The sequence below is a fragment of the Mesocricetus auratus genome, unplaced genomic scaffold (assembly GCF_017639785.1).
Source record: "Mesocricetus auratus isolate SY011 unplaced genomic scaffold, BCM_Maur_2.0 Super-Scaffold_100014, whole genome shotgun sequence".
NCBI lineage: Eukaryota > Metazoa > Chordata > Mammalia > Rodentia > Cricetidae > Mesocricetus > Mesocricetus auratus.
In genome coordinates this window covers 27,300,973-27,373,061 of record NW_024429197.1, presented here as the reverse complement: position 1 = coordinate 27,373,061, position 72,089 = coordinate 27,300,973, and the positions used below count along the sequence as shown (strand labels likewise).

The window sequence follows — 72,089 nt, the reverse complement described above, 5'->3', positions numbered from 1 at the left end:
TTTACCATTGGAGAGTGACTGATTTTTAATTGATCTTGTATGCTGCCACATTACTAAAGATGCTTATCAGCTGTAGGGGTTCCTAGGTAGAGTTTTTGGGTCATTTATGTATACTCTCATATCATCTGGAGTAGTAAAAGTTTGACTTCTTCCTTTCCAATTTGTATCCCCTTGATCTCCTTTTGTTGTCTTACTGCTCTAGCTAGAACTTTGAGTACTAGATAAGGAGAGATTGGATAGCCTTGTCATGCTCCTGATTAGTGGAATCGCTTTGAGTTTCTCTCCATTCGTTTTGAAGTAATTGGCTTGCTGCATATTACCTTTATTATGTCTAAGTATGTTCCTGTTATCTCTGATCTCTCCAACACCTTTATCATGCGGGGGTGTTGGATTTTGTCAAAGGCTTTTTCATCGTCTAATGAATTGATCATTTTTTTCTTTCTGTTTGTTTATATGGTGGATTACATTGACAGATTTCCATGTGTTGAAACAACCCTGCCTATTTGATCATGGTGAATGATTTTTATACTGTGTCCTTAGATTTAGTTTGACAGTATTTGTTGAGGGTTTTGTTTTGTTTCGGTTTTTTTTTGTTTTTGTTTTTTCAAGGTAGGATTTCTCTGTGGCTGTCCTGGAACTAGCTCTTGTAGACCAGGCTGGTCTTAAACTCATAGAGATCCACATCTGCCTTCCAAATGCAGGGATTAAAGGTGTGCATCACCACCACCCAGCTTTATTGAGTATTTTTCATCAACTTTCATAAGGGAGATTGGTCTATAGTTCTCTTTTTTGTTATATCTTTGTGTGGTTTGTGTATTAGGGTTACTGTAGCCACTTAAAATGACTTTGGCAATGTTTCTTCTGTTTCTATTGTGTGGAACAATTTGAGAAGTATTTGAGTTAGCTAGCTCTTCTTTGAAATTCTGATAGAATTCTGTGCTGAAGCCATCTGGTACTGGGCTACTTTTTTTGGTTGGGAGACTTTTAATAACTGTTTCTATTTCCTTTGGGGACTATAGGTCTATTTAAATTGTTTATTTGGTCTTGATTAAATTTTGGTATGTAGAACCTATACAGAAAACTGTCTGTTTCTTAAAATTTCCAATTTTGTGTGGTGTGGGTTAATGAAGTATGATCTGATGATTCTCAGGATTTCCTCAGTGCCTGTTATTATATCCCCCTTTTCATTTCTGATTTGGCTAATTTGGATAGTCTCTCTCTGCCTTTTGGTTAGTTTGGATAAGGGTTTGTCTATCTTGTTGATTTTCTCAAAGAACCAATTATTTGTTTTATCAATTCTATTGTTCTTTGTTTATATTTTATTGATTTCATCTCTCAGTTAAATTATTTCCTGTCATCTACTCCTCCTGGGTGAGTTTGCTTCTTTTCATTCTAGAGTTTTCAGGTGTTTTGTTAATTTGCTAATAAGGGATTTTCTACATTCTTTATGTAGGTGTTTAGTGCTATGAACTTTCTTCTTATCACTGCTTTCATAGTGTTCCATATGTTTGGATATGTTGAACTTTCATTTTCATTGAATTTAGCAAGTCTTTATTTCTTCCTTGACCCGGGCATTATTCAATTTATATGAGTTTGTAGGCTTTCTAGAATTTGGGTTGTTGTTGAATTCTAACTTTAAGCCGTTGTGATCTGATAAGATGCAGGGGGTTATTCCAACTTTTTGTATCTGTTGAGATTTGCTTTGTAACTGAGTATGTGGTCAATTTTAGAGACGGCTCTATGGGCTGCTGAGAAGAAGGTATATTATTTTATGTTTGGGTGAAACATTCTATAGATATCTGGTAAGCCCATTTGAATTATAACATGTTAGAACCTTTATTTCTCTGTTATTTTCTCTCTGACTGACATGTTTATTGGTGAGAGTGGGGTATTGAACTCTCCCATTATTAGTGTGTGGAGTTTGATGTGTGATTGAAGGTTTGGTAACGTTTCTTTTACAAATGTGGGTGCACTTGAATTTGGGGCATATATGTTCAGGATTGAGAGTTCTTCTTGATGGATTTTTCCTGAGATGAATATGAAATCTTTTCCATTATATCTTTTGGTTACCTTCAGTTTGAAGTCTATTTTGTTAGATATTAGGATAGCTACACCAGCTTGCTTCTTAGGTCCATTTGATTGGAAAGTCTTTTCCTAACCCTTTGCTCTGAAGAAATGTCTATCTTTGACGTTAAGTTGCGTTTCTTTCATGCAGCAGAAGGGTGGATCCTGCTTTTGAATACATTCTGCTTACCTGTTTCTTTTTATAGACAATTTGAGTCCATTGATATTAAGGGCTATCAATGACCAGTGATTTTTGATTCCCCTTATTTTTTGGTGATGGTATGTGTGTGTTTCCTTTTTCTAGGATTTGCTGGTGTGGGATTATCTATTGCCTATACTTTCATGGGTACTTCTAACTTTCTTAACTTCCTTGGGTTGGAGTTTTCCTTCTAGTGCCCACTGTAGGACTGGGTTTGTAGATAGGTATTGTTTAAATCTGGTTCTGTCATGTAATATCTTGTTTTCTACATCTATGGATATTGAAAGTTTTGCTGGATATAGCAGTCTGGGTTGGTATTCATGGTCTCTTAGAGTCTGCATAATGTCTATCGAGGACCTTCTGGTTTTGAGAGTCTCCGTTGAGAAGTCAGGTGTTATTCTGATGGATCTGCCTTTCTATGTTACTTGACCTTTTTCCTTCACAGCTCTTCGTATTCTTTCTTTATTCTGGATATTTTGTGTTTCAATTAATATGTGGTGAGGGGACTTTTTTTGGTCCAATGTATTTGGTGTTCTGTAAGCTTCTTGTATCTTCATAGGCATTTCCTTCTTAAGGTTGGGAAAGTTTTCTTCTATGATTTTGTTGAAGATATTTTCTGTGCCATTGAGCTGGTATTTTTCTCCTTCTTCTATCCCTATTATTCTTAGGTTTGGTCTTTTTATGGTGTCCCAGATTTCCTGGACATTTTGTGTTATGACTTTGTTTGCTTTAATGTTTTCTTTGGTCAACAGTTCTATTTCCTCATGTATTTAATTCCTGAGAGTCTTTCTTCCCTCTCTCAAATTGTGTTGGTTATGCTTGCATTTGTAATTCTGTTTGTTTGTTGAGATTTTCCATTTCCAGAATTCCTACCATTTGTGTTTTCTTTATTAACTCCATTTCAATTTTCAAGTCTTGGACTTGTTTGATTGGTTTATTTCTTTATTTTCTTGGCTTTCTTTAATGGTTTTATTGATTTCTTCCTGTTTATTTTTTCTTGGTTTTCTTTAAGGAATTTATTTATTTCTTCCAATTTTTGTTTGTCTTTTTCTCCATTTCTTTAATGGAATTCTTCATTTCTCCTTTAAGGGCCTCCATAATCTTGATCAAGTTATTTTTAAGGTTGTTTTCTTCTGCTACTTCTGCATTGGGATATCAAGTCTCCCTGACACAGTACCACCAGGTTCTGGTGTTGTCATATTGGTCTTTAGGTTGTTGAATGTATTCCTGTATTGGTGCCTGCCCATATTTTCTTCCCATTAGTGCAGGCAGTGTCTTTTGCCTCTTGATTCGACCCTCTCAGCCTTCTCTATGAGTCCTAACTCTCAGTCCTCTCTCAGTCCTGTCTGTGCAGTAGATGTCTGTGTCCCAGGGAGCCACTGGGATCACAGAGGATGGATGGGTTTGGGAGCAGAGTGAGATTTGTAGCTTACAGTATGGGGGGATGGCTGTTAGTGTAACCTGTTTGCAGAAATTTTCATGCTGACCTGCTAGTATGACTGAGATGGATGGAGGAAGGATCCAGATTTTGCCCCAGGACCTAGGGCTCAGAAGCTATTTGGTCCAGATGAGAAAATGATTACTCACCTCTCAGTCCTCTCTGTGCAGCTGATGTCTATGTCCCAGGGGGAGCACTGAAGTCATGGGAAATGGGTGGGTTTAGAAGGGAGGCTGTTGGTGTAGTCTGCCTTCACGAGTCTTTCCTGTTCACCTGCTAGTGTGGCTGGGGTGGGTATGGGAAGGGCCTAGGGTTTTGCTCCAGGACCTAAGGCTCAGAGGCTGTTTGGTCCAGATAGGAACCTGGTCACATACCTCTCAGTCCTCTCTGTGCAGTAGATTCTCAAAGAGATGTTATTAATGCTCATAAGTTTTTCTTTAATCTACCTTGTCAAATGTAAGCATCTCCACTATTCTAGTTTGCTCTCTGACTGTGATAAACACCATGACTGAAATAATTTGGGGTAATTGTCTGATTTGGCTTATACTTGTAAGTCACAGTCCACCATTGAGGGAAGTCAGGGCAAAAACTCAAGTAGGAATAGAGGCCCAAATCATAAAGGAAAGCTGATTACTAGATTGATCTTCATGGCTTGATCAGTTTGCTTTCTTTTTTCTCTTTAGGACTAGATAAATTTTGTGTAGCTCAGTGTGACTTAGAACTAACAGAGATCCATTTCCCTCTGTCTCCTGAGTCCTGGTATTAAAGGTATGCCTAGCTTCTATTGCTAACTAGTATGGATGCTGGGATTAAAGGTGTGTATCACCACTGGCTGAACTCTATGGCTTGTGGCTGGTTTTGCATCCTCAACCCTCAGGAAGGGTTTATTTTTAAAATCTTCCAACAGTTTATTAGAAAGAATGTAGACATCTAAAAAAAATCCTCACTGTCATGAATATACATTGAGGTTTTCCAGCTAGGGCTTATGCTGCAATCAAAACAGGAAATAAAAAATCCAGTAGTGTATTAACATTTTCCACTCATTTGTCATACTGACAGTTCAATACAAATCTGGTCTAAAATGTACAGACTCTCAAGCAACAATGTACAGCTTTTTTTCATCTCAGAGAAACGGTCAAAATTGGACATATCTTCAACCGAATCATCCTCACAGTCTTTCCAGTTGTTGAAGTCCACACTCAGTCAATTGAGCTTTGCCCTCTCCTTTGTTAACGTAGGCCACGAATGGCCCGATTCTCCTTTCCTCAAACAACATAAAACTGATCTGTCCGTTCTTTTATGCTTGGAATCATTTGGATCAATACAATGAAAAAGATAAATTTCATTTAAATGCTTAAAATTATCACTTCCTCCAAGACAACTGAAAGTGGGTTTGGATTTCTCAAATTTACATGAACATCTTTACTGTCTTCAACACAAAATTCAATGAATACATAGTCCCTTCGATCGTACCACTTTGCAGAAGCAGGCTGCATGGTGACCCGGGCAGGGGGCCAGGCGAACAAGTGGGCGGGCCTCACTGGGGCAGCAGCAGGCCAGTCGACTCTTCTCTGGCAGCGACAACTCTGGCATTTTCTGCCCGGTCGCGGCCTCTTCTTGCTCCCCTGGCTGTGAAGGCAGCAGGCTCAACCTCAGTGTCCACAATGCACCGCGCGGAGAGCGGCTCCCTCAGCCGGGGAGAGGAGGAAAGTGGAGGAAAAGGTACATGAGGACAGAGGGAGATAGAGCGACAGAGAGCAAGCGAGCATGCCAGCCTGCGTGCCTGCATGAATGCATGCAAGAGGTGGCGTGGCCAGGCGGCGGCTGGTGACACCAGGAAAGATTTATTAAATCATAAATATTATCACAAAAACTAACTGCCTACCAATGGGAGGAGTACTCCTACATCAATCATTTCCTCATTCCTGCATCCATAATTAATCAAGAAAATGCCCAAGAGATAAGTCCATGGGTCAATCTGATGAAGGCAGTTACTCAAGCTGTATTCTTCCCTCCAAGATCCCTACAGTTTGTGTCAAGTTGACAAAAGAACTCACCAGTACACTTGCCCTTTTATTGTTTCTACTCTCTGGGCCCGTTCAGTGAGGATATGGGCATTTCATGTGTCCGAAGAGTTTAGACAAAATTGAAGCACTAATTTGGAATTGACTTTATATATTCCCTGGAAGCCTGTGTCTGAGCCTTGACAGGAGAGAGGAGAAATTTACCTTTCCTCTTCTCTTAAAGTCAGCAAGGTCATGAAACAGAAACTTACACCTATGCTACTTTTCATACAATTTGCATCTGCCTCTCCAAACTGGCCTAACATTTCCATTCCAAGGTGACAGAATTGGAGAATTGGATGTGCCACTTCTAACTGGGTTGGTTCAAACACTATCGGTTTCCTAGGCTAATTTTGTGGCTTTCTATTTCAGATGAAATGTTTTCTTGGAATTTTATTTGGAAGATGTTTGTGGGTGCACTTCTGATTGTGATGATACTCTTCATCATAATTCCAAGTATTAAACTACATATTCTAGAAGGTAAGTAGGTTTTCAGGATGGGAGAACCAAAGTGGGATAGGGAAAGATAATTAACACTGCTTGGTACTTCATTCTGAAGCCTGTCTGCAAGGGTATTATCATGGGTCATATATTATACATATATCATTATCCTTAAAAGACTTTCTCTTGTTGATGTAGCTGCTGACATTGTTGTTTGTGACATTTTTGCTTCATCTGCGTTAGTCAAAATGAAATTTTCCTTTCCTGTTGTGACAGATATAAAAAATGGAAAGCTTCTTAACATCAACATTTGTGCATCCTTTTCTCTTGACTTCTTCAAGGTTCTAATGGACTCATTTAGGGCAGAAAGTGAAGTCCTAAACTGCACATTGCAGAAAAGGCTACATAGTTTTCTTCAGTGCAACACCAAGGAAACTGACCTATTCAGAGATGTTTAAGTATCAGATGGTTTGTTTTCCAAGGAGGAAAAAATGCATTCTTTGTCAACAGTACTATACTGGGAGGAAGTGAACTTGAAGGTCACAAAAAAAACCCCAAATGTATAGCTGTTCAGGTTTTAAAGGTGTGCTAATTTTAATAACCGTGAACTAACAGCTTCATTTATATGAAACTATCTTTTCAGTACATATTCAAAGCCTTTGAAAATTTTCCCATGTATAGCTTAGTTGTTAGGTAAGGATTTGGGTGTCAGCACTTCTGGTTACTCTCCTATTTCATTATTTACTCTTTCATTCCCAGTTGATCTCCTGAATTGAAACAACTTTCACTCTCCAAAACTGCATCTAACTCATATAGCACAAAGCCTCACTACATTTATTCTTGCTTGTTGCTGTGGCAAAAGAAGCTTTATTTATGTCTTGATCAATCTAGTTTTTGTTGTTGTTGTTGATGATGATTCTCTTTATGACTGCATCATTGAATACATGCATTGCCTTCTTCAGAATCTCAAATCCCTATTGTGAGACTTGTAGTTATAAACTTTTCTAAATAAACCTTTCCATCCAAATTCCCTCCCACTATTAAGTCTTTATCTCTGGTGCACCTTGAGCTGGCAACATTTTATTCATCATGTCTCAAAGTGCTTCTGCATCACTCTAAAATCAGCAGAGTAGATCAAATGATAAGAACTATCATATCATCATAAGATAAAAGTAATTACTGAGGCTTTACTACTGGCAAACATTATTCCAAAAGGCTTATAAGTAGTAAGTCTTATAACCTGTGTTGCATATATTTAATTAATATTGCCTGAAAAGCAATTCCCAACACTAGGAAAGCTACCCAATATTTGAGAAGCTTCCAGCTAAATTTCAGCTTGCTAACTCTGTGGTGGAATGAAAACGTGTGACATCTTCACACTTATTCTTGAAGAACCAAGAGCAATGGCTATAGTATGAATAATTTTGATGGACTTTGGGGCCTGCCTAATCAGCAACAAATAGGGAGACAGCCCATATGGGCACAAGGATTTTAATTTAATAACCTATGGACTTTGGGGTCAGCATGCAGAATACTATCGTTTAAACTATTTTTTGAATTATATGTAGGCTTTGCAAGACAAGGTTTCTCTATGTAGCTTTCTCGTTCTGTAGAATAGGCTGGCCTCAAACTCATAAAGATCCACCTGCCTCTACCTCCATGGGTTCTGGGATTAAAGGCATGTACCACTCCCTCCAGTCTAAATTTTATTTTTATTTTACTTATAAAAAATGTCCCCATACATCTCTAATAGACATCATTACTATTGATTAACCCACCTTCTGCCTTCATGTCATCCATCCTCTAATTATCATACTAGCTTAAATTTTTCCACTGGCAATATTTCTCATTATTATTTATATATTATGTTATTGTTATACTATTACTACTCCTGAAAGCTGTCAACACACACACACACACAAAATTTTAAAAACTTTTCTAATCTAGAATATTCATATGAGATAGAACATGTGTCATTTGTCTTTCAGTTATAACACTCAGCATAATTTTTCCAATGACATATCTTACAAATTTCAAAATTTTTGAAGATGAGCAAAAGTCAATTGCATATATATACCACATTTTCATTACTCATTAATCAGTTGATTAGCATCTAGGCTGATTTCATGTCTTAGCTATTATGACTACAACAGCAATGGACTGTATCTACACATATCTTTGTAGTAGGATAGTTATTTGGGTATATACCCATGAATAGTATAACTGAGTCACATGGTAATTCTTTCAGTTTTCTGAGAAAACATTGAAAGACCTTAAGTAATCAGGCTGAATACCCCATGACATCCCGAGCTCAATAACCAGACAGTTGGATGCAAACCACAAGAGGTTTATTGTTTACATAGGCATCTCTGGGCAATTCAGCAGCCTTAGCTAGCTGAGCCCGCTGGTCTTTAGGACAGTTTTCTTTTTATGTACATAATTTTGGCAAGCAAAACAATAGTGGTATTGTAAAAAGCGGAGCCACTGCAGGTGCAGATCTGGGCAAGCAATAGGGGTATTGTAAGAAGCGCGGGGATAACTCATCCTTCCTGGAGAAACCACAAGGTCAAAATTAAGCTTATCTTTATAGCCTGCCATTTTCCTGCATCAGCACTCTGGACCAGTTGTTCTTTTTAATCTGACCTTGTTCCCTGCCTAGGGGACCTTGGGGAATTTTCCACTGAGGCGACCTTCTGAGTCTCAAAAAGAGGGGGGTGTATTGAGGTTTTTCAACATCACATTAATTTTCATAGTGGATATACCAATTTATATTCCTGCCATTAAGGGTCATTTTTTTCTTCACATTCATGCCAACATTTGTTGTCACTTCTCTTCTTAATGACAGATATTCTTATTTAGGTGAGATGGGACCTCAATGTTGTTTTAATTATTTACTTATTTAGAGAAATGAATCATCCCTGCATCTCTGAAGTCAAGTTGATCATAATGATCTTTTTAGTGTTTTCTTAAATTCAGTTTCCAAGATATTATTGAGAATTTTGGCATCTGTACTCATCAAGGAAATACTGCAATATTCCCCTAGTGACTAATAGTGTTTAACACTTTAAAAATATTTAACAGCCATTTTTATACTTCTTTTGATAGCTGTCTATTCAATCCTATACTCTACTTTTTAACTTTTAGATATTTTATTTATATTATATACATGACTGCTTTGCCTGTATTTATGTGTGTGCACCATATACATGCCTAGTGGCCATGGAGGTCAGAAAGGATATCAGATCCCCTTAGAACTAGAGTGACACATGGTTGTGTGTGAACATGTAGGTGCTAAGAACCAACCCTTGGTCCTCTACAGGAGTAACAAACATCCTTAACAACTGAATCATCTCTCCATAACCCATTTTTATTAGATTGTTACGTTTTCTTGGTGTTTGGGTTTTTTTCACTATTTACATATTCCAAATATTAATCTTCTGTCAGGTTTGTAGCTGGTAAGGGTTTTATCCTATTCTCTAGGCTGCCTCCTCATTTGGTTAAATATTTCCTTTGGATTTCTTTGATTTCCTTGATCCATTTGTTCATTGATTATATTCTGAGTGGACAATGTACTGACGAGACAAAGTTAAAATATGCTGGTGACCGTGTAAAACAACCTTATCTTTAAAGAAGATGAGGCACAAGGGCCATGCAAAACATGACATACTGTGTTTTTAAGAGAACGAAAAGCAAACAAAAATTGTAAAAACAGAGGACTAAAAGGAGGAAAAGAAAAACGAATATATATCAGAGCAGAACAGGGCTGAGATGTTCTGCTCATAGGACCTGGTGTAGTAAGCAAAACCAAACTAAATGGTATCTGAAAAGTGACTGACCTGATGCTGTCTTTCATACAGATTTGTTCCTGTTCTTTCCCCACTGCTGGGAATTCCCCTGTTAGGGGTAGTCCTATTCTCATTGATGGATCTTTCTTTGGTTAATTTGATTACTGATGCTTTCCTAGGACTATGTTCAGTGCTACAGAGGTGAATTTCCAAACTGGTCACACATGTACAAATTCCTTCTGATTTCAATCATGAACATTAGCCTCATCTTTGGGCAGTTCATGCCAAGGGTCTGATTATTGCTTGGAATCTGTTAAAGATTCATCTCTCCAGGTTTTCAGGTGAATGAAGGTTATTCAGGCTTGATTCATGGCTTCTTTTTTAATAATCTCATAGTACTCTTTTTATGGGTTTCAGTATACAGTTCTGTATCACTTAGCCTGGTTCACCTAGGATCTTGAGCTACTAATCAACCACAACAAGCAAAAGTTCTTTGTTTTATTTTTTATGTCTTTTCTTTTGTTTTTTAAATTTAAATTAGAAACAAGGTTTCTTCATATGTCAATCCCAGCTCCCTCTCTCTCCCCCTCCTTCCATGACCTCCCACCAACCCTTCCATTCCCCCTCCCCCAATCCCCACTGCTTTCCCCAGGGAGGATGAGGCTCCCCATGGAGGCTGTCCATAGTCTGTCATTTCATCCAGGGCAGGGCCTAGGCCCTCCCCCCAAGAGTCCAGGCTGAGAGAGCATCCCTCATTGTGGGATGGGCACCCAAAGTCCATTTGTATGCCAGGGATAAATACTGATCTACTACCCAAGGCCCCATAGATTGCCTAGGCCTCCTCACTGACACCCACATTCAGGGGGTCTGGATCTGTCCCATGCTGGCCTCCCAACCATCAGTCTGGGGTCCAAGAGCTCCCACTTGTTCTGGTCAGCTGTTTCTGTGGGTTAAACAAGCCCAGTCTTGACCCCTTTGCTCATCACTCCTCCCTTTCTGTCACTGGGTTCCTTGAGTTCAGCTCAGTGTTAGCTGTGGGAGTCTGCCACTGCTTCCATCAGTCATCAGTTGAAGGTTCTGTTTCCCAGACTCTCTGGCAATGGGATTGTAGGCTGGCACTCCCCTCATCCATGTTTAAAATCCATGTTGAAATGGCTTCCTACTTCTGCTTTATTGTCGGTGTCAAGCATCCTGCACCAAGCAGAGAATGTTTTCTCACTTCTCTATTACTGTTGCCTCCCTGTTGTCCACATACACCCAGACCTTTTCATATTGCAGTTTTTCTCTTTTGCCCATATTATCTCCTGGAGAGCCAGGCTGCTGTTTCTGCATGATATCAGCCATCTTAAGTCTTCCTAATGAGATCCTTATATCCAAAATATAGAGTTTCAGGCACTTCAGAGGTCTTTAGAGTTATCCTAATTCCAGCATCTTTCAGGCTTAGAAAAACTGACAATGACAGCCATGAGCATTATACTCTACTATCTAATTATCCCACTGATGTATGGATGAGAGAAAGACAAACATGATTTTTAAATATGTTTGTTTTCAACACGAGACAATTTCCATCCTAAAATCAACTGTGATTTTTGTTCCTGTGGCCAACAGTTCTCTAATCATTCACTTCTTAACCTTAGCACTGTTTGATATACAAAAAGACAGGATTAAAATGTAGACATTTCCCTTGTTTCTTAATTCAAAGTTTCTACCAACCAAAAATCAGTGATTTTAACATTTTTTTCTTTAGGTTGCTCCTGCACACACAGCTCCCCTTGGTGTGTTGCCATGCTGATAGCCACTCTTTCTACTGCTACGCTCCTATTACTCATCTTCAGTTTGTATAGAAAAAATAGAGGTATGCAATATAAAGAAAATGGTATCTTTCTAAAAATCTCTCTTTTTCCAAATGCTTAGTTACAGTTTAGCCAATGTAGAGTGGTATCAGTTTGAATTTCAGGAACAAGAGGCTCTGGAACACATCATGATATTTGGATTACAGCCTCTGCAGTTTTATGGGTTTTAAAGATACAAAGTGGTGGTACTTCTGCTCCTAAACAGTTTTCTTCAATTTAATAATGTTACCTTTAACATCATCACTTTACTTAATAAATTATTTTGGTCATTCCTTGTCTTTAGGCTAGAAGAGATAATAATCTAGTAGACCTTAAATGTCTGAGGTGACAGATTTCTTCTTACAATTGATGTCCAAAAGATGAACTGCTTCTCAAAAGTATCTACATTTTCATGGAAATTTTTCTGAGTTTCATGGTGAACATAAACACTCATAATGAATTCTTCTTCTCTTTGGTTCTCTTTGAGAAGGAAATTTACATGGTAATAGTGAAAGTTTTGGGATAGCTAAATGTAACATATTTAAATTGTGTCCTCTACCCTTAATCAGCAAAATAAAGTAATTAACTAAAATATGTACAATTATTCATTAAAAGCCCAAATGCAGAAGACTCAAATTAGAGGACATGTTTATATTGATTAGATGGGTTGAAGACACAAATGGCCTTAAATAATAAAATTAACTTGAAAGAGAGAATTTTTAAATTATCTTACACTGTGGACTACTATGTCCACATAGGCAAACATTGAAAACATCATGATAAACTAGTTAGTCACAAAAAGACAAATACTTTACCATTCCCTTTATATCAGGTACTTGCAGCAGTCAACACCATGCATACATAAAATAGAGTTGTGGTTGCTGGAGTTACAAGTAGGGGAAATTGTTTGTTGGATTAAAGTTTCAGCTTGTGAGATAAAAAAACATTCTGGAAATAGATAGTACTAGTGGTTACACAAAAATATAGACATGTTCACTATTCAAATGATGAGTTTAAAACGGCTGGCATTGTAAAATTTATGTATGTCCGGCTTACAATAATAACAAATAAATTTAGTGTTGATAGCACTTAAAAATTAAAATAAATTATTGACTGATAGAAAAAGAATTTTAGAAAAATATTATCAAATAATATTAATGTAAAATGGTTCTTTCATTTTTTATAAGAAAGATAAGATTAAGAATCTGTTATATTTTTCTACTATCTTATGAAATAGTTGTATAGTTCCATTAATGAAACACATCCCTGAGGGGCTGAAGTACATGTTGCACACTAACATTATGCATAATGTTACTATGAATATGAGTATACAAGTATTTCTTCTAGACTCTGACTTTAATTCTTCGAAGGTGTACACTAAGAGGAGGAACTTCAGGATCCTATGATACCTCTGTTTACATATGATTAATGAACTGTTATACCATTTTCCACAGTGTTCATTTCACATTCCCACCCTACAATAGTGCAGATTGTTATGCCTCTTCCAATACTGGCTCTTAAACTTTTTATATATCAGACATCCAAATGGGCAGTAAGTAGCTCATTACAGTATTTTTCCAACTGATATGCATTTTGTGTGCATATTGTCCATTCATATATCTTTTTTGAAGAAATGTTTATTCAAGTCATTTGCTTATATTTAGGTGATGTTGTCTGGTTTGATTGTTGAGTTTCAGAAACTCTATGCTTTATCAATATTTATTAATCCTTGTTACCCATTCCATTGTATGTGTTTTTATTTTGTCAATTATACTTTTAGATACACAATTTAAAAAGTACAGTCCAGTTTTTCTCCTATTTATTTTGTTGTCTGTACCATTGATATTACATCCAATAAATAAATGCCAAAATAAATGTAAGAATGTCTGTTTGCACCTCTGTGATAAAAAGTGATTAGAGCAAACATTCTTGATATTTATAATGCAGAATCAAATCATTTGTCAACATATATTTTACAAACATTTTTTCATCCTATGGAAGCTGTTGAATTTTCATAACAATGAGTCATGATAAAATATTTTATTAAAATTAAATATACATAACATAAAATTTACAATCTTAATATTTTAGTTTTATATTTCCATGACATTTAGTATATTTTCATTTCTGTGCAAAAATCATTTTCATCTATTTTAAATGAACTTTTGTCTTCCTAAAACTTTAGTGACTCCCTGACAGGGACTATACCTACCTCCAGCCCTTGGAAACTACCATCCTATTTTCTGCCTGTATACTCTTTTTTTAAGCTGTGTGACACTTCTTTGTTTTATTTATTTTTTCTCAATATATGTTTTTATTTAAATTAGAAACATGCATATTTCACATGTCAGTCCCAGCTCCCTCTCCCACCCCTCCTCCCTTGTCCCTCCACCACCACCTCCAGCCCCCAGCCCAATTCCCACATCATTCCCCAGGGAGGGTAAGGCCCTCCTTGGGGGATCTCCATAGTCTGTCATTTCATCCAGGGCAGGACCTAGGCCCGTCCCCATGTGTCCACTGCCTGTATATTCTTAATTAGGCTAAGTGCTTTACATAGGTGGACTCTTGTAATATTTGTCTTGGGGAACTGATTTATTTAATTCAATGTAATAGTTTCAAAGTTTATTCATGATATAACATATTGCAGATTTCCTTTCCTTCATAATTTTGAAAAACAGTGTATTGATATTAGACATTTTGCTTATCCATTCATCCACTGATGGGCACTTTTGATACCAACATGTTCTACGTGCTACATATAATGCTACTATGAACATAGACATACAAATATGTTTTCTAAATCCCACTTTTAACTCTTCAGTGAATATAGCAAAATGTAAATTTTGGATTTTCTAACATATGTATTTTTATTTTCTGAGTTACTATCATGTCATTAGATAGTTTAATAACCAGAGTTAATTTATGAAAGCAGCTTCTAACCAACATAATTATGTGGCATTGAAATGAGTACCCCAATTGTTAACATTTGTACTACAATTACAGAGAATAATAATCTATTTGGAAATATGAGAATGTTTTCTACTTCACTTAGAAAATATACTTTTATTTAAATTAGAAGCAATCTTGTTTTATATGTCAATCCCAGTTCCCTCTCCCTCCCCTATTCCCCTGCCTGCCACTGACCCCCTACCCTATCCCCTTTCTGCTCCCCAGGGAGGGTGAGGCCTTCCATTGGGGATATTCAAAGTCTGTCACATTATTTGGAGCAAAGCCTAGGCCCTAACCCATGTGTCTAAGCTGAGAGAGAATCCATCTATGTGAAATTGGCTGCCAAAGTTCATTAGTACACTAGGGATACTGATCCACTACCAGAGGCCCCATAGATTGCCCAGGCCTCCTAACTGACACCTACATTCAGGGGGGGGGGGGGTACAAACTCATACAGCCACATTGGAAATCAGTATTTAAGTTCCTCAGGAAAATGGGAATCAGTCTACCTCAAGATCCAGAAATTTTACTCTTAGGCACATACCCAAAAGATGCACGTTCGTACAACAAGGACATCTGTTCAACTATGTTCATAGCAGCACTATTTGTAATAGCCAGAGCCTGAAAGCAACCCAAATGCAACTGAAGAATAGATAAAGCAAATGTGGTACATTTACACAAAGGAGTACTACTTAGCGGAAAAAACATTGGAATCTTGAAATTTTCAAACAAATGGATGGAACTAGAAGAAACCATCCTAAGTGAGGTAACCCAGTCACAAAAAGACAATCATGGTATGTACTCTCTCATGTATAGATATTAGACATAGAACAAAGGTTTACCAGGCTATGATCCACACCGCCAGAGAAGCTAGGAAGCAAGGAGGATCCTAAGAGAGAAAATATACTTTTAATAGCTGTTTCTGCTATACATTAGCAAACTATTTTGAAACATGTAAGATATCATCAATTTAAGGGAGTTTATTCATCTTTACCATACCCTTTAGAGACCCTGAATCTTATGGCATCTCATCACTTCATAAAGGAGATAAAGGTAGTAATACACATATGTGAGTCCTTCAGACTCTTGTCAGCCAGAGCATATGCCATGAGCCTTTGAATAGGGCAGTGTACTTCTGTTTCCTCACAGTTTATTTCAGGCTTAACCCAAACACATCCATTTTAGATTCATCCCTATGACCTCAGCTATTTCTTCACCAACCTCATACATCCAGAAATATGGAGCAATAAGAACCAAAAGGGCAAATCTATCAGAAATATGTAATGCAGTATTCCTTTTTATGTTTTGAACTGCCTAACTCTTGCATGTCTACCCAGTCTTTGTTTCAGATGCACAATTTGAATTGGATAGTATGTGGCTGGATGACGTGACTATGATCCTGAGCATACTGATGATGTTTTTCGCCATGTTCATTTCCTTTATTTACTTCTTACTGAGAGGTAAATGGTGTGGGGAAGGTGGGGTGCTCAAATGATGGATGTATAGATATCGAGAAAGTTGACTTTCTGTTCTTCGTGTTTTGATAGCTGGGTTAATAAAGAAAACATGAGTTATCTAAAGACTTCTAACACACAGCCTTCTTGGGACTCCTGGAGCCTCTATTAGCACCAGTGTTTATACTTTCAATGACAATGACAATCTCAGCCCTGACTTCACAGTGTGACAACTGTCTCTGGTAAACACGGAAATCCCACTATGTCTCATTTAGACATTTTCTAGTGCATCTGAATACTGAGCTTTTTGCCATATTTGCATAATTTCTTCACATTTTATTTCAAAGCTTGAACTACTCTATGGGAAACTTATTCACAGGAGTTGGAGTAGAAATGTTTCTGAATCTTTATGCAATGGAAGTATACATTGTTAAAGCATCTGCTAGCATGTGACTAAGTTTAAAAGTTCTTGTTTTGTTGTACAAATGTAAATTCCATGTGAAAAAATTAAGGTACTATATAGTAGTATCCCAGAAAGAAAAATGTAATGTTTGATTATTGTACTGTACCAATATCATATAATCTGACAAACCTTAAACCTATCTAAAACTGTGTTTATTATAAACGTAATATATACCTTTTATTATCAGTACATGTCTCTTTAACATACAAATCCCTGGCGTGTTAAATTGGAAAATAATTCTATTTTATTTTACTTTATGTATATAGGTTTATGTATACATTGCATACATGTATATCTATGTGTCATGTGTATATAGTGTTGACAGGGGCTAAAAGTAGGTACTATATCCTCTAGGACTGCAGTTACAGGTGGCTGTGAGCTGTCATGTAGGTGCTATGAGTCAAACTCAGGTCCTCTAGAAAAGCAACCAGTGCTCCTAAACACTGACCAATCTCTCTACCTGGAGATTCTTTTCTTAAGAAAAACAGTATATAACCTAGACACAAACTTAGAAAAGAACAGTGTACATTGCTTTCATCATTTCTCTTGGTTTTTCTCTAAGCTTATTGAAAATTGCTAAGTATCAAGTCATTCTATAAAACAAACCCGTATGTGAGCACCTATCAAGCTTTTATTCATTTATTGTAGTAGTTAGCAAGAGTCAAGACAAAAACTGTTTCTAGCTGCACACTGTTTCAATTTCATTATGGAACAATACTTGAGAAAACATCAGATGAAATGTGACTCAAGTTGGGGAAATCATCTCACTACCAAGGGTTCTGTAAGCTTATGGAGTAAAGAGGAAAAAAGCCACAGAGAAGGCTTAGGATTAGAAATGTACTGATTCAGCTTGTAGAAGAACATTATAGTTGGAGGTTCCCTGCTTCCAGCAATAAAAACTATATACAACTATAAAAAATACAACAAAAGTAATTGGAAATTGTCTTAGCTGAGGCACTAAAGAAAAAAATCCCAAGCATAGGCTCCTGAGCCTGATATGCAAAGGAGCATGGCTGCCTAAGGGGCTGACTGTTTTTACTTCAGGTACATTAAGGTCTGTGCATCAAGATTGGCATGGGGAGGATAGTTTTCTCCCATATGGGCAAAGTCTTTGGAATTTCCTGGTGTGGCATAAAAGATCATACTTAGAACACTGGTCAGGAACCAGATTTCTCTCATCACAGGCTTTATGTATTGCTTGATATTTGAGCTGCCTGTGCTTAGTTTCTGACACCAAGAAAAATAACCTAGTCATTTTTTACAGCCATGAGATAGGGTTAATAATAGATAAAAATAGTACAGAGCCTATAATAAACCTTTTTTTTTAGTTTGAGTGGCATTTACCTGTTAACCTGGTGGTGTTAACAACAGGGTTGAAGGCAGGAAGCATTACTGTCTCTCAATGAAGCAAGCGTGAGCCCTCTTTCCAGCTACATGGAACTGAAGACTGCTTATTGCTGTTTCTTCTCTGTGTCCCATGAAGAAAAAACAGCAGAGCTACTTTGTCTTCTATACTTCACTCAATGACATGCTTTATCTCCCACGAGTTCATTCTTATTTTTAATGGCCAGACTTTGAAATTGTTCATTTAACATTTCAACTACTTTTGACATTTCAACTACCTCTGTCCATTCTCATTTTATGATTAGTCAGTTGACACTGAAATGTTAACTTTCTTTTTCCTGTTTCTTGTATTACTTTGTTGTGACTTTTGTATCTGTTGTTTAGTTCTTGTCATTTACTTCAAGTTTTACTTGTCGGAGGCTTCTCTTGAAGGCTCAGTCCCTAAGTATCAGTCAGTAGGGAGAAAACAAATCAAGTAGCAACAATGGCCAAGCCGAAAGAAATAAGGAAATGCAATTAAATATGTTAAAGTCAACTGCTGAATTACCAGTGACCACCGAAAATAAAACACAAAAGACACATAGAGGAAGCAATAAACCTCTCTTTTGAGATGCTGCCTGCCTGTAACTCTCCAAGACATGGAGAAGAATACAATGGATTTCTTTTCCAATTCTAAAGTGTCACACAGATTCACTGTCAAATTAAATGCCCCCACTGGATCTAAGACATAAGAAAGGTTGGCTTTGTTTGTGAGTTTGATTGGCAGTTTCTATTCACCAGGAATGTATGACTTCACCCATGGGTGTGGCTTTGGCTTCCACTGCTACTAGAGACTTGAGTCTAGGGCTTTGGTTTCCCTCCTTTTTTCTGGATGCCCTTTTGTGTCTCTGTGCTTTTCCTCTGTCCCACCCACACTTTAATTATTCCTCCTGTTTTTCTTCAGAGTAACTTATAAGTTATCTTATTAGTTATAACTTACCATTCACCATTTTCTCAAGAAGTCAAAAATATATTTTGTTACAATTACAATCTATATTTCAGTTATGAAGATGCTCTGTGCAGAATAATTTAGATTATCTTCTAGGGTGATTTATTACTTGTAAGATTCCTCCCATCAGACACTTTATTCTCATTAATTTAAACTGGAGAATTCAACTTAACCAATTTGTAAATTAATGTTTTCTTCTTAATGCTTTAAAATATATCACAGCATCTAAAAGGAAATAAATATATTCTCAACAGTGTTCCCATCTCAACTATTGCCTTGAGTAAGAGATGAATTCACAATAACCAGAAAATTCTATTTCTTTAACAGGCCATCGACAAGAGCACAGGATTAACCACCAGAGTTCCCAAAGATAGAGCACCAAGAATAGAGAATCTACAGTGCAACTATGTACCATTTTATCACAGTACAAAATAATTATGATCAAGCAATTGATGTTATGGGTGTGAAAATAATATGGCTATTCAAGTTTGCATATTTGTAACTCCTCTGAACAGTAACCTAACCTACTAAAAGGTGGAAATAAAATCAGAACAGGAGATAGAGTGATAACAAGAATAAAAATCAATAATCCAAATGATGTAAATGGAAGTAATTTTCAGAAAATAAAAAGAATTTTTATTAACAGTTAAATGTTGCATTTGTGTATAATTACTTTTGGTAATCATAAATATCTGTAAGGATTAAATGTCTTAGTTATCTGATCATAATTTTTAAGCTGACAAAAAGATACATACCATATGTTCTCACTTATTTCTGAAAATTAGCTACCAATCTGATAGAAGAATAGAATGAATCAATAGTAGACACTGGGAAATGCCCATGAGTGGATTTATGTACAAAAGTGCAACAGAGTGTCTAAAGACATGGACCAAAATTGCTTCTGGTTCTTCTAGAGCATAGTAAAATAGCTACGTTACAAAAATATGGTAGCTCAAAAAATGACTAGATAAAATAAGAATATCCCAACACATCATAATGATGAAAAGGTGGAAGGTAAAAATGAGTCTATTATTAGACTTTGAATTATACATAAATGGTTTGGTATATAATATCTCCTAAAGGCCCCTATAGTAAAGAATTGCTCCTTGGATTGTGGTTTTAGAGTGTGGCAGACATACTAGTCTGTGGAGCCTAGGTGGGGGAAATAGATCACTGGAGTCATATTCACATGTGCTGTGAATTTACCCCTGACCTCTATGTCGTCCTTTCCCTTCACTTTTCCTATTTCTTCTTTGTCTTCCACCTCCCCCTCCTCATCTTCTGAATTTTCCTCCTCTCCTCCGTCTTGCTCTCTCTTCCACCACTCCCCTCTTTTCTCCTAGACAAAAGGTGAAAACCTTTACCCTACCCAAGCAACGCATCCAGATGACCATGATGTAAATGCACTGAAATCATTCACTGTCAGGGGAGCCAGCCATCAGCAGGTCAGGTACTGAAGAGGAAGCATGGAGTCAACAAACTATTGGACAGATGCACATGGAAACTTTATCTGAGGAGCAAAGCTTAAATCTTAATTTTATTTCTCTCTTTCTGCTGCCCTTACTATTCATTCTCCTGTTCTATTCTGTTCTGTTCTGTTCTGTTCTGTTCTGTTCTGTTCTGTTCTGTTCCCTTCCTTTGGGAGCCCTGCAGCCTAGTCTCAGATCAGCATATCACTATCTGTCCAATGGGTTTCCTCAAGGCAATACACCTGTGAAAATGAACGCTCACTTGAAAAGGACAAGTATTCCACAAGACAGTGTAGGAATTTGCAAAAATACGTGCAGCTTGCTGGCTCTTTTCTCTCTAACACTGATTATTCTTTGGGCATTTTTTTAGTTTTACTTTATCAGTCACACATGCAGCAGCTATAACTTTAACTTTCCCTGCAAATTCTCTTCCTTTTCAAATATTTTCCCTAAGATTCAACAAGGGGCTAATGTTTCTCAAAACTCTTATCTGAAATTACTCTACAACTGCTAATCTTAGGAGCTTGAGAAAACAACACTTGGAACATTAAACATATCCCTCAGTTCAAGAAAGGAGAATAGAACATATACACACAGAATAGGGGGGAGAGCCTCAGGAATACACATCATACCAACTGTTGAGAGTAAGTCCCATGGGCAGCAATTGTATATAATCAATGATAAGATCTAGTATATTCTGATGGGGAAAATGCAATGTACAATGTGAGATGGACAGATCCATTTTACCATACACATGAACTTATATTGGTGGAAGAATTACGGTATAGTGAGATGGGAAAAGAGTGCTTGATCAAAGTTTACCTTTCACAGAAAGACTGAGACTTGCAACCCTTTTGTAGAAAAGGAAATATATCTTGCAGACCTTAAAGAATTGTCTGGGTTTGAATATTGCTTTCCTCAAAGGATCGCACCCATGTTTATTACTTTAAATTTGTAACCATGATTATCTGCCCCCTGACTTAAGTGCTATGAGAGCAGGATGTGTTTGGCTCAAAATTTAGTTAAGTCTGTAAAAATTCCGGACTCTATGTCTAGAATAAGGTTGTGTAGGGGGTGGGAAGATGTACTTGGGGAATCATAAAGGGGGCTTTCATAATATTCACAATGTATTCTTTAAATTGTGATATGTTTCTTGAAGTCGAAAATATAAGTCAATAATAAAGCTGTCCATGTAACCCTGGTAAGAAAAACTCTGTGTAAGTATAAAGAAAGATGCCTGAACTATTCTCGGCCACTTGAGTGCAACCACTTGGTTGTCAGAAGTTTTCCTTGCACCAACACCCCTTCCCTGCCTCAGGACCTGAACCAGAACCAATATTGTACCACAGCACTGTTCTATCCTGTTGTTTTTCTGCCTCTTGTTCCCATCTGTCCTTCTACATCTCCCTGATGTCTTCTTTCTACATCTCCCTGATGTCCTTCTTCTACATCTCCCCTGATGTCCTCTTTCTACATCTCCCTGATGTCCTTCTTCTACATCTCCCCTGATGTCCTCCTTCTACATCTCCCTGATGTTCTTCTTCTACATCTCCCTGATGCTCTCCTTCTACATCTTTCCTGATGCTCTCCTTGTGTATCTTTCCTGATGCTTTCTTTCTACTTCTTTGGTTTTTCTCTTATCTCTATTATACCTCCTAAGACAAAAATTTCCAAGCATGAAGAATTTTACCTCACAACCAGAAGCTGCATCTTTTCCAGAAACAAATTGCAACCCTTACACAAGAAGAAATCACATTATGATCACAAGTTACATGTATTTCTTAGAAGCCCACAATTACTTAAATATTTTTCTTTGTATTGATTTTCCCACCATAACATCTCTTCATCCCATAGCAATGATTGTTTTACAATTGTTAACAAAATTTTTACAAAGCCAAGTATATTTCAGCCAGCTACTTTTGTACTGGTAGGCAGCAGTTTGTGGTTACAAAGAAAGAATCAATCATTTTATTATTTATCTCAAAAAGTAATCTTACAAAAGATCTTAGAATCACAAATCTAAACTTGTATGTATTAAAAACAATCAGCTATATCTACTTTAAATCCTCAGAGTGCACAATCATTTACTTATTTAATTATTTTATTTAAATTAGAAACAAGCTTGTTTTACATGTCAGTCCCAGTTCCCTCTTCCTCCACTCTTCCCCTGCCCCACAGCAACCCTCTATCCCATCTCCTTTCTGCTCCCCAGGGAGGGTGAGGTCTTCCGGGAGGGATCTTCAAAGTCTGTCATATCATATAGAGCAACCATTTTTATAAATATTTTTTATAAAATCATACCAGGAAGCTGTGTATAAAAATGGGTACAAAGAATTAATCATTACCTTTGATCATCAACCCTTCTTTAGCAAGAAAGGCAGTTCAGCTAGTAATAACCAGACTGCCTTTTTATTTCCTTGACATCAATGAGTTCCTCACTCAACTATTGAAAGTGTACTTTTCTAAACTTTAAATTGGTCCCTAAGATTTTCTACAACAAACCATTAACAAAAACATCCTAACCTAAGTTTACTAACAATCTACATCTGTAAATTCTTTATAAGGGTGGTAGTTGAACCATTAATCTGTTCCAGCAGCCATGCTTGGAAAAAGTTAATTACTGTTGTTGTAAGTACCAGTGACACAGCCTAGTGAGGGACTAGAAGGCCCCTGAGAGTTTTCATACAACCCATAGATTATGAGGAATGTGGTAACCCTAAGGGTAATAAGCAGAACTATATTCAATAACAGCATACTATCCTCAGGAAACTAGTCCTCCATGCTTTACCTCTCCAAGGCTCACCCAACATGGGTGTGCTAACCGCTGGGCTTGCTGTTTCCCATGAGTTCCAAAGCTGCTTGCTGTTCCTCTTGCATAGCCCCCAACAATCTATAAAAATATTTCTCCTTCAAATTGATTAATAGGTATTTCTTACAGTAATGAAAATCTCACTAACAGAAAATCAAGATAATTGTTCTGTCAACAATATCTGTAAGTAGTGTGTCTTGCTTTGTAACTGGTTTATGAGTTTTTCTAGGGAGACTCAGGTAGGATATTATAATCAGAGAACAGATTCTTATGGCAATGTCACTAGTAAGGACTATGCTTACAAGTTCTCAGGGGAGAGCAAGAACTTTTTTGATAAATGGACCAAAGAGAATTCATGTTACATTCTGACAAAGAATTTGTTGACATTTTGTCAACCTTCTACTGGTGAACTAATGAATTTTTAGGAGGAACTGTCACCCGAGCATTTAGCTGTACTATAGATTGGTATCCTATTTTTGTCATTACAAGTAGAACTGTGAACAAAAAGCAGAGCAGATTTTTCAAAAATTGCAGTGTTTTCAAAAAGGAAAAGAAACCATAAAGTTTAGCCAGGGAAACCATGTCCCTGAAGTTTTGGGGTCATTAGAAAATGGGGAATTGCCTTGAATGTACCTCAGTTATTGGCTATATCCCATACATCACAAGCTGAGGGCATTAACTTTTGGAAGTTTTTTACAACAAACCTTCAGAGTAGCTTGTAAGCACAGGATCACAAAAGAAATATCCTTGCATTCTTTAGTCCAGGCACACAGACAGCACTGCAGCCATTGTCCAAGAGAATGTACTTATCATATGAGCTGGCAACATTCTTTGGTGTCATACATATGATGCTTTTTGGAGCACTGTTAGATTAAGTTTTCCAAATGAGATATTAACGTCTATTTTCTCTTTATTGAGGACCAGGGACAGGTCAGATAAAAATTCTACCAAAGTCCAACTTGGTAGCCACTGAGATTATTGGGATTACTTGAGGAACATGAGTGGTGAGTTACTCAAAGGAGTATGAGTAGTCCTAAACAGCTTCATCATAACAAATTCTTTCCATCATTAATGCCAACCTCACGAGTATTGCATCAAGTAGCCCCTGTTCGGGTAACCTCCTCTTCTTATATATTCTAGAATCTCTCAAGATTATTTGTAGCAAGGATGAGGTAGGAAGGAGGGAGCCATTGTTGCAATCTGATGATAAGCCTCTGACCCTCCCCTTCCCACTTCTACGGCTGAGTGTCAACAACATCGGTACCATTACCACAGACTTTGCTACCTGTGTATTACCCTGATAGGATCTCTCAGTTTTCTGACCAGGCCACCTACTGTCATACCTCTCTCTGTAGCCATCAGAGACTTCATCCACCCCCTGAAACCATAATCAAAGATAAGCTGCCTTTGATTAGTCCCTTTAGATTCTGGCATTTTATTACAGCATCCAAAAGTAACTAATAAAGCTCTTGATTACCAAAAAGTGGAAAGTTGCTGTGAGGAATCCTACCTTACTGTTTTTTTGGAGAAATGTGGAAGACTTTGGAACTTCTGACTAGAAAACAGTTGAATACTATACACAGAACTTAGCAGGCTATTCTACTAGGAACCTGAAAGACAGTGCTGAGGATAGTGTGGACTAAACAACTCAAGAACGCCCAAGGGAAATAAAGTCTCTGTAAAAAAAATGGGCTAAAGGCCATTCACAGGATATTTGGGCAAAAATATCTGGCTACCTTCTGTCCACATCCTGCTGATTTTTATGAGGCTGAACATAAAAATAATGAATTCATTTCTTTGGCCTATGAAATTTCAAGAGTGCACAATTTTAGAAATCTGTTTCTCTCTCACCCAGAAGCTAACAATTGCCAAGAACTCTAAAGCTAGGGATGAAATTTCATGTCCACTTCCCGTTACTAGCTAGGGTTTGATCTAGTTTAGGCTTGCATAGATCTCTTGCATGCTGTTACAGTTATTGTGAGTTAATGTCTGTAGCTGTCCTGTTGTATCAGAATATATAGTTACTCTTGTAGTTACTCACCACTTCTGGTTCATACATGCTTCTACAATGATCCTTGAGCCCTCAGAAGGGGTTGTAGTATACATACCCCCCTTTAGAACTGATCATCCTGTAGTTGTTTATTTCATGTACCTCGACCAGTTGTGAGTCTCTGTGATACTCATGGTCTACTGCAAATGTAAGCTTCTCAGGTGAGTTTTCAGAGATGCAGTGATCTATGAGTGTAATAAATCATTAGGAATTGGTTTAATGCTATGTCCATTTATAAGTAGTAGGGCCCCCAGCCTTCGCACCTTGCAACTTATGTCCTGTTTAGCTACAGGTTCCTTGCCTGATAATGGAGCCAGATATAGGATTCATCTTGTGGAACAGAACTTAAATCCTATGGAAAGTGGCTGGTTAATCTGTTGATGTCTGTGCTACTATTAGAGCAGCAAGCTTGCAGGATTCACAACTGGGTTTAATTAATAATTACTTTTATCTGATGGTATCATATATAGTACCTTACAGAACTATGAAGCTTTCAGATCTGAGCTGGTAAGATGGCTCAGTAATTAAGGACTACACTTCACATTTAGTGATTTCTTTTTCTATTTCTTTACATTGAAACTATTTTTATGATTAAGCATATATTCTAAAAAATATCCAAACATCTATTTTTTATCATTTTTTATTTTAATTTTAAATAGCTTGTTTTACATGTCAATCCCAGTTCCCTCTCCCTCCCCTCTTCCCGCACTCCCCTTCCCCCCTCCCTCCCACCCTATTGCCAAATCCTTCCACATAGGAGATATCTAGAGTCTGTCATTTTACTCTTGGTAGGGTCAAGGCACTCCCCTAAGAGTCCAGGCTAAGAAAGCATCTCTCTTTGTGCTATAGGCACATGAAGACAGTTTGTATACCAGGGATAGACACTGATCCACAGCTCAGGGCCCCATAGGTTGCTCAGGCCTTCTCACTGACACTCACATTTGGGGGGTCCAGATCAGTCCCATGCTGGCCTCCCCACTGTCGGTCTGGGGTCCATGAGCACTCCCCTGTTCAGATCAGCTGTCTCTGCTGGTTTTGCCAGCCCATTCTTTGCCAATTTGCTCATCACTCCTCTCTCTCTCTGTCACTGGGTTCCTTGGGTTCAGTTCAGTGATTAGTTGTGTGTTTGCCTCTGCTTCCATCAGTCACAGGATGAAGGCTCCCGGATGGTTATAGACATCAAGTTCATTATCAGGAATGGGCATTCGAGGTGGTCCCTCCACTATTGCTTAGCTTGCCAATTGATGTTATACCTTTGGATCACTCGAGGTCACTCTGGTGCCTGATCTGTCTTCGATCCTATGATTCCCTATTCCCCCTATTCTACCCCCACCCCCTCAACTTCCTGTTCCCCCATGACCAACTCCCTTCCTCTTTACCCCCTCTATTCTTCCCGGGTCCCACTCCCCCCCACCCCTCGCCGTGTTCCCCATCCATTCAGAGGATCTTGTCTCCATCCTCTTCTCTTGGGTACTATGCATATATGCATATCTTTTAGGTTCTTTCCTGTTTCCCAGACTCTCTATCTGTGGAAGTGCAGACTGGCACTATCCTGATCCATATCTAAAATCCATATATGAGTGAGTACATACCATGTTTGTCTTTTTGCGACTGGGTTACCTCACTCAGGATGGTTTCTTCCAGTGCTATCCATTTTCCTGCGAATTTCAAGATTCCATTGTTTTTTTCTGCTGAGTAATACTCCATTGTGTAAATGTACCACATTTTCTCTATCCACTCTTCAGTTGAGGGGCATCTAGGTTGCTTCCAGGTTCTGGCTATTACAAACAATGCTGCTATGAACATAGTGGAGCAGATGCCATTGTTGTATGAACCTGCCTCATTTGGATAAATGCCTAAGAGTGGAATTGCTGGGTCTAGTGGTAGATTAATTCCCATTTTCCTGAGGAATCTCCATAGTGATTTCCAAAGAGGCTGTATGAGTCGGCATTCCCACCAGCAGTGGAGGAGTGTTCCTCTCTCTCCACATCCTCTCCAGCATAAATTGTCTTCGGTGTTTTTGATTCTAGCCATTCTGACAGGAGTAAGATGGTATCTCAGAGTTGTTTTGATTTGCATTTCCCTGATGGCTAAGGATGTTGAGCACTTTCTTAAGTGTCTCTTGGCCATTTTAGCCTCCTCTACTGAGAATTCTCTATTTAGCTCTGTACCCCACCTTTCAAGTGGATCCTTTGGTGTTTTGGAGACTTGTTTCTTGAGTTCTTTGTAAATTTTGGAGATTAGCCCTCTGTCAGATGTAGGGTTAGTGAATATCTTTTCCCATTCTGTGGCCTGCCTTTTTGTCTTTTTGACTGTGTCCTTTGCCTTACAGAAGCTTTTTAGTTTCAGAAGGTCCCATTTGTTAATTGTCGATCTCAGTGCCTGTGCCACTGGTGTTATGTTTAGGAAGTGGTCTCCTGTACCAACTCGTTGAAGAGTATCTCCCACTTTCTCTTCTAAAAGTTTCAGTGTGGCTGGATGTATGTTGAGATCTTTGATCCATTTGGACTTAACTTTGTACAAGGCGATAAACATGGATCTATCTGCAGTCTTCTGCATACCAGTACCCAGTTATGCCAGCACCATTTGTTGAAGATGCTTTCTTTTTTCCACTGCACAGTTTTAGCTTCTTTGTCAAAAATCAGGTGTTCATAGGTGTGTGGGTTAAAATTAGGGCTTTTGATTCGGTTCCATTGGTCTACCTGCCTATTTTTGTGCCAATACCAAGCTGTTTTCAGGACTGTAGCTCTATAATAGAGCTTGAAGTCAGGTATGGTGATGCCTCCTGAAGTTCCTTTATTGTATAGGGATGTTTTGGCTATCCTGGGCCTTTTGTTTTTCCATATAAAGTTGATTAATGTTCTTTCCAGGTCCTTGAAGAATTGTGATGGAATTTTGATAGGGATTGCATTGAATCTATAGACTGCTTTTGGCAAGATTGCCATTTTTATTATGTTGATCCTACCAATCCAAGAGCATGGGAGCTCTTTCCATTTTCTGGTATCTTCTTTGATTTCTTTCTTCAAAGACACAAAGTTCTTGATATACAGGTCTTTCACTTCCTTGGTTAACATTATCCCCAGATATTTGATGCTGTTTTTGGCTATTGTAAAAGGTGATGTTTCTCTGATTTCTTTCTCAGTCACTTCATCATCTGTATATAATAGGGCCACTGATTTTTTTGAGTTTACCTTGTATCCTGCCACATTGCTGAAGGTGTTTATCAGCTCTAGGAGTAACCTTGCGGAGTTTTTTGGGTCACTTATGTAAACTATCATATCATCTGCAAATAGTGAAAGTTTGACTTCTTCTTTTCCTATTTGTATCCCCTTTATCTCCTTTTGTTGTCTTATTGCTGTAGGTAGAACTTCAAGTACAATATTGAAGAGATATGGAAAGAGTGGACAGCCTTGTCTTGTTCCTGATTTTAGAGGAATTGCTTTGAGTTTCTCTCCATTTAGTTTGATGTTAGCTGTTGGTTTACTGTATATTGTTTTTATTATATTCAGGTACGTTCCTGTTATCCCTGATCTCTCTAGGACCTTTATCATGAAGGGGTGCTGGATTTTGTCAAAGGCTTTTTCAGCATCTAGTAAGATGATCATGTGGTTTTTCTTTCGCAGGTTGTTAATATGGTGGATTACATTGATAGATTTTCTAATGTTGAACCATCCCTGCATTCCTGGAATGAAGCCTACTTGATCATGGTGGATGATTTTTCTGATGTGTTCTTGAATCCGGTTTGCAAGTATTTTATTGAGTATTTTTGCATCAATGTTCATGAGGTAAATTGGTCTATAGTTCTCTTTCGTAGTTGTGTCTTTGTGTGGCTTGGGTATCAAGGTAATTGTAGCCTCGTAGAAAGAGTTTGGCAGTGAGCCTCCTGCTTCTATTGTGTGGAATACTTTGACGAGTATTGGAATGAGCTCTTCTTTGAATTTCTGGTAGAATTCTGCACTGAAGCCATCTGGGCCTGGGCTTTTTTTGTTTGGGAGACTTTTGATGACTGCTTCTATTTCATTAGGGGTTATAGATCTGTTTATATTATTTATCTGTTCTTGATTTAGTTTTGGCAAGTGATATCTATCCAGGAAATTGTCCATTTCCTTTAAATTTTCAAATTTTGTGGAGTACAGATTTTCAAAGTATGCCCTGATGATTCTCTTGATTTCCTCAGAGTCCGTTGTTATGTCCCCTTTTTCATCCCTGATTTTGTTAATTAGCATGTTCTCTCTCTGTCTTTTGGTTAGTTTGTTGATTTTCTCAAAGAACCAACTCTTTGTTTCATTGATTCTTCTCAGTGTTTTCCTGGTTTCTACTTGATTGATTTCAGCCCTCAATTTGATTATTTCCTGGCGTCTGCTCCTCCTGGGGGAGTTTGCTTCTTTTTGTTCTAGAACATTCAGCTGTGCTATTAATTCTCTAGTATGACTGTTTTCCAGTTTTTTCATGTGGGCACTTAGTGCTATAAACTTTCCTCTCAGCACTGCTTTCAAAGTGTCCCATAAGTTTGTGTATGTTGTGTCTTCATTCTCATTGAAATCGAGGAAGTCTTTAATTTCTTTTTTTATTTGTTCCTTTACCCAGGGATGGTGCAATTGTGCATTGTTCAATCTCCATGAGTTTGTAGGGTTTCTGCGATTTGTGTTATTGTTGAATTCTAATGTTAATGCATGGTGGTCTGATAAGATGCAGGGGTTATTCCAATTTTTTTGTATCTGTGGAGATTTGCTATGTTTCCTATTATGTGGTCAATTTTAGAGAAGGTTCCATGTGGTGCCGAGAAGAAGGTATATCCCTTTGTATTTGGGTGGAGTGTTCTATAGATGTCTGTTAAACCCAGTTGGGTCATAACTTCTATTAATTCTTTTGTTTCTTTGTTAAGTTTCTGTCTGGAGGTCCTGTCTAGCGGTGAGAGCGGAGTGTTGAAGTCTCCTACTATTAGTGTGTGAGATTTTATGTGCATTTTGAGCTTTAGTAATGTTTCTTTCACGAATGTAGGTGCCTTTGTATTTGGGGTGTAGATGTTTAAAATCGAGACTTCGTCTTGATGTATTTTTCCTTTGTGAATATGAAGTGCCCTTCTTCATCTCTTTTGATTGATTTTAATTTGAAGTCTAATTTGTTAGATATTAGGATTGCTACGCCCGCTTGTTTCATGGGGCCGTTTGATTGGAAGATCTTTTCCCAGCCCTTTACTCTGAGATAACGTCTGTCTTTGGTGTTGAGATGTGTTTCTTGTATGCAGCAGAAGGAAGGGTTCTGTCTTCGTATCCATTCTGCTAGTCTGTGTCTTTTTATAGGCAAGTTGAGGCCGTTGATATTGAGGGATATTAATGACCATTGATTGGTGATCCTTGTTTGCGCTTGATTTATTGTTAGTGAAGTTATTTTGTGTAGTTTCTCCTCCCTTTTTCTTTTGGTGTTTTGTAAAGTATGATTATATATTGCCTGTGTCTTTGTGAATGTAGTTATCTTCCTTGGCTCTAGGTTTTCCTTCTAGCATTTTCTGTAGAGCTGGATTCATGGATACGTATTGTTTAAATCTGGCTTTGTCATGGAATATTTTGTTTTCTCCATCTATGGTAATTGAGAGCTTTGCTGGATATAGTAGTCTGGGCTGGCATCCTTGTTCCCTTAGCGTTTGTAGGACATCTGACCAGGATCTTCTGGCTTTCATCGTTTCCATTGAGAAGTCAGGTGTAATTCGGATAGGTCTGCCTTTGTATGTTACTTGGCCTTTTTCTTTAGCTGCTCTTAATATTTTCTCTTTACTCTGTAGGTTTGATGTTTTGATTATTATATGGCGAGGTGACTTCTTTTTCTGGTCAAGCCTATTTGGTGTTCTGTAAGATTCTTGTACTTTCATAGGCATATCTTTCTTTAGGTTAGGGAAGTTTTCTTCTATGATTTTGTTGAATATGTTTTCTGTACCTTTAAGTTGAAGTTCTTCACCTTCTTCTATACCTATTATTCTCAGGTTTGGCTTCTTCACGGTGTCCCATATTTCCTGGATATTTTGTATCTATTTTTTATTTCATTTAGTTTCAGCATCATCTTGAAATTCAGAGATTTAGGTTCATTATATTTCTGATTGGTGTACTTTAAGGATTTTTTTTCACTTTTAATTTGTGTATGCTTGTCTATGTCTGTGTGAGAGTATGCAAATGTGAGTGCATATTCAAAAAGAACCTTGGAAAAGGTTTTGGTTTCCTTGAAATTGGACTTGCATGTGTTTATGAGTCATCTAACATGGGTACTGGGAGCCACACTCTGGTCCTCTACAACAGTAGCAAATGTTCTAAATTACTGAGTCATCTCTCTAGCCCTTCTCAATGATGTATTTTAACTCCTTCAGGAGATATTCAGATTCTGTGATTCATTTTATATTTACTAATGATCTTTCTATACATGTAGGTAATCTCATACCTGGTAGTTATAATTTATGATTCTATTATATTTACTTTGATTCTATTTTATGAAAATTTGTCAAAAAATCATTTTTAATAAATCCAAATTGATTCAATCCTTATTGAGTTTAAGATGCATCACAGGCCACATGCACACTCATTGACATGTATATGGTGACAAAGCTCAAAAACAAAATCTATATTTTTGCCCTGAAATATATATATGTATGTATATATATATATATACAAACAACAATAACAGTCTCAGATGCTGTATCTATATATTTGTGTATGCATATATGTGTGAGTTTAACAATAATAATCAAAGAAAAAAAAAGACTATCAATTTGAAGAGGTGGTGTAGTAAGGCTTGGAAGAAGGCTACCTGAAAGGAATTGCAGAAGAAAGAGAAAGAGGAAGCAATTAATCAAAAGAACCCCTCAATTGTATATTTTATAAGTATAAATTTTATAGTTCAAATCAGTATCCTTTTCTGTCTTTGTTTATTGCCTCAAGTTCCCTGGTTGAGATTGCAATCCAATCTTAAAGGCTGAAGAGCGTTGAAGATATCCTCTTCACAACTTCCCTGGTGCTGATGGAAGTTATGCTCCTCATAATTTCCTTGGAGCTGGATGGTTTCCTCTCTGTAATGTCCTAGGAACTGAGCAAATAAACAGATATTTTACTCTGCGAGTGATCTAAGAAACTCCACATTCCATATTCATGGAAAGTTGTGGGGTCATCTGGTGATATTATCTGACACATCAACAGACACGTATACATGTATATACACACAAACACATACACACTGTACCATATAGCAACTTGTCATTCATAATCTTTATATTACTGTTAAAAACAAGGTCCTTTTCTATCACAAGGTAGTCAAGAACCACAGTGTTAAGAAATCAGTAAACTTAAGGCAGAATCTGACAATGTAAATCTTGGCAGATGAGGATATTTTGTCTCAGCTGTTTGGTGTGAATACACAGATCTCTATTTTAATAAAGGCATGGTATACCCTTGTGCTGTTGTGAGAATATAAGGGGCTCCTGGATCTCTTAAGATGGCTGGTCTCAACATCTTAAATTTTGACTTTAAGAATGAGACCTCTAGAAGTGTTAATACCTGATGGGGAAGTCCTTCTGTGTATATTTGCCTGATTGGTTGATTAAATAAATCACTTTTGGCCAATAGGGAAGCAAGATAGATGGAAATAGGAGACTAGGAGGATTCTGTGAAATGTAGTGAAGAAAGTCGTTGCCCTGTGATCCTTGGAGGAGAGAATGCAAGTCTGGCATTCTCAGTAAGATAAGACCTTATAAAAATATATATTAGTAATATTTAAGTCAGAGCTAGCCAATGAGAAACAGTAGCAAATGGCCAAAAGCTTCACAATTAATATAGTGTCTCGTGTGTTATTTGGGGACTAAAGAGGCAATGGGACCCATTCAGCTGGCAGGAAGAGTACATGTTACAAATACCAAGTTAACAATCATAACATTTGCGAAGGACATAACTATAGGCTCTATGGTTACCATTTCAGTCTCTGTAAGCCCCTATGAGCCCTACTTAGTTGATTCTGTGGGTCATGTTCTTGTGTTGTCCTTGATCCCTCTGGTTCCTACAACTCCCTCCCACCCTTACTTTCTGTGGGATTCCCCTAGCTCCAAGGGGAGAGACCTGATGACGATCCACAATTTGGGATTTCCCTCTACCAAATGTTTGTCTGTGGGTCACTGTATCTGCTCCCATCAGCTGTTAGAAGATGCTTCTCTGATGACAATTGGGCTAGGCACTGATCTATGAGTATAACTAAACATCATTAGGAATCATTTTGATGATTTTTTCTATCCTAGGTCTCTGCCCTACCCAGTCTCCAGTTCCTGGTCATCCATGCAGTGTCAGGCATGAGCTCCTTCTCCTGGCATGGGCCTCAAGTTAGAACAGTCATTGACCACTCCCACAAGTTCTGCATCTCCATTGCCCCAGCACATCTCATAGGCATGATAGTTTGTAGGTCAAAAGTTTTGTGGCTGGGTTGGTCCAGTCCCACCTCTGGAAGCCTTATCCTTTGGTACTAGGACTCCTTGATAGGGTCACCCTCATAGAATCCTGGAAGTTTCTACTGAACTAGGTTTCCATATCTCCCTCCCCCCAAAAAATGCTAATTCAATTCTTCTTTCCCAGTGCTCTGTCCCTCCATTCATGTCCCCAAGTTTCTATTGATTTCCATAGTGCTTCTACAAATTTGCATTCCCACCAGCAATGAAAGAGGGTTCCCCTTGATCCACATTCTCACCAATATGAGATGCCACTTGTGTTATCGGCATGAGCCATTCTGACAGGTGCAAGATGGAATCTCTAGGTAGTTTTGATTTACATTTCCTGATGGCTAAGGATGTTGAACATTTCTTTAAGTGGTTCTCAGAAATTTGAGATTTTTCTATTGAGAATTCTCTGTTTAGATCTGTACAGCATTTTTATTGAATCATTTGGTTTGTGGGTGTCTAATTTCTTAAATCTTTATATATTTTGGCTATTAGCCCTTTGTCAGATGGGGAGTTGGTGAAAATCTTTTCTTGTTTTGTAGGCTGCTGTTTTGGCCTATTGATTGTGTCCTTTGCCTTACAGAAGCGTTTTAGTTTCATGAGGTCCCATTTATTATTTGTTCATCTTAGTGCCTGTGATATTGGTGCTCTTTTCAGGAAGTTTTCTCCTGAGTTAATGTGTTCAAGTCTATTCCCCACTTTCTCTTCTATTAGGTTCGATATAACTAATTTTATGTTGAGATCTTTGATCCACTTGGATTTAAGTAGATTTGTGGAGGGTGATAAATATAGATCTATTTGCATTCTTCTATATGCAGACATCCAGTTAGACAAGAATGACTTGTTGTAGATGCTCTATTTTTCCATTGTAAACTTTTGGCTTCTTTATCAAATATCATGTTCTTTTGGTGTATGAATTTATATCTGGGTCTTAAATTGAACTCCATTCAACCTTTCTCTTTTTATTCTAATACCAAATGTTTTTATTTCTCTTGCTCTTCAGTACAGCTTAAAATCAGGGATAGCAACAGTTCCAGAACTGTTCAGAACTGTAGCTGTCTTGGAATGCTTGTTTGTTTGTTTTTCATATGAAATTGAGTATTGTCTTTAAAGAATTGTGTTGGCATTTTAATGGGAATTGCATTGAATCTATAGATTGCTTCTAGTGGATGGCTGTTTTATTATATTGATCCTACCAATCCTTGAACATCCTCTTCAATTTCTTTCTTCAAAAACTTAACATTTTTCTCATACAAGTCTTCTACTTGCTTTGTTAGTTATCCCAAGATATTTTATATTATTTGAGGCTACTATGAAGGGTATTGTCTTCCTGATTTATTCCTCAGACAATTTGTTATTAGCATATAAGAGATCTACTGATTATTACTTATTTTAGAGTTAATCTTGTATCCAGCCATTATACTGAAAGTACTTACCAGCTATAGGTGTACCCTGGTAGAATATGGAGGGCCATTTATATATATGCTATCATAGCATCTGTGAGTAATTAATACCTTTATAGATTTCCAATTTCTGTCCTCTTGTTCTCCTTCACTTGTCTTATTGCTTAAGCTAGAATTTCAAGAACTATATTAAATAGTGGACTTCCTTGTCTTATTCCTGATCTTAGTAGAATTTCTTTGACTTTCTCTCCATTTAATTTTATGTTGACTATAGGTTTTCTTTAAATTGCTTTATTATGTTGAGGTATATTACTTTTATTTTTGATCTCCCCAAGACTTTACATCTGTGCCATAAATGCAAGAATACCCACCCTTGTAAAAGAAACATTACTAAAGTTAAAAACACACATTGACCCTCAAACATTGATACTGAGAGATTTTAGTACCTACCCTACCCTCACCAATGGACAGGCAAAACTCAACAGAGAAATACTGGCACTAATTGATGGCATAAATCACATGGATCTAAGAGATATCTTCAGAAAAATTTGCCTAAACACAAAAGCATATACCTACTTCTCAGAGACTCACCTAACTTTCTCCAACATTGGCCGTATACTCAGTCACCAAGACAAGTCTCAACATATACTACAAAATGTGAAATAATACCCTGCATCTTACCAGACTTCCATGGATTAAAGCTTTATTTCAACAACAGACACAACAAAAACATGCAAATTCATGGAAACTGAACAACATTCTATGGAATGATAAATGGATCAATACAGAAATTAAAAGCTTTCTAGAATTCAATGAAAATGAATACACAACATTCCCAAGCTTATGGAACACAATGAAAGTAATGCTAAGAGGAAAGTTTATAGCACTAAATGCTTACATTAAAAATTGGAGAGATCTCATATTAACAACTTAACAGCACATGAAAGCTCTAGAACAAAAAGAAGTAGGCACACCTAACAGGAGTAGATGGCAGGAAATAATTAATCAAACTGAGGACTGAAATCAATAATACATAAGCACAGAGATCAATACCAAGAATCAACTGATGAGGAAAGCCCTTCTGTGTATATGTTTGTCTTATTGGTTGAATAAAGCACTGTTGTCCAATAGGGAAGTGAGACAGCTTGGACTAGGCATGGAGAAGTTTCTGGGAAACAGGCATGGTCAGTCATCATGTAGGATGCCAGAGAAGTAAGAGATCCAGACCCTTTCTCAGGTAAAAGAAGACCACATGGAAATACTCTGATAGCAGTTATGAGTTAATAATTAAGTCAGAGCTAATCAATGAAAAAACATAGAAAGTGGCCAACAGCTTTACAATTAGTATAGCTTCCTGTGTGTTCATTTGGGACTGACACAGTTCAGGGACCAAGCTGGCAGGAAGAATGCACGTTACAATCAACTAAGCAAAGAGTTAATTATTTGAGAAAAATCAACAAGATAGACAAATCCTTATCCAAACTAAAAGACACAGAAAGAATATCTAACAAGATCATAAACAAAAAGGGGGACATAACAACAAACACTGTGGAATTCCAAAGAATCATTAGCTTATATATTTAAAACCTACATTCCTCAAAATTGGAAAAACATAAAATAAATGGGTACTATTCTTGATAGAACCCACTTAAGATAAACACTTTAAATAGACCTATAACCTGTAAGGAAATAAAAGCAGTCATTAAAATTCTCCCAACCAAAATAAAATTCCAGAACCAGACAGTTCCAGTACAGAATTCTACCAACAATACTCCTCAAATGTTTTCAAAAAATAGATACAGAAGAAACATTGTCAAATTCATTTTGTAACACATGATCCATCTCCTTAGATGCTGAAAAAGCCTTTGACAAAATCCAACACCACTTCATGCTTTGTAGCCTCTTTATAACTGCTATTGATTTGGTAAGAACCTCAGAATTTTATTGACTCTATTAGCCACATTCATTATGAGTGACACATTTCTTCTCTGTTTCTGTAAAAGATGTGGTTCTGTCCTGTCTGATCCTGTATACAGGTTGTATCAATCCAGCAGCATTTATAATCAAATGTCTTTTAGCAGCTGTTGCTCCTTCCTCAGCAATCAAACAATTCAAATACAACACAATAATACATAGTATCCAGATCAGATTCTCTGTGTATTTTCCATCTTTAAATGACTTTTTACTTTATTTCTTTTATTTTCAGTTTTCAGTTTTTTGAGACAGTGTTTCTCTGTGTATCTTTGACTGTCTTTGAACTCTTTCTGTACACCAGGCTGGCCTTGAACTCACACCTATAATAGTCAAAACTTATGGTCATGTTAGTTAGGTTTTCTCAATATACAGAGATATATTTGAAATGGATAGGTATTCTTCAAAACCTTTCAAATGGATAGGTATTCTTCAAAACCTTTCAAAGACCTACAGAATATGGTATTTACAATTGTTTATTAGGGTTTTTCATGACAGTGAGACACAACTGCTCCTGACAACACCAATTATATCAGAGAATGATGGGCATCAAAGAAACTTGTTATGGAGTTGACCTTCTATGAGGCAAAGCTGGCCTATTGAACTAATTACTGCCCTCACCTCAACTACTGACAATAAGCATGCTGTCCAAACTGGACAAGGAAGTTACAAAGGAAAATGACTGATAAACTCGCCAAGAGGCAGAATGGTTTTTCAGGGTTCCCACTATAAAGAAAAAAGCAACTGATGAACTTTGCCAATACAAGACAAAATTGATCTTCAAATTTCCTACTTTATTAAAAAGTCTGTCAGACACTAAGACCTATGGACTGAAGATGAGTGTCCCAATGTTACAGATTGGGTTTTCTTAGTTATGATAAAAGGTAAGTTACATCTAAAACTTTAGACTCACAAAAATAAGATAGATGGTGTAATATTTTTTTACATTTTGACAAATATTAGTGGACTGAATATTGTAGCTATAGTTCTTGCATGATAACTGCTTTGTTATATATAATTTTACTATATTAAAGTTAAAAGACAGAAAAGAGGAGATGATGGACAATGTCCTTCTGTATGCTGTGAATATCTGTTTCTCTTATTGGTTGATGAATAAAGCTGTTTCAGCCAATGGACAGTCAGGATGTAGCCAGGTAGGAATGATAGGCAGGGTTATCAGACAAGGAGTAGTATGGGAAAAGAAAGATTGTGAGATGCCATGTAACTGCCTAGGAAGCAATATTCTGGGCATCACCAGTAAGCCAAGACCATGTGGAGATACACAAATTAATAGAAATTGGTTAATAATTAAAAAAGAGCTAGGCAGTAACAAGCCTAAATAACAGACCAAACAGTTTACAATTAATACAAGCCTCTGTGTGTTTATTTGGGACTAAACAGCTGTATGACTAGGTGGGAGAGAAACTACCATCTACAGATGCTGAATCATACCACAAGGTAATCCACTCTCAGAAAGACAAACATTCACTAATAATTGAATACTAGATGTAAAGTAAAGGATAACCAGACTACAATCCACAGCTCCAGAGAAGCTAGATAACAAGGAAGACCCTAAGAGGGACTCATGGATTGTCGAGGGAAGGAGAATTAAATGCCCAGCAAACTTGGGGTGGGGGAAAGGGAGTGAAGAATGAGGACATGAGAGAAATGGGGTGGTCAAATTGGGAAAGGCACAGAGGGGAAAGCAATTAAAGAGATATCTTGATAGAAAGAGCCATTATGGGGTTAGGGAGAAACCTGGTGCTAGGGAAAATCCCAGGAACCCACAAGGGTGAACCCAATTAAGGCTCCTAGCAATAGTAGAGGGAGTGCCTGGACAGGCCTTGCCCTGTAATCAGAATGGTAAATATCCCAATTGTAATCAAAGAGCCTTCATCTAGTAATTGATGGAACCAGATGCAGAGATCCACAACTCAGCACCAGACTAAACTCCAGGAATACAGTTGATGGGAGTGAGGAGTGAATACATGATCGAAGGAGGTAAAAATCACAAAGGAGAAATCTACAGAGACAGCTGAACCAAACTCATGGGAACTCTAGACAGCTGTGGAGCCCCAGTGAGGCTAAACTAGGCTCTCTGCATGTGGGAAATAATTGTGTAGCTAGGTCTATCTGAAGGGCTCCAGACTGCAGGACCAGTACATATCCCTGGTGCATGAGCTAGCTTGTTGTAGCATATTACCTATGGTGGGATGCCAAGATCAGGCTTGGTCCTGCCTCAACTTAATGGGCCAGGTTTCATAAATCCCCCATGGAAGCCCTTCCCCTCTTCCCCTGTAGGAGGAGTGCATGGGGGTGGGCTGCAGGGGGAGGAGGTTGGAATGAAAAATGAAATTTAAAACAAAAATAAAGAATTTGAAGAGATCCTACTAGTGACTTAATAGCACCCCTGAAAGCTCTAGAACAAAAAGAAGTAGACATGCCTAAGAGAGGTAGATGTCAAGAAATAATAAAACTGAGGACTAGAATCAATAAAATAGAATCAAAGATAACAATACAAAGAATCAATAAAACAAAGAATTGGTTCTTTGAGAAAATCAACAAAATATATAAAGTCTTATCCAAACTAACTAAAAGGCAAAGAGAGAACATCTGAATCAATACATTAAACAAAAAAGGGGGACATAACAACAGACTTCGAGGAATTCCAGAGAATCATTAAGTCATACTTCAAAAACCTGTACTCCACAATATTGGAAAATCTAAAAGAAATGAACAAATTTCTTGATAGATACCAGTTACCTAAGTTAAATCAATATCAAATTAAATGGAGAGAAATTTAAATCAATTCTACTAATATCAGGAAAATAATAAGGCTACTCACTCTATCCATAGTTATTCAATATAGTACTTGAAGTTCTAGCTAGATCAATAAGACAACTAGAGGAAAACAAGGAGATACAAATTAGAAAGGAAGAAGTCAAAGTATCAGTATTCACAGATGGTATCATAGTATACAAAAGTTACCCAATAACCTCTACCAGGAAACTCCTACAGTTGATAAACACCTTTAGTAAAGTGGCTAGATACAAGATTAACTGGTAACTCTAGCCAAGCAAGTGAAAAACCTGTATGACAAAACTTCAAGTCTTTGAAGAAAGAAATCAAAGAAGATATCAGAAGATGGAAAGATCTCCCATGCTCGTGGATTGGTAGAATTAACAGTACAAATGGCTGTTTTACCAGAAGCAATCTACATATTTAATGCAATCCCCATTAAAATTCCAACACAATTTTTATAGACCTTGAAGTAATAATACTCAACTTCATATGGAAAATCAAAAACTCCAGGATAGCTAAAATAATCCTGTACAATTAAGGAACTTCTGGACGTATCACTATCCTTAATTTCAAGCTCTACTACAGAAATAAAGTAATAAAAACTATATAGAATTGTCATTAAAAATAGACAGGTGAACCAATGGAATTGAGTTAAAGACCCATGTGTAATCCATACATCTATAGACACATGATTTTCAACAAAGAAACCAAAATTATACGATGAAAAAATCTTCAACAAATGATACTGCTCTAAGTGGTTATCAGCATGTAGAAGAATGTAATCAATCCTTATCTATCTCCTGTCACAGAGCTCAAGTCCAAATGGATCAAAGACCTCAACACAAATTCAAATATGCTTAACTTGATAGAAGAGAAGGTTGGTGAGTAGATCTGAACACAATGACACAGGAGACAACTTCGTTAACAGAACACTAGTAGCTCAGGCACTAAGATCAACAATTAATAAATGAAACCTCATGAAACTGAAATTTTTCTGTAAGGCAAAGGACACTGTCAATAAGACAAAATGGCAGCCTACACAATGGGAAAAGACCTTCACAAACCCCACATCTGACAGAGGGCTGATTTTCAAAATACATGAAGAACTCAATATCAACAAGCTAAATAATCCAATTGGGTACAGATATAAACAGAAAATTTTAAACTAAAGAAGCCCAAATGACTGAGAAACACTTAAAGAGACATTTAACATCCTTATCCACCAGGGAAATGCACATCAGAACAACTCTGAGATTCCATTTACACCTGTCAGAATGACTAAGATAAAAAAACAACAAGTGACAGTTCATGCAGGAAAGGATGAGAAGCAAAGGGAACACTCCTCCATTGCAAACGTGTACAGCCATTTTGGAAGTCAATGTGATGGTTTCTCAGAAAACTGGAAATCAACCTACCACAAGCCCCAGCAATATTGCTCTTGGGTATATACCCAAAAGATGCTCAATCATATACCACAAGACACTTGCACAAATAAGTTCATATCAGCTTCACTTGTAATAAACAGAACCTAGAAACAACCTAAATGTCCCTCAGCTGAGGAACATATTTTAAAATGTGGTACATTTTCACAATGGAGTATTGTTCAACTGCTAAAAACAAGGACACTAGGAAAATTGAAGGCAAATAAATAGAACTAGAAAGAAATCATCCTGAGTGTGCTAACCCAGACCAAGAAAGACAAACATGGTATATACTCACTCATAAGTGGATATTTGCTACAAAATAAAGAACTATGCTACAATCCACAGAACCAGAGAGACTAGGTAAAAAGAAGGATACATGGGTGAACACTCAGATCTCCATGGGAAGAGCAAATAGAAGAAATTCCATGAGTGGACTGAGGATGGGTAGGGATGGGAACATGAATGATCAGGTTGTGGGTGGGGGCAGAAAGTAATAAAAATCTACTGGAAAGGGTGGTGCATTTTTGGATAAGGTAAAAACCTAGCATAAGGGAATCTCCCAGGAATCTACAAGGATAGAAAAAGAGGAAAGAGGGAAAACTGTGGCAGAGATGTAAAAGGAATGAATGAATGAATATACATATATATATATGTAAAACATACATTTTTAAATATAGTTACCAGCAATGGTGAACTTTGTTGTGTGGAGTCATCTGTAAGATGGAGTAAGGGTGGGATTTCATCCTCCAGCTCTGAATGACCCTGTGATTCCTGTTCTTTGGCTAATGGGAAGGAAACAGCAGAATGAATCATGTTTTAGGGTTCCATTTAGCCAAAAATAAAGAATACTCCTGAAAAAGAAATCCATAGCAATCAATAAATAAAAAGGATCGCTATACATTGTCTCTTTTTAGAATTTGTGTTAGAAGAAGACCTGTATTAAAATTTATATACCTATTATAAAATGCTGTGACTATACACAATTTTTATTTTATGACTTCAATCAATGTTGTTTTAAATAAAGAAAATGTACTTTTGTTAAAAATATTTAAGTGTTTATACCTTTTCCCTTTTTCTTACATCTTATTCTTTTTGTTTTTGATACTGACCAAATGCCTAAGCATGCTTTCCCACACACTGGGCTTTCTCATTCACTCTGTGAAACAAGTCTTCCCTTCTGGATGTGAATATCTCCAGTATTCAAAAGATACAACTGTCTCTGTTTTCTCATCTCATATGTTAGCAGATGCTAAAATTGACAGTTTGAGGTTTTTTCTCTTAAACTAATAAAATTGCACCACAGTTTCCCTTGATGTATGTTTAAATTATTTTATTAATGAAACTAAAAACTCAAAGAGGAAAAACCAGATTCTCTCTATTTTAATAGGTTTAAATAGCTCTGGGGTCTATTTCCTACCTGGGTAACCCTGGATACCTTTTCTAAGTCTGCTTCATTGAATGTTTCTGTAAGAGTTCAAAGAGAGTTCCATATAGTAGCTGGATAAATGAAAATCCACGGAGTTTAACTTTGCCTAGCTTAGTCTTGATAAATTAGAGAAGATGCTTCCTCCAAACAGCATTCAGTGAGAACCCAACATTAAACATGGGAAATTAGATTTTCTCAGGGGACAAAGCTTAACATGGTAACATATCACTGTAGAGGAGAAGGCTGATAGTGTTCCACATGGTTGAGGTTAGCATCACAGAAAGTCCCTAAAGGAGGAATAGTGAACATCATAAGAAAGCTCCCCATCTCAACTACCTAAGAGAGAGTCCCCTATTGGAAACTCCACACACTAACTTAATGAACACTTAGCAAGGCCTATATGAATCTCAAAATGCCTGGCAATCTGCTTATAGAAGTAAAGAAAGATAGCAATAACCCAAACCACTATTTTCCTCCACCTTTACCAAGTGAAGATTAGATACATGGGGATTCAGGTAGAGAAACAGGAGACTGACTAATCCTTGGATTTCCCATCCTCACTGGTTTACTTACTGTTTAAGGTACAAAATAGAAGCGAAATGAGGACAGTGAAAAATGCCATCACTACAATCAAGATTACACATACGTCCCACAGCCAACTACTATACAATGAATATGCATCATCATCCAAAATAGAAGCTGCAAAAAAAGAGAAAGAAATGATAAGCATATTTTAAAACAAGTAAAATAGAAACGGTTTTATATGCATAAATTAAGAAGCCAAATCAAAGAGCCCTATTCAACAAGAAAGAGAAAAAGGAGGTTTTAAGTAACCTTCATGGTGGGGGGTGGGGTAAATTTTAGGCCACCAATCCAAGATTTTATGACAAAAATTTGCAGTTTGAATGAGTCAAAGGGTTTGTGCAGTTTGGTCTGAACCATATGTGTAAACTATAAGATGTTCCTATTTTTGCACATTTATCCACAAGAAGCTGACAGTGTCCTCCTATTTATTTTTTATTTTCTGGTTTAGGAGTTGCTAAAGCAAGGTGTTGCAGAAAAAGCATAGAAGAAATGCATCAGTCCAATGAGCAGTTGGGTAAGTCAATATTGTCTGTCACTGCAGCTCAATAGAACAGCAGATTCTAATGTGCAGCATACCAAGAATATGATCATAATATTCAAGAGTAAAAGTCAATCCATGTAGGTAACAAATGGATAGGTGTATTTAAATGTGATACATGAAATTAAAAATGCAAAGTAGTGTTCAGCAATAGGTTATTATAATTATAATTATTGTTTGAATTTGAGTTGGAAATTATTAACACACAGAGTTGGAAAATATAGTAAGAAATAGAATCAAGTAGAAAGCTGGGACCCATAGCCATCAAAAGGCATAAAAGAAGAGTTAAACAAAGGAGAAAAGTAAGCATTTGATACAATGATAATAATCTTTTAGACATTAAGGAACATTCTAAAAGAGGAAATCGTGGTGCCCAACATATATTTATTATGAAAAATAAAGTACTCTCACAGAGAGACGTATGAGGAAATGTGATTAAGCACACACACACACACACACACACACACACACACACACACAAACACACACGAAGTACCGTATGTGCGGCCTGTATAATTTTGGATGTGTACCCCTCACCGGAGTGTGGTCAACTTACTAGAGTCCACAGCCTTAATGAAAACTGATTCTTCCTCTCCCAGTAGTTATTAGCTGGCAATACCTCTATAGCTAAGTGTGTGTCTTCATGCCCAACCCACATCTCCATGCTAGATATTTATCTGGCCAAGTCTGCATAGGTCATGTGCATGTCATCTCAGTTGCTGGGTTCTTATGAGTAACTGCCCTGCTGCATACAGAAAAAAAATGTTCCTTGTAGTCATCCACCACTACAGCCCTCAAAACCTCTCCATCTTGTCTTCTACAATGGACCATGATCTTTTGGAGGAAGGTGGGATATAAATATCTTGTTTAGGAATGACATAGACATCTTTCATGCCACTCACCTTGATCTCCATGTTGACTATCATTTACTGGAAATAGGGGCTTCTGTGATGGTGGCTAACTGATACATAATCTGGGTCTATGATCTATGTGGTAGCTATGTACACATGGCATCTTACCTAATATCTAAAGTCCAGTTCTTTTTCATTATGTTTGATGTCAATGTGTCCACTGAGTTATTTCTTTTTAATTTCAGTTAGTACAAATGAATCTATAAAGATGTTCCACTGGTCTTTTGAAATACTCTCATATTTCATAATAGGTTTTCATTGTCTATTCATATTTTAAGTGCTTTCTTCCATTTTTAAATAAAAAGTTTTATTTTATCCTTAATATACACAGGAAGTCTACACAATCATTGCTAATTTGAAAAATCTAAGCCTCTTTGACAACTCTCCCTCAATATACAATGGGAGAGCTTACCAATTGTCTTTGTCTTCAAATTTTCATGGAACTAGTACCAGTTAATAACTGTAATTCTATTCCTTTTGCAAAAACAGTACTTATTTTTTATTTTATGTATGAGTTTTAGAGGCCAGAAGTTTTCAGAACCCCTAAAACAGTAATTATGATGAGTTGTGGGCTGCCATTTAGACGCTGAAGCATAATTCAGATCCTCCTCAAGAACAGTAAGTGCTTTTAATCATGAGTCATCTCCCCAGACCCTAAATTCTATTCTTTGTAGTATTCCATCAGTTGTACTGTTTTCCTTGGTAAATTTTTTACCGACTATTTCAGTGTTCACTATTTTGATCTCCTCAAATGAATGTTGATATTTCTATGATACTCATCCTTATGAAGGGCCTAAGAACTAGAATTATTCCATTTAATCTTTAATTAAAACCAGGGTATCAGGACATCAACAGAAACATAAAAATGGATGAAAGAGGGGGATAGGGAGAAAAGATTCGTATATTTATATTTCCTATTCCTCGAAATATTTTTCTTGCTTTCTCAGTGTCAAAAATAACTTTAAGATTACATATCTGTATAAGTGGTAGATGGACAGAAAGATGTATTGTAATCATAAAGACTGGCTTAAGACATTTAGTATACTTGATAGTGCTGAAGGTAAATTATGTCTTCCATGTCTTTGTATTTTCCATTGACTCTTAGATAAATTTCCCTTTAGTTCATTTGTTTAGGATTTGAGGCTTGTTTTTATGATTTGCAGTATAATAGATGGAATGAATTTCTATTTGTATTATGGATGAGTGCAAACCACTCATAAATAATAATTAGATCTTTGGGCTTACTTTGCTGGTTGTTTTTTATAGAAATACTTCCTAATATACACAATAAAATGAAAGGAATTTCTAAATTTTCAGATACTATCCTGTAAACATTCTGTTACAGTATGAAAATGAAATCAATAAGAAAAATGTTATTTTTTTTCATTAATTGTCAGAGGGCATCTCCAAACCAAAAGTATTTTTAATGTTTAATATTGTTGGCTTAGTGTAAATGGCAGGGGACACCAAAATATGTGCTTTGTAAAAGAATACCTGCACATGTGGAATGACATGGAGGCAAGACCTAGAGATAAATCTTTTAATTGGTATGAGAGAAGATGTAACTGTGACTATCAACATGATAGAAGCCTAAAACTTTGGAAAATACTTAGTTCCAAGATGAGCACTTGAAGTCACTGAGATGTCCCTGAAACCATGACTGCTAATTCTGCAGCAGACTACTCAGCATTAAAAAGTTCTTAGTCCTGGATGAAATGGCATACTATGGACACCCCATGGAGGGCTTCACCCTCCCTGGGGAAATGAGGGGGCACTGGGGGGGTTGGTGGGAGGGCGTGGGAGGAGAGGAGGGAAAGGGAGAAGGACCTGGGATTGACATGTGAAGCAACCTTGTTTCTAATTTAAATTTAAATTTAAAAATAAAAATGCCATCAAAAAAGAATCTCTATGAAGATGGTAAACCCAAATAGTTCTTAGATGAGAAGGCTCTGGGCAGAGATGAGGTGAAATGACAGACCCCATTGTAGTTCTACTCACCTCTATTCCTGAACATCAAGTAAAGAGGGAGAAAGCCAATATACAAAGCTAACAGTACACATTCACAGGCAAACTCATAGACAAGTCTTATTCTCTTCAAATCTGAAAAAGAGTCAGTAAGAAGATTTAGGAAGCTAAGACATTGGGAATGTACTGGAAGAGCAAGAGGAATGCTGAATATAGGCAGTGCTGTTTATTTAATGTATGTCAAGGTTAAAACCTCATAAGCAAGATTTTAGGGGTTAGGAATTTTTAGTGATGATAGAACTTAGAATTGGGTGAACTTAAGATTGATGGCTATTTAGACAGAGAGACTTAAAAACAAAATCAAATAAAAATATCTTCTCATTTTTCTCATGACTGTGTAGCATGTAATCAGCCTAAAAGTATGACTTTGTTGCTGTGGGACCCTGTTCACTATATCCTTATCCCAATGTTTAAGTGCCTAATGGTTGTAGGATCCACAGAGTTTCTGTGAAACTCAGAGCTACCTAAGAGGGGAAGAAACTGCCTTGGAAACTAAGACTTCAGCTTTTATAATGATTTTGTGCAGCCAGCAAGATTTTTATAGCACCCTTTCTGTTTAGCCATTCATTCATTAGTCTCATGAGATTTTGTGTATATTCTAGGAAGCTTACTACAATGTGAGAAAGATTGCTCCAAGGCAGGATGTTGTTGCTTACCAAACCATGCCAATACCAAACTGTTTTATTAATATAGATTTAGAATAGAGCTTGAGGTCAGGGATGGTGATGCCTACAGAAGTTGCTTTATTGTACAGGATACTTTTGTTTTTCCATATGGAGTTGAGCATTGTTTTTTTTGAGGCCTGTGAAGAATTGTGTTGGGATTTTTATGGGGATTGCATTGAATCTGTAGATTGATTTTGGTAAGATTGCCATTTTTACTATGTTGATCCTACCTATTCAAGACCATGGAAGGTCTTTCCATTATCTGATATCTTGAATTTCTTTCTTCAAAGACTTGAAGTTTTGTCATATAGGTCTTTCACTTGTTTGGTTAGAGTTACGCCAAAATATTTTATGTTATTTGTGGCTATTATAAAGGATGCTGCTTCGATGGGCAGTGATGGTGTACTCCTTTAATCCCAGAACTCAGGAGGCAGAGGCAAACAGATCTCTGTGAGTTTGAAGCCAATCTGGTCTTTAAATAGAGTTTCATGACAGTCTCCAAACCTATAGAGAAACCCTGTCTCGAAAATCAAATAAAAGGGGGGGGGGGTGATGCTTCTCTGATTTCTTTCTTAGCTGGTTTAACTTTTGTTTATAGAAGGGCTCTAGTCTTTCTTTAGTTAATCTTGTATGCCACAACATTACTGAAGGGTTTTGTCAGCTCTAGTAGTTCCCACATAGAATTTTTGGGGTCACTTATGTATACTGTCATATCATCTGCAAATAGTGAAAGTCTGACTTCTTCTTTTCCAGTTTTTAGCCCCTTGATCAACTTTTGCTGTCTTATTTCTCTAGCTAGAACTTTGAGTACTATACTAGATAGATTATGCAGAGTGGATAGCCTTGCCTTGTTCCCCTCTTTGGGATTTTCTTGTATGAGGTTATCTATTGCTTGTGTTTTTGTGGGTCCCACTAATTTCCTTGAGTTGGAGTTTTCCTCCTAACACTTTCTTTAGGGATAGATTTGTGGGTAGGTATTTTTTAAATCAGGTTTTGTCCTGGAATATCTTTTTTGCTGTCTACGGTGCTTAAAAGTTTTGCTGGTTTCAGAACTCTTTACCTTCCATGGAATTACATTTTGTCCTTAGTAAACAACAATAAACAAGTATTCCTTTGAGAAAATGAAGAAAAAATATAATGCTCAAATATATTACAGGACATGAAGTTTTGTTGGACATCAATGACATGTACTTTGGTTTGAACAGGACATCTGAAAGAGAGAACAGAAGAACCTAGTGTTATGAGTTGGATATACATTTCCAATGTAAATATTCACATTATAGGCTTAGTCCCCATTTGGCAGATACAATCACTGCGAAGTGTTTGGATCATGAGGGTTCTAACTTTGCCAAAGGATTAATCCATTCATGGATTCATAATTTGATGGGAATTTTGGAAAATGTCAAAAATGTTAGCCAATGGGACTGAGTAAATAAAGTAAGTAATAAGCGACATGCTTTTGAATGATATATCTTGACCCTGTCGCAACTCCAATTGTTCTTTCTTGGCCATCTTGGGACGTGGTTATTATTTGAAGCTGAGATAATCTATGCACCTGGAAAGAAGGAAGATTAAATACTCAGGGAGGCCAGGGACCCTTGCAACAGTGACTGGAAGGAAGATAGCCATCGAGGCAGCTGCAGAGAAGAAAAGGGTCAGATACGGAAACACTGAGAAGTGTAGACAGAAAGAAATTATGACTGTGAGCTTCATGATGGTCAGAGCCAAGAGTAGGACATGAGGATTGCAGTAACATTAATTTCTCTGCATCTGGACCTATCTTTCAGTTATATGTGCTTGTTGATTGCAATCTTCCTTTTACCTTAGATGTTATATAGGCTATTTCTCATATGAGACAAAACAGTAATTTTAAAGGAGAAATAATATTCCAGAAACAGAAATCTGGGAAAGTCATATAGCTTTTGAATCCTTAACATGCAACACAGAATGAGAGCTCATTGGTCAATTATTTCAATGTCTTAAGATTGATTTTCTATGTGTATGTGCGGACAAATGTCTATGAGTGTGTATATGCACATGCCTGTAGGAACATATGGGGTCAAGAAGAGAGAACTGGATACCCTAGAGATGGAGTTACAAGTGGTTGTGAGCCATGTAATATGGGTTCTAGGAACAAAACAGGCCCTCAAAGAGAACAAACTGCTCTTAACCTAAGACTTCACTCCAGCCCCAATACCTTTGCTGTAATATGTTCTCCATAGCACCCAGTATTTTTCTGATTTCCAGCAACTCAAATAGTATAACTGTAAAGTAGTTTGTACCTTGTAACACAACTTGACATTTATTATTTCATTCAGTTCTCTCCTTAATTTGAGTACTTAATTAAAACAATACATCCCTGATAGAACCAAGTCATAAGAACTTACCTGGAAGGACAATACTTTTCTTTTTCTCCTGATTAGTAGTTACATTATAAATGGAACATGTAACAGGACCATGTGTTCTGTTTTTTAGAAGAATGCTGCTCTTCAAATACAATAACCCAGTACTATCCTGAGAGTCCAATTTTGATGAGTATGGAATTATATTCCCCTTGCTGTCTCTCCATGTCATCTCAGCAGGTGGAAACAAACTTCCTGAGGCACACTCCACCAATATCCCTTCTGCATCTGGAACCCGAATGCTAATCTGTATATCCAAGCTCATAACTAGGAAGATGAGAAAGATGATGTTATGGAGGGTAGAATGGATTCAAGTTGGTGGAGGTACTCATTCTCAATAAGGTGCTACCTGTGTCCCACATGGGTAAACATAAGCTGAAAATATACACAAATACAATAGGGGAAAACTGATAAATCGGACTTTATGAAATTTAGCAATTTCTATACATCAGAATGTGCACAAAAAGAGAGAGCCACAGACTAGAAGATATCTTCACTGTATATGAGGAAGGAACTGTGTCCACAATAGATGACAGGAGGTATAAATCAAGCTTATTTCCTAAAATAGAAAAACAGCAGAGACATATTTAATCCAAAGAGATATCCTAATAACCAATAAGTATATGCAAAAAATTTTTGACATCATCAGCTATCAGGGAAATGCAAAGCAAGCCCTCATTAATTCATACTTGATCCCCATTACAGCGTTGAAGAAACAAGACAAGGACTAACATTACCACAGACTGTAAATGTGTCAGTACATACTAAAGTTATACATATACCTATGTTCACAACCCAGAAATTTTTAGTAGATGTTTATATCGAGGGCTATTGAGATCCAGTCTCAATGTCCTGTCAGGGTTCAGAAGGAAGGCTATGCCCAGCAAAAGGCCCAAGGGGTCTGAGGGTGAAAAAACTCCCTTTCCATGCTTCTTGGTACCAGTTTCTTTATTGCTCTGCCGTGTTACAAAGTTTCCAATATATATACAAAGATAAATCTCTGATAATTGCAAATTTACAGAGACAGAATTTCTCAGGGTCATAAAGCAGATAGAAGCAGTCTGTATCTGTCAGCAACTTTATGGCCCCAGGGAGATATGGCTAGAAGGATGCCCGGGAAACAGGGAGGCAGAAAGGCAGATTTAGGAAACTTAAAATCCTAGGAAGGGAGGAAAGGAGTTTGTGCATGAATCTATATTCCTAGGGGTTTGTTGTGATCAATAACTCTTAAAGAAAAAACGAGTAAGGATGCAGTGGTTAACTGTCTTCTGGTCCGCAGGGCCATGGCACCTACAATCAGCATTAGAGTTGGTATGGCGACCAGTGGACTTGCAGAAGACGACTGTGGATTCTGATCTGCATCAGCATTTTCGCCAGCGTAGCTAACTAAAAAGGACTTTTTTAGATCTACAATTTACACCTATCACCTAGGCAATTATAACAAGGAGGATTTATGGTTATAGTACAAAATCCAGGGCCTGACAAAATCTAGTTGCCCAAGTCAAAAGGTGGTACTTGTCTCCAATGCCACTCATGTGAAAAGGGAATTATCTTACCCAGGCACTGGCTAATCAAGCATAGGCTTTTTCTGTTATCTCTCAGGGTTAGGACACAGGCAGTAAATTTCCTAGGGTAAAACCTTATATCCATGGCTGGAGAGATGGCTCAGAGGTTAAGACCACTGGCTGCTCTTCCCGGGGCCCTGAATTCAATCCCAGCACCCACATGGAAGCTCACAACCATCTGTAATAAGATTTGGCGCCCTCTTATGCCCTAAAGGCATATATGAAGACAGAACTAGGTGTATACACCAAATAAATAAGTAAATAAACAAATAAATCTTAAAAAACCTTATATCCAATAAACTGAAGTGAGGGTAGGTATAGGGAATTAATAGCCTTTCTAGGGTTAAGACGAGGATAAACTGGGGTTAGCACTTTCCCAAGTCAGCTGTGAGAGAATGTGGGGCACCCGGTCTCCTATCAAAAGAGATCAAGAATCAAACAAGCTTGAACTTATCTCCCTTATCTTGAAGCTCCCAAATTTGATCTATGTGAAAAAAATCCTTTCCTGGCCAAATGTCCTACCAAATGGAAAATAATTGCAGGTAGATGGCCTCTAATGTTTAGTTCAGGGAGTGGAGCAGAGATTAGACTGGAACCATGGTTTTTGACTACATGACTAAATTGCTTCACTAGAGGTCCCATGGAGTGGGGGAAGTCACGCAATATACTAGTACATGGGAAAAATGTGCCCAGGAATATGCTATATCTTTTAGGGCAGATCTCACACAAAGAAGAGGGAACACTATGGCTTCACAAGAAATTTTCTGTAAGAACAGCCGTAATACAAAATGGGATACCCCAATATCTTGAGATTGGGTCTCCTCCATCAGAATGCATTAATTCTGCAAGGTTGGCCTTCTGGTCTATCATCTGAAATCTCACTGTATACTCCTGAAGACTGCAGCATGTTTACAGGTTTTAAAAATATTAATGACAGCATTAATCATAACATCCCCTAAATTCAAAGTAACAAAAATAATGCAAACAAATCCAAATAATAATACTGAAAAAATCCAAAAGAAAAACTCATGTAATATCATAAATGAATAATGGTAAATAATTTTGACTATTATAGATACTGTTATAAATGGAATAATATAGTAATGTTTGTGATTAATCTACAGCAATGAAGTTAGAACAATGGTCACTTTGGCAATAAGAGCATGGTATTGACTAGTAAAGATTAGGACAACATTTTAGGATGCTAAAAATATTCAGTATATAGAACTGAGGAATGAATTCATGGATATCCCTGCAATCCAAACTTCATTGACTTGTGCACTTAATGTTCTTTGCTCTGTGTAACATATATCTCAATACAAAAAGAAAAGCAATGAATCCAACACAAAACCAAATTCCCAAACTAGGTATTCCCATTTCTGCACTACTTTGGCATTTATATTATCATATTTTGAACGTAGACACGGAATCAAGTTCTTTAGAAAATTAAACTATTATACAAATAGAAATATGCATAGTTTCTAAAACAGATTTTTAAAATTAATGTATCAATACATTTAGAGCTCTTACTGTTAAAACTCTAAGTGATGTGGTAATGAAGAATTACATGAAAACATCAACAACTTTCCTGGTGAACACAAACTCAGAAAGTGGATAAACTATAAAACTACTTCCCAAAATTAACTAAAAAACCCAACAAAATAAGCATCCACTGGGGGATCAAAACAGGGAAACAACTAGGTGAAGAGAGATAGTCAATGTATCTGCTTCTGTAGCATTTACTTATTGGGGGGAGGAACTAATTATTTATATCCTTTAAATAATTTTAAGATGATGATTGATGATCAGAATTCTCAGTTCAAGAGAGTAAACATGATGGTGGGTTAACTGTCTCATATTTGGGTGAATACAGGAAGAGAGACAAGAAACAATGGAGCAGTTTGGAAGCCTGTAGGAGCTAGGGGAGCTCTTCATGAAAGGAGTTTTAAACCAGCCAGTGCAGAAAACTCCCTAAGGAGGGAATGCTGTGGATTGTGCTCCTGTGAGATTCATACCAAAGTAGAGGGAACTATTTTAGTTAGACACGGAAGTGTCAGTACTCTCTAGAAAGCTCAATCAATTCAATAAAGTGTAATTAAATAACATAATGTAAGGTTAAGTGTGACTTGATAGATCAATACTAAAACTTTCATACATTTGTACATATGTGAAGATTCATAGTAATAATTTAAATTGCAAGCATTGAATTTGTTTATAATATCCTAAAATAATAAACCTTTCATTCTTATTTTAATGGTATAAGCTTCTTCAAAGTATCTTTCATTATTATTTAATTGTGCAGCATAATAGTTCAGTAGGTGTACTTTAGAATATAGAAAAAATGATTTTGAGTGACTACAAGATAGAATTCTCAACAACAAAAAGGATAGCAAAATATTCATATAAAATTACTTAAAATTCATATTTTAAAAACAATTTGAAAAACATGTACATAATTCATTTGAAATTATTAAAAAATACATGGATGTATAAGTATTTTCATATATTATGTCTGCATACATTTCTGTATGTATACACATATATGTGCATGTTTGTTTTATACTTGGTGTGTATATGGATACTTCTATGCATATAAATTCAAGTATTGCTATATGAGAAACAAATTATATTAGCTTCATTTGAGACATTAATTCATGATTTCATACCTATGTAAAGGATGATGACCTTTCACAACAGATTTATTGAATTTTTTTAAAATTTATATCCTCAGGGGAAGATACTACCCCCTCATCTAACAAATATCCCTGTATGGAAAATGGAGATCTTCCCAGAAACTGTAGCTAGACACAATACAGAGATCAAAGGATTGTGGGAAGTCCAAACCAGAAGCTACATCCACATTATTGTTTCTGATTCTACAACTCAGGGAACATAGCAGAAGCAGAGGGTGGGAAGATTGTAAGAGCCAGAATGCCAGGTCTTCACTGAGACAGTCTCTCCTAGAAATGGTTAGTAGACAAGACTGGAACAATGGCAATATTAACAGGCATATTAATGTTGAAGGAGGAACTTTTTGAGGGTCCCCACCCCAAAGAACTACAAGCAATTAATGATTGCTGGGAGAAGGAGCCCCTTTATTGGTTATCCTGAGACCATATATGCACAAATAGCACAAACATTAAACAAGTTATATTTATATATTTTACATATATATATATATATCTGTGCATGACAATAATAATTAAAGAAAAGCTATCAACTTGAAATTCAGAGGAAGAACACAAGAAGGATTGAAGGCAGGATACCGGGAGGAGGTGGAGGGGAGAAAGTGGTGTAATTCTATTTCAATTAAAACATATTGCAGATAATATTCTTATTTTTGGAATTAGAGTTATATAGTTTTTTCTTCCTCCAACTCCTCCCATGCACCCCCTTGCTCTCTCTGAAGTTTATGGCCTCTTTTGCCTGAATTATTGTTACAAATATGCTCTTTTTGCTATTTTGTTTTATTTGGTTGTTTTGCTTTTGAAACAGGGTCTTATTATGTAGTCCTGAATGTCCTGGAACTTTCGATGTACACCAAGAAGGCATTTAACTCACAGAGATCTACCTGTCTCTGCCTCCCAGGCTTTAGGATTAAAGGCTGCCTCTTCACTTTATTTACAGTTTCCTTTGCTAAGATAAACTATGGAACTTCATGAAGTCCCATTAGGCTATTGTTGGCCTTATTTCCTATGCTACTGGATGGTGAATGCGAAGATTCATGGATGCTCAAGATATACTAAATGATAGATAAAGGTCAAGGAACACTGGGGAAGAGAAAGCAGAGAAAATGTAAGAGTTGGGTAATAGGAAAAACTGCTACAAAATTCTACCTTAAAGAACATACAGCCTCTTTGGAAATCAGTATGGAGATTCCTCAGGAAAATGGGAATTAATCTACCACTAGACCCAGCAATTCCACTCTTAGGCATTTATCCAAATGAGGCAGGTTCATACAACAAGGGCATCTGCTCCACTATGTTCATAGCAGCATTGTTTGTAATAGCCAGAACCTGGAAGCAACCTAGATGCCCCTCAACTGAAGAGTGGATAGAGAAAATGTGGTACATTTACACAATGGAGTATTACTCAGCAGGAAAAAACAATGGAATCTTGAAATTCGCAGGGAAATGGATAGCACTGGAAGAAACCATCCTGAGTGAGGTAACCCAGTCGCAAAAAGACAAACATGGTATGTACTCACTCATATATGGATTTTAAATATGGATCAGGATAGTGCCAGTCTGCACTTCCACAGATAGAGAGTCTGGGAAACAGGAAAGAACCTAAAAGATATGCATATATGCATAGTACCCAAGAGAAGAGGATGGAGACAAGATCCTCTGAATGGATGGGGAACACGGCGAGGGGGGTAGTGGGACCTGGGAAGAATAGAGGGGGTAAAGAGGAAGGGAGTTGGTCATGGGGGAACAGGAAGTTGAGGGGGTGGGGGTAGAATAGGGGGAAGAGGGAATCATAGGATCGAAGACAGATCAGGCACCAGAGTGACATCAGGTATAACATCAATTGGCAAGCTAAGCAATAGTGGAAGGACCACCTCGAATGCCCATTCCTGAAAATGAACTTGATGTCTATAACCATCCGGGAGCCTTCATCCTGTGACTGATGGAAGCAGAGGCAAACACACAACTAAGCACTGAACTGAACCCAAGGAACCCAGTGACAGAGAGAGAGGAGTGATGAGCAAATTGGCAAAGAATGGGCTGGCAAAACCAGCAGAGACAGCTGATCTGAACAGGGGAGTGCTCTTGGACCCCAGACCGACAGTGGGGAGGCCAGAATGGGACTGATCTGGACCCCCCCAAATGTGAGTGTCAGTGAGAAGGCCTGGGCAACCTATGGGGCCCTGAGCTGTGCATCAGTGTCTATCCCTGGTATACAATCTGTCTTCATGTGCCTATAGCACAAAGAGAGATGCTCTCTCAGCCTGGACTCTTAGGGGAGTGCCTTGACCCTACCAAGAGTAAAATGATAGACTCTAGATATCCCCTATGTGGAAGGATTTGGCAATAGGGTGGGAGGGAGGGTGGAAGGGGAGTGCGGGAGGAGGGGAGGGAGAGGGAACTGGGATTGACATGTAAAACAAGCTATTTAAAATTAAAATAAAAAATGATAAAAAAAAAGAACAGCACAGCCATAGCAAACACTGTCTCACAGCAGCCTCATTAGCCTGCCTTGAACCTGCATAAGACTGAGCCTGTCATCATCACCCCATCAATGCTGAACTACTGGCTACTGATAGATTTTAAGGCAGAGACTGTCATTGTCTTATGTTGGGTGAGTCCACCAGGCACCAACAGCTAGTTCTAGATGTGTGGGCACACAGACAATCCTGGTTAAAATCAGTGGGCTACAAAACAAAGCAAAAAGCAGGAATGTGAGGAGGCATTTGGGAAAAAGGGGAATGACAAGGGTGAAAGGGGAATAAGAGAGATTTGGGAGTAGAGTACACAGAATGCCTTGCAAGCATTATGAACTTGTGAAAGAATAAATGCAATCAACAAAACGTCCCCATCTCTACCTTGAGTGGGTACCGTGATTTGTAAGAGAAGAAAGGCCTTGAAAAATCCAGAAAAACATGAAGTTGCAGGCTCCATCACACCTGGAAGATGAAATTGAAACCATGGTATCAATATTGGGACAATAAAAACAACAGAAGCACAGAGAAAGGCAACAAGAGACCATTCTGAAATTCTATCATTTGAGAAAAATCCCCTTGCAAGGAAGTCTTAATGGCTGCGGCAACCCCCTGAGGTAAACTCCTCTAGCGTCCTATCTTGTTTTGCACTTGGCTCTATGTCTTCTGGAGATTAACTTCACTGAAGGGAGCATTATTCATCCATAAAGAAAAATGAAATCTTGTCATTTGTAGCAAAATGGATAGAAATAAAGGACATTATATTTTACAAAACAAGTCAGACACAGAAGACTAATTACATTATGCATGTGTGGAACCAGAGTCAACCTAGACAATTACTTCAGAACAAAGTCAACCTAAGTATTGATTTCAGAAAACCAGACACCCAGAATCACCACTTCATGCCATACAAAAATGTGCGATATATATACATATATATATTACAAATGTGAATGGTAAGACTATAGATATTAGATTATTTTATAATGATAAATGTGACTAAATTAGGACAAGAACAGATGTATTGAACTGTGAGTAAAGTACCAAAAGAAAATATTCAGTACAATTCCATTAACATACTCATTTTTAATGTTTTATTTATGTGTTACTGGTGTGTGTGTGTGTGTGTGTGTGTGTGTGTGTGTGGTGACAGTATGCAGTACAATGTTCTGATACATTCTAATGTTGTGAAATGATTCCTGTAGCCAAATTATTAAGATATCTATCAGCTAAAATAGTTACCTTTGTGTGGGTGATAAGAAAATCTACTGTCTTAGAAATTGTCAAGTACTCTATATACTATTATTAGGTACAGTCACCATGCTGTGAAACAGATTCCAGAACTTACTCATCCAATCTAGCTGAAACTTTGTTCCTAAGCTTTGCCCAGTGTTGCCCAGCCCACATGTCTAGCACTTAGCATACACTATTCTACATTCTGCCTATATGAGTTCAACTTTTATACATCATGTGTATAAGGAAGATCATGTACCTTGCCATGTGTCTGGGTTATTTCACTTAAGAGAATGCTATCCAGGTTCATGAGTGTCATCACAAATGCTGCAATTTCTTGCTTACGAAAGGTTGAACTTTATTTCAATATATATATATGTATATATATATATGCAGTATTTCCTCATTTATTGCATTTCTTGCTAACTTGTAAACAGTGATGTGTGAACATTGAATGCAGGTGCCTCTTCAACATAATGATTTTACTTCTGCTGGATCATAGAATCCTAATTTTCAAGTACGCACGTCATGTGTTTAGAACCAGCGAAGTTTTATGTGAAGGATTATAGTCATGATCATTTTAAATTACCTTTGTTACTAAGGACAATCTTGGCTTCTATTCTCCCTGTAAAATGTAGCAATTGACTTACTCTTATTTTAGCTATACTTTAAAACAAAATAACTACATTCTCCATAATTTTCGGAATCACATTCTTCATTATTGTCAGGGGGTCAAAATGATGAATGGTGTGTATTTGTCATGGTGCTCCTCAGTATACTTTTATCTGTCTCTTTTTACTAATTTTAAGCTAGTGAAAGTTAATAGGAAAATATTATCTGAAGTAATAAATAGCATTCCTTTGCTTAAATACTAAAAAAATCAAAGAAATGGAAGGGTAGCAACAACAAAAAGTCTTGACAGAAGTCTCGACTCTAAGGTCAAGAGTAAAGAGTAGCACACTGTGCAGAGCACATGAACAAGCAAACAAGCGATGACCATGATGGGCCCCTGAAAATGCTTTAAATGTTTCCACATCCTTCACCAAAGAAAGCAGAGAACAGACAAATGAAGGAGACACACAATGTAGAAAGAATATTATATGACTACATTGGACATCTGAACATCAATCAGCAACGTCCTTTTTACCACAGCAGTCACTGAGACGTGCTATGGACATATCACAATCAGTTGGATTTCTGTGAGAACTCTGAGGAACAGATGTATCCAGAGCTGTGCACAAGGACCAGCCAAAGAAACCCACTCTGGCCCTGACTCCAGAGCCAGTGAAATAAATGTGTCCTGGTCCTGAAACTAGAGCCAAAAGGCTAGAAAGGGCCAGTAAAAGAAACACAGTTTGTCCCTGAAACCAGTGCCAACCCTGCCCCTGACCAAATGTACAGGAAACCAAATAATCCCTGAGCAGGAAAACAACTAATCCCTGAGCATGAAATCTAGAACCCTGACTCTGAAGCTGGAGCCAGTGAAAGAAACACACCATGGCCCTGAACCTGAGCCAGTAAAAGAAACACTTTAGCCCTGAAGCCAGAATCGAAGAAACACACCCTGACCCTGAAAAAAGAGTCAAAGAAACACACTTTGACCCTAAAACCAGGACCAGTGAAAGAAATACATCCTGTCTCTGAAACTAGAGCCAAAAAGCTGAAAATGGCCAGTGAAAGAAACACTTTGGTCCTGAAACCAGAGTCAACTCTACCCCTGACCAACTAAACCAATCAATTCCTGAGCAGGAAAATAAACCAATCCTTGAGCAGAAAATCTTCTCCCTGGAAAAATTCTGCCCCTAAGAAGCCCTATATAAGCCCTTCTGCCTGTTGTTAACTGTCCTTCTGGCAGAGGTAGCCACTCTCCTAGATTACTTCTTTCCAAATAAATCTCTTTCTTATTAAAAGAGTTTAGGGTGAAGATCATCTTTCGCTGACATGGAGCAGACTTTTTGCTGGGATATTCCCTTAGGGCAACTGAACAGAAAAAGTAGCAGTTTGTCCTCCAAAAATGGAGAAGATTGCTACATTTCTTCAGGGGTTTCCCCTTTAGCAGGGTGAAGCAGAAAAAAAATGACAATCTTGGACTCCCTTACTGGGGTGGAGCTGAGCTCAGGTGTAATGGTGTCCTCCCCCTCTCTCTCTCTCTCTGCAAGGAGCAGAATTGTTCTATTCTGCAGGGAGACCATCCCCCCACCACACCCCAGTGTCAGGTATAGACCAACTTCCTAACAAGTCAGGATACCTTTCTCATCACAGCTGTAGGTACAATCTGACTTCCCGACAAATCTGGATACCTTTCCCTCCAGAGCTGTAACACTTGCACCCAGCAGCTAATTTCTCCATTCTGACTTGTACATCCCATTTCAAGAGAAAACTGAAGGCAGCACCCTACTCCTGTGTAGAATTTCTTGTTTAAGCTTATCTTTAGCACGAGGGTCCCACCAATAATGCTCAAGTAAACGTAAGTTTCAAGTTGACTTAACTCTCCCTGAAAATAAAACATGAGGCAATATTGTTATTTTTATATGATCTGGGTCATTTCGAGTGACTATGATGAAGAAATTACCAAAGGTGTCATAATGATATGACATAGGGAAATTCTGTAGACTGTGTTCTGAGTCTTTGAAAGTGAAAACTAAGGGACCTTACTTATCTTGGTAAAGTTTTTTAAAAACTTGTCTTAAAATTTCTTAAAAACATTCTTTTTAGTGAGAAAAAAATCTTTGAAATCATTCTTCTTAATTCTGAAGAACTAAATATTTTATCTACCACCATGAGAAAACAAAGGCACCAGCTGATAAATATTGCAAAAGAAAAAGGAAATTAAATACATATAAATAATATGATAATGTAAACAGAAGGCAATAAGAAAACTACAATACAAATGGGCATAAAATAGCAATCTTCAAGCTTCAAGAAAATTAGAAATGCATTTGACCTTTTCAGAGTTTAAGGATATTTTATGTCAGTATAGCTGAGTAAACGTATTGTATTCATAGATAGTATAATACTAATGATTCAATTTTTATATACAAATTACCTCCATATTGAATTGTATATTCAATAAAATTCTTACATAGTACTACCAAAATACTTTAACCTTTATTTTGTATGTATAAGTGTTTTGCCTGCATGTATGTCTGTTTGCCACATGATCACAGTGCCTTTTTAGAGCAGAAGAGGGGGATAGATACACTGGGACTGGAGCTACAGACAGTTATGAGTCACCATGTGTGCTGGAAATTGACTCTGGTTCTCTGCAAGAACAGCAAGTGCTCTTAACCACTGAGCCATCTTTACAATTCCATGATGTCAGAAAACTAGGATCAATGGAGAAGCTTAATCTTGAAAGTATTTGAAAGAGAAGGAAGTAAATCTTGACACGTATAACACAGATGAAATTTTGGCATATTCTTCTAGAAGAAAGATGGTATGTTAGAGGAAGGCTATGGAGCTAAACCAAATAATCACTTTGAAACACTGTTGCACCATTAAAAGGTGGCATAGGTTTTGAGTTATAATGAAGCAATGTCATATATCTGCTTCTAGCCTATAATGAAGCTTCACTTGAAGTAACATTTGATAACTTTTATACATAATTCAGAATGCTTTAAGAACATACATCAATATATAGTACACACAGCTTATGTATATATGTCAGGAATCTTACATTTTAATATTTTTAAGTTATAAACTAGAAGAAGTTCAGAATAAAATGGTTTCAAGATAGGAGATTTGGGGGTTTGAGCATATTCAGAAATTATATAAAGATAAAAATAAAGAGAATTAAAACAAAGAGAAAGGGAAAAGAACTGCTCAAAGATAACTGTGGAACCAGAAACCACCCTGCCTCTAATTCCCCACTAAAGAGGAAAATACAGAATCTGATCAGAAGGTTGCTAACCCAGAGCACCATATTAAATATTTAAATAAATTAAAAATCATCAAAAGCATAATTCAGCAAGCAAACCATCAACTGATCTCTAAGTTTGATACTGTGGAAGACTTCAGAACTCTATACTGCCTTATCTGGTATCTAGTAATTAAATGCCTGAATATGACTAATCATTTTTATGATAATATGGAACCTATGTGGGAAGACAGGAGATGAAGTGAGCTTGATTAACTTCAGCTAGACATTTCTGTGCCTCATTGGAGAATCTTCTGATGACTACATGTGGAGCTCTTGCCAATGTCAGAATCTGTGTGTGTGTGTGTTTCTAAGTAAATTTAAAGGGCAGTTTTCTTCTTTCTTTGTAAGGTGATTGACAGCCTAAAGGAAGGTAATAGGGATGAACATAACATGTAAAGTAAAAAAAAGTATCTAAGTATCTTGACAGTAACTTTTGGAATGAGGTTGAAAATAACCACTATACACTTTATCTTATATGCTATGCAATAAATCATTTTATTGAAGTTAGAAACTGGCAAAATGAATATTTTAAATCTACATATAATTATTAAAATAAATATATGGGGCCAATGAGAGGGCTTAGTGGGTAAAGGTGCTGCAACCAAGTTCAATCCCAGGGACCCACATGACGGACGAAGAGAACAGATTCCCCCAAGTGGTATTCTGACCTCCACAGATACAACATGGCATGAACATGTGTAGAAAAGTGTGTGGGTACAAGTGCACATATGTGTACACACAATAAATGTAAAATAATATAAATACACTGTATTGAGAGGTCCTTTGTTCCGGCAGAGTCCTGCCGATGTTTCAGCCCCAAATAAACACACAGACACTGTATTAGTTATAAAACAGCTGGGTGGTGACTAGAGCTTCTTATTGACCAGCTCTGTCTTAATTATTAACTCATTTCTATTAATGTGTATTTCCACGTGATCTTACCAGAGAATGTCTGGTGCACCCTATCCTCCTAGTGGCTACATGGCATCCCTGTCTGCCTACCCTTCCCAGAATTCACCTCCTCTGGTAGCCCTGCCTATCCTTCCTGCCTGGTCACTAGCCACATAGTGTTTTATTCATAGACCAATAAGAGAAACACAGAAGGATAACCCCATCAATACACCACTAAAATTAAATAGAATACTAAGATGCTCAGCAAGCATATCACAAGGCACACAGTAAGACGCCAAGACAAAAGACTAAACCTGGCACAATGGTACATGTCTGTGATTTCAGCACACAGAGGGCTGAGGAAGGAGGCTAGAGATTTTCAGCCTAGCCAAGGACACAAACTGGGCTACATATTTGCCTGGGCTCCATAATGAAACCCAGTAATCAGAGAAAGCCAAACTAAAACTTCATTGAGATTCCATCTCACCTTAGTCAGAATGACAGTCATTAAGAAAGTAAGTACTAGCAAATGTTGGTAAGAACATAGGAATAAAATCTTTCATCTACTGGTGGAGATGTAAACATGCTGGCCACTGTGGAGCTAAAAGTAGTTCTATCACATGACCCAGCTATACACTGATATTTACTGGTAGGACTCCCACCTCATTATAACACAAAGGTAACTATATATTTAATGGGGGAAGTCCTTCTGTGTATATGTTTGTCTTATTGGTTTGTAAATAAAGCACTGTTAGCTAGTAGGGAATCAAGATAGGTGGGACTAGGAGTCGAGAAGTCTGGAAAATGTACTCAAGGGTAGAGAGTAGCCATGTGATTCTGGAAATAGAGGATGCATGAAGTTGGTGTCCTCGGTAAGATAAGACCTTATAGAAACATATATATTAGTAGTTATGGGTTAATACTTAAGACAGAACTAGCCAATAAGAAGACCTGGACATTGGCCAACAACATTGTAACTAACAGAGTCTCTGTGTGCTAATTGGGGTTGATGAATTTCTAGGACCAGGTTGGTGGGAAGAATGCTTGTTACATATATTAACATTAATTGTGACACTATGTGCAATACCTACATTGTCCAACATCAGAGGAATGAATAAAGAAAATGTACTATGCATATAAAATAAGATTTTTCAGTCACAAAGAAGAATGAAGCCATATTATTTGTAGAAAAATTGATGCAACTTGAGATAATCTTATGAAGCAAATAATTCACCAGGACTATGACAACAACATTAAGCTGAACAATACCAACTAAAGATTGACTTTGGACTAAAAACTGCTCAGAACAATTTCAAAGTGACAAGCTGAGATATTCCAGCCTCACAGACACTGTTCAGAACAATAGCAAGGTGGCTAGCTGAGGTGATTCAGCCTCACAAACTACTCTAGCCAAGACTTGAAAAAAATCCTGCACTTTCCTATTATGTAGAGACTGAACAAAATTGGTACAGTTTGGCATTTAATCAATTTTTTCTTTTCAGGGTCCTCTAAAGATATCATTGCCCCCAGACAGCATGAAAACAACTTTAAGAACACAATATCCACATTCCCAAAAGATAAGGTGAGTAGTTTTTGACCATTCAATGAGTTATGCATATTTTTCATTGTTTAGGGGAACTGGTTATGAAATATTGTTAGTTGTGGTCAGGAGAAAAATTGAAGTAAGGGTATTAATTCAAAGTTTTTGGTTTTTAATGGAATATAGGTATAGGATAAAAGGTAGACTATTGAATCTACTCTGAAAAGAAAAAGGGAAGAATATAGATAAGATGAAAAGGTAGATTATTCAATATACTTTTAAAAATCAACTACCATTTTTAAATAGTTTACACTGGATTGGACTTCTATATATTGTATACAAATATTGCATATTGATACAAATTTGAGATTAATTTGTTAAGACATATTGTATATACCTTTCTAATTTTGTTCAAGAGAGTGTATCTATACAGCTCATTTATCAATGTAATGCAAATTTCTAGTTCTTGAAAGTAATTATTACCAACTATATAAGATAATAAGGAAATGTAGGTGAATAATTAGTGATCTGCTACAACTGAACACATTAGGTATTTTTCTAAGTCAAAGAGAAATATATTTTAGATAGACAGGCCATCTTCAAACACTTCAGAGATCTACAGGATATGGTATTTGATATGTTTTAATAACATAGGTATTTTTTATGACAATGAGACATGTCTGCTCCTAGCAGCACCAATCTATTTCAGAGAAGATGGTGGGTATCAAAGAAACTCCACATGTAGTTTACTTTCTTTGTGGCAAAAGTAAGCCACTAAGCAAGAAGGTGTTCTTGCCTCACCTGCTGACAGTATGCTGTCCAAACTGGACAAGCAGGACACCAAAAACAGTGACTGCAAACTTTACCAAAGCAAGTCAGGACAGTCCTTCAGAATATCCTGCTCCACAGAAAATCTTGTCAGATGTGATAGGCCTGTAAACTGAAGATGGCTGCCCCAACACTGCAGAAGAATGTTGGGTAACTATCCAGGTAACCAGATGTTTAATCATTTCTCACATTTTTGGAGGTTGCACTTCTTGTTTACTCAGTTAATATTATTTCCTTTGTGGGTCTCTGGGAGAATTAAAGACTAGATAGAGTTTTCCTTGTTTACCAGACTCAGAAAGGAAACTCACTAAAGAAAAGTAAAGTGTAAAAGGTTGAGAGGCATTAAAAGACAATTTGATAATGCAAATTATAATAAAAATTAAATTAGGTACAAGCCTTTGGACTCAGCAAGATAAGATAGATAATGAAATATTTTGTCTGAATTTGTTAAATGCAAATGGACTAGATATTTTCTGAATTTGTCAAGTGCAAATAGACTAGACATTGCTGATGTAATGATTGCCTGTATATATTGTATATATTAGTTTTACTTAATGTATATAGTTTTTCTTATGTTAGTTGTAGCCTTCTTCTTTGTGTATTAGAAAAAAGGGAGGAATTGTGGTCATATAATGATTCAAAAGCAAATCCAGCCTCAAGCTATAGAGATCAGGCAATGGTGATAAACACTTCTAATCCCAGCAGCCATAGAGTTAGGTGGTGGTGGTACACACTTTTGATCCTAAAACAGGATTAAGAGGGAGGTGGACCTCTGTTAGTTCAAGGCCACACTGACTACATGAAATTGATCCAGTCCTAAAAGAAACAGCTCACACAAAAGTGATGCTAGCACTTAGGATCACATACCTTTAATCCCAGAACTAGGGAGGTGGAGACAGGAGAGACAGGAGTGATATGGGTGGGTGTGGAGGAGACAGGAATTAAGAGCCTTTTGCCTCTGAGGATTTGTGGAGACAGAATTGCCATTTCAGCTTGGTAGATGAAAGATCTACTGGCTTGACTGCTTTGCTTCTCTGATCTTCAGCTTGAAGCTTGAACCCTGATATCTGTCTCTGGGTCTTTTATTCACTGTGCTACAAATAATTTAATAAATAATAATTTAGTAATAATTTAAATCTCTGTGCCATTATTAAAGGGTTGGCAATGCAAAGAAAGTATGACAAGAAAGTTCAGCTACAAATCATTGATGAATTTTTTGTTTTATATTTATTTTTATTATTTTTAAAACAATCTTATTTTACATACCAATCACAGTTCCCCTTCCCTCCCTTCTTCCAACTTCCCCCACCCTCTACCCACTCCACCCCTCATCTACTCCTCAGAGAGACAGAGAGAGGCCTCCCATGGGGAATCATCAAAGTCTGTCACATCATTTGAGGCAGAACCAAGGCCCTTTCCCCTGCATCCAGTCCTAGCAAGGTGTCCCTCCATAGGGAATTGGCTCCAAAAAGCCAGTTCATGCACTAGAGAAAATACTGGTTCCACTGCCAGAGGCCCCATAAACTGTTCAAGACCCGTAGCTGTCATCCACATTCAGTGTGCCCTGTTTTGTCCCATGAAGGTTCCCCAGCTGACAGTCTGGAGTCAGTGAGATCCTACTTCCTCGGGTCAACTGACTCTTTGGGTCTCCCCAACATGGTCCTGAAACCTTTACTCATATTATCATTCCAACCTCTCTACTACTGGAGTCCAGGAGCTAAGCCCAGTGCTTAACTGTGGATCTCTGCATCTGCTTCCATCCATTACTATGATGGCAGTTAAGGTAGCCAACAATCTGATTGTAGAGGAAGGGCACTGTTTCCACTATTGCTTAGACTCTTAGCTGGGGGTCATCTTTGTGGATTCCTGAGAATTTCCCTAGTGCCAAGTGTAATTTAAGAAAAGTGGCACTTGAGAGAAAAATACCATGTGACAGGGTTCAAACAGGGGATTTTTAATTAGGGAAAGGGATCATAAAAAGAACAAAGGAAAGGGGGAAACCAGCCTCCAGAGACAGGAGTAGCAGGAGAGAGGAGACAGGAAAGAGGAAGAGAGAGAGGAAAGGGGGGGAACAGACAGAGAGAGGGAAAGAATGAGAAGGATGGGAAGTAGGCAGGGCTCTTTTAAAGGGGAACACTGGTGATGCTCTTAGTAGCTTCAGCTGAGGGTGTATCCCTTCAGAAACCCAAGGACAGGCCAGTACAGATGGCTGAATACTAACACCAAGTTTCTCATTAACCCTGCAATGGCTCCTTCTATCGAGGTATCTCTTTCCTTGTTCTCCTTCTCTGTCCTTTCCCCAACTCCACCTTCCTGATCCCTAATGTTCTCCTCTCCACTCCCCACTCCCATAACACTCTCCCCCCTCTCCCCATGCTCCCAATTTACTGAGGATATCTTGTCTGCTTCCCCTTCTTCGGGGGAGGGGGTTCGTGTATGTCTCTCTAGGGTCCCCTTGGTTTCCTGGTTTTTCTGGGGTTGTGGATTGTAGGCTGGTTATTCTTTGCTTTATTTATAAATGAGTACATGTCATGTTCATCTTTCTGTGTCTGGGTTACCTCACTCAGTATTGTTTCTTATGGTTCTATCCATTTGCCTGTGCCATTGTTTTTTACCACTGAGTCGTACTCCATTGTGTAACTGTACCACATTTTCTTTATTCATTCTTTGGTTGAGGGGTATCTAGGCTGCTTCCAGGTTCTGGCTATTACGAATAATGTGGCTGTGAACATAGTTGAACAAATGTCCTTGTGCTATGATTGTGCATCCTTTGGGTATATACCAAAGAGTGGTATCGCTGGATCTTGAGGTATATTGATTCCTAATTTTCCAGGAAACTGCCATACTGATTTCCAAAGCAGCTGTACAAGTTTGCATTCCCACCTCAATAAGGAGTGTTCCCCTGTAGTTCTTGCCATTTGTTCTTGTTGCCTCACTAACAGTAGGTCTTAAGGGTGTTTGTTCTTACTTTTCCTTCTCCTTGTGTATACTTGGTATTTGCTCTTTGTATATAGTTTTGTATCAAGTCTAAATCTTTTTCTTTAGACTAAAAGGGGAATTGTAGTGATAGATCTACCTGTGGCACAGACCATGCCCATTTGGGTGTGATCACAGGTGCATACATGAGCATGTAGAATTTGGTCTGGGGTCCAGGACAGGTTTACTCTCTCTTGGTTCCAGTTGGGTCACAGAGAGCATCAGGGTGTGGATCCTCAGAGCTGGAACTTGTGGGTTATCTGTTTCTCACGTAAGTGACTTCTCCCCAAACAAAACCTATATCTATGCTAGTCCCATGTATCTTAATCTGTACATTCACATTCCCCTTTGTCCACATCCTCTCTAGCACAAGCTTTCATTAGTGTTTTTGATTCTAGCCATCCTGACAGGTATAAGATGGTATCTCAGAGTTATCTTAATTTGCATTTCAAATATTTCTAATGGTTATGATTCAGTACAATTGGATGAGGAGTGTTTAGTAGTAGAGAACAATTGAGTAATTCAGAAAGGCAACAGTGTTTCAGTAACACGCACTTGACACAGATAATGAGGCCAAATAAGAATAGCCACCAACAGATAATCACTTGGTAATCTGGTGACTGGAGGGTATAATAAATGGCTTGGATACCAGAATTTTGGCTACATATATAAGAACTAAAAAAGTATTTGGAGGAATAAGAGGAGCAAGTCTCCTTCATAATTTGAGAAAGAAGCTGTGAATACAAAAGAAAGATAAATTCTGTGTTGCTGAATTAAGGTTAAAGCAATTGATATGAAGTTATTGATTTCAATATGTATGAGTATAAATGGAATTAATGTGGATAGATAGATAGATAGATAGATAGATAGATAGATTATTTGGTGAGAGAGCCTAGGAAAATGCATTTCAGCATTACTGAAAGCATTTAGCACTTGACAGGTGCTAAATATCATTGCACTCAATGGCCTATAGGTCTTTGGACAACTAATGCCAGGACCAGCGTATGGAAAGAAAATATTGACCCTGAAATGAACATAAAAAGAAGACATGTAATTTGGGGTGAAATCCCTAAAGTGGGGTACAATTTGAGCTTTGAGGTAAATTCTTAGCAATAGATAATATCTGCTAAATGACAGTCATGAGTTCAAATTTATATAAACAAATAGACTTTAGGTAATCAAAGAAAAAATAAATGTGAAAAAGGGAAAATAATTTCTTTCTAGTAGAATGTCAACTTATAAATGAATAAAAATGTCAAAATTAATGAGCAGGACTATCCACTTAACAAAAATCCACTCAGTTTTTTTAAGCCTCCTACAAGCATCTGTGCATTTTCCTATAAAAGTTTTAGAAAAAGAAATCTTCAAAGTCAGTCTAATCCCCTCTTGGGTGCCTAATATCTGCTCTGGTCCCTCTTCTGCAATCCACTATGATGTATAATAGCAAGAATCCATCTTGTTAGTACAGTTCAGTCAGAATTTTCCTCGTGCCTGTTCATGCTTGGAAATTCTCCATCCGCCTACATCAATCTGTCCTTGGCTATAAGCTCCAACTTGTTCATGATGTATTCATCTCCATCAAAGTGCATTGTATTCGTTGTCTTTTTTATCATGAGGGTCCTGAGGGTTCTGAGTACAAACATCCCTGACATATTTAACAAATTTTCTTAAATTATTATTCAGTAATATTAGAAATCTCCATTTGCCCATGATGCTAATGACTAATTTAGCAAGAAACAAATAGACACAAAAAAACTAGTAGATAAAACCAAAAAGTGAAATGAGATGTTATGTAATAACAATGGGTTGCCCCCAAAATAGTTACAAATAAAAGTAAGGGGAGGTAACTTTGTAATGGAGAAATATGGTAGGCACGATTTTAATCAAACAATCAAGTTTCTAACCAACAGTAGTGTAGGTAGATAAGAACATGGGATAATTATATTTGATGGCCCAAGCTAAAATAATTATTGTTCATCTAATCAACAAAATATCATACAAACCTAAACACATAGGTATTCTATAATATCTTTGTCCTCTAATCCTCAAGGAAGGATTTAGAAACATTCCCAGGTTTAAGAAGACTTAAGGATCTACATCACAGGCGCCTTGCATAATCCTTGATGGACTCGTTTCACTATAGTAAGACTGGAATGGATTCTCTGAATAGATTGGACTTTTCATACTGTTTTTATGTGAATTGAAATTCCCAGGGGGGGAAATCCTGATCTTGTTAAATATCTACAAGGTGAATTGCTCAAAATTTCTGTGATTATGGAAAACTGAAATGTTGCAGGTCCAGAACCAATTATCTTGAGCTTCCTTTAGCCGTCAAATAGGCATTTATTGCCCAGACTGTGTATGACTTAACACCCTTGTGGCTATCAGTAAAATATGTTTTTAACACAGTGTGTTGACATTGAGATTAAAAAGATGGCTCAGTGGGTAAGATCACATACTCTCTTGCAAAGGACTCAAGTTCAACTCCCAGCACCCACATCAGGCATCTCACACCCACCTGGAATTCCAGCTTCACTTCTGCAGGCACCTACATTCACATGCATATACCCATACACAGAGAAAACAAAATAAAATGGAAACTTAAGAACATGGAAACAGACCCCTAGCTTCCACCAGCTCAAAGGCTAGGAACTTCATCAGGTAGCATCTGAGAGCTATAGAAGTTTCCTCACTTCGCTTGTAATCCACTTATCTGATGTTCCCACTAACATATTTTTTCTTTATCTTTTTACACATGTTACTCTCAGTTCCCTCCCCCTCTCCTCTTCCCCCGCTTTCCCAATCCTCCCACCCCCCTTCCCACTCCATCATCCCCCCCCTCTGCTCTCCCCATACCTGTGCCCTGGCTTCAGATGAGCTATCTTCCGGGCTGCTCCTGGCATCAAGAGGACCCACACACACAGGAAAGACCCAGACCCCATCCCTGGCTCTTCTCACACCTGCACCTAGGCTTCAGGTGAACTAGGGTTCACTTGGGGACCCCTTCCCGGCCCATCACCTACTCACTCTATCTTCCAGGGCTGCTCCTGGCATCCAGAGGACCCGCCCACACAGGAAAGACCTTCCAGACCCAATCACCGGCTCTCCCCACTAGCGTATTTTTAAAAGTCCTTGATTTATGATTTTCTTTGTCCTGTTACTTCATCAAACTGTTCCAGTAGATTCATCTAAATTTGTATTCCTGGGACATAGTCATTCATATTTGGCTGCAGAATAAATTATGTCTTATTCTCTGAGATGAGACAGTTTTGCATTAATACTTGAAGCAATGATGAATGTTTGGAAGTTGTTTCAAAGCTCAACTTCTGAGAGACAGTTGCTATGACACTAAAAGTGAGAATGTGGTAAACCAGAGGATTATAGATTGAAAATACCCAAGAGAGAACTAAGAACACAGATTCTGGAAAGCAAGGGATTTTTTTGCATGAAGAAAGCCCTGTAGATGTTTTTACTTCTGATAAAATTGTGGGAGAAGGAGAAATCTATCATAAACAAAAATGAGAAAAAATGTTAACAGTCATGTGTGGGCTGGAATAAAATATTAAAGGAACCTTCACAGCCCCTAGTGGTCTGTGCTTATCCCCGGAATGCAAATGAAAGACAGAATGTGGAGACATAAACCTGTAATCCCAGTATTAGGGGTGGGAGGGGAGATAGGATCTTAGAGACTGATTGGCCAACCAGTCTAGTCAAATCAGTGACTTAGGGATGCATAAGAAATCCTGCTCCCACAGTGAAGTGGGAAGTAATTGCAGTAAATACCTAGGTTGGCTTCTGAACAAAGATACACACACACACACACAGAGAGAGAGAGAGAGAGAGAGAGAGAGAGAGAGAGAGAGAGAGAGAGAGAGAGAGAGAGAGAGAAAGCAAATTTCATTTCAGGTACTAAACTTAGAATATTTCATCTATTAAGCAATTGTTAAATATTATATCAAAATATAATTAATAAATATACCATAAAAATTAAATATAATTACACAATGACAACTAT

General features: G+C 37.4%; 2 protein-coding genes and 1 pseudogene across 2 annotated transcripts in view; 2 read left to right on the top strand and 1 right to left on the bottom strand.

Annotated features, from left to right (window-relative positions):
• Positions 1 to 24,599, top strand: part of LOC101834808 (putative selection and upkeep of intraepithelial T-cells protein 1 homolog) — a 37,705-nt gene extending 13,106 nt beyond the window's left edge. The window contains exons 5-7 of the mRNA XM_013114864.3: positions 6,137 to 6,244; positions 11,738 to 11,845; positions 24,439 to 24,599. Coding sequence (XP_012970318.3) covers positions 6,137 to 6,244; positions 11,738 to 11,845; positions 24,439 to 24,599 — 377 coding nt within the window. The remainder of the gene's footprint in view (positions 1 to 6,136; positions 6,245 to 11,737; positions 11,846 to 24,438) is intronic.
• A 7,468-nt stretch (positions 24,600 to 32,067) lies between these two features.
• Positions 32,068 to 57,147, bottom strand: LOC101834546 (selection and upkeep of intraepithelial T-cells protein 10). The gene is made up of 7 exons (XM_005072228.4): positions 57,072 to 57,147; positions 49,947 to 50,228; positions 48,620 to 48,769; positions 46,868 to 46,969; positions 43,409 to 43,534; positions 42,091 to 42,191; positions 32,068 to 32,419 (listed from the first exon to the last, which is right to left on the bottom strand). Exons 1-7 carry the CDS (start codon positions 57,145 to 57,147, stop codon positions 32,270 to 32,272), a joined length of 987 nt encoding a protein of 328 aa, XP_005072285.1. The 3' UTR covers positions 32,068 to 32,269.
• Positions 57,148 to 63,580: 6,433 nt separating this feature from the next.
• LOC101834275 overlaps positions 63,581 to 72,089 on the top strand; it is an 11,018-nt pseudogene continuing 2,509 nt past the window's right edge.

Excerpts from the sequence above, each read along its gene's own strand:
- LOC101834546 (XM_005072228.4), bottom strand. The coding sequence starts at position 57,147 with ATGGAGCCTGCAACTTCATGTTTTTCTGGATTTTTCAAGGCCTTTCTT. Across the intron at positions 48,770-49,946 it reads GAAAAGTATTGTCCTTCCAG|ATGTCCTGTTCAAACCAAAG; the intron begins GTAAGTTCTTAT and ends TCTCTCTTTCAG. Across the intron at positions 46,970-48,619 it reads AAAATGTAATTCCATGGAAG|ATTTGAAGAGAATAAGACTT; the intron begins GTAAAGAGTTCT and ends ACTCTTTTTCAG.